General features: G+C 37.5%; 1 protein-coding gene across 2 annotated transcripts; it reads left to right on the top strand.

Annotated features, from left to right (window-relative positions):
• Positions 1-601: 601 nt before the first annotated feature.
• On the top strand, positions 602-36,547 carry LOC124641614 (phospholipase A1-like). Of its 2 annotated transcripts, none has more exons than XM_047179765.1 (5): positions 602-855; positions 14,217-14,344; positions 22,707-22,859; positions 29,235-29,388; positions 35,171-36,547. In XM_047179765.1, exons 1-5 carry the CDS (start codon positions 842-844, stop codon positions 35,841-35,843), a joined length of 1,122 nt encoding a protein of 373 aa, XP_047035721.1. In that variant the 5' UTR covers positions 602-841; the 3' UTR covers positions 35,844-36,547. The 2 variants fall into 2 exon arrangements, with proteins under 2 accessions (XP_047035721.1, XP_047035722.1); XM_047179766.1 differs by lacking the exon at positions 602-855 and adding an exon at positions 10,220-10,375.
• The last annotated feature ends 35,542 nt before the right edge of the window (positions 36,548-72,089 follow it).

Raw genomic sequence — 72,089 nt, forward strand, 5'->3', positions numbered from 1 at the left:
GGATTTAGTGCTCATCAAAATTTTGAAGAAATTAATATTGGTTTGTGTTTAAATTATTATACACCTCCTTAGAATGTAAATCACCCTGTTTGTCTGACGCGCTTTTATGTCGAAACTACTGAAGCTATTTAATTGGTACACTGATAAGTAGTCTAGCCTATGAAAGGACATAGGCAATTCTTTTTTCTGGCTACGAGAAGTAGTTGCTTCGAGACGCACGTGGAACGGCGGGAAAGAGCTTGTCTCATGTTAGGAGATAAATAATCATAGCATAAAAATTCAATAAGCTTTATTTGCAAGTAAGGAAACAATTAAAAGAACTTAAAAAAATAAGCATTAGCCATGGGCAAACCAACCCGCATAGAGAAAGCGTAGTGATTAACGCTCAATCCTTCTCTGTGTGAGAGGAGCCCGCAGCCCAGCAGTGGGAAGATAAAAGGGCTGATGGTGATGATGCGCAAGTTCACCGAATTTCATTTATTTATTTAATAAACATGAATAAGCAACCGTAAACAAGTTTTATAATAATAATAACAACATCTGACATTCAATGTACTGGCTAGTAAGCTTGTCCTTAAACTTGGCTGGTTAGTCGAGCGCATGCGTGTCGCGTGTCACACGTCCGTACATTGTTCTTATTTCGAAACGCGATCCAAATTCAAATCGATATTCTTTTTTTAAAAGACAATTCGATTTTTAAATAGTTTTGCATTTGTGTAAAAAGGTTTTTATTAGCGCGTACGAGTTTATGGTTTTAAAGAAGACGGTACAATTTTTGGGTTTTGGGACTGTTTAAAAAAAAACTTATTTTTTTTGTGAGAAATTGGATGATGATAGCTGAATGAAAAAGTTTAGGTATGTTCACTAATTAATATATTTTTTTACAACAATTAATACATTCATGTTTAGCATATTATTTATCTACTTAATGCTCCTCTTTATACGTAGGTAACGTAAGATTATTGATGTCAAGGAAAAATTGATATTTAGTTTTAATACAAAATACAACTTATAATAACCCCGATTTAAGCTATTTTAATTCATTTACATACTCACTTTTAACACCCACACCACGGCTACCTACCACTTTCTTTCACACTAATTTTGACCGAACCTGGAATCGAATCAGGACTATCTATCTATCTGTTCGATGTTCCGGCATAATGTTCATCGCGCCAATAGTCGTCAAAATAATTTCGCATGATCCATTCTCTTATAACTTATTTCAATAATACTATGTTAAGACGAAATTAAATCAAATTAGTCTTAGACAAAGAAAACGAAATGGTCAGCGGGTCATCTTATCTTATAAACTGGCTTCCACCAGCGGCCGACTTTTTTCGTTTCCGAATGCTATCTAACACTCCTTCAGTACTTGTTATACACCTATAGATTAAATCCGTGGATAAGAATAATTGGATAATGTTTAAATAACAGCTGTTGTAACTAGCGTTAGAAATAAAACGAAGGTTAGTTACGATGTCAATCAGGTTAACCACTAGGTATGTGCACTTGAATGCAAAGTTACCGACCCACACAGAAATTATCATAAAGATTATAATTCAATGTTATTACATTTTTCTAAATAATCTCGTAGAAGGTTCACTGACAGTTGGATTTTCAGACAACAACTTAAGTATATTATGTGGTTTGGTTTGTAGAGACGACAGCACATTAATCAAACGCAATCTGTCAAAATTCAATAGATTTTCAACCTTGTCACAATAGCGGAAGGTTATATTGATAAAATTTGACAGATTCGGATAGGTTCATCTGCACACACAGATGCCAATCTGTACCTACACTTGAGTGCAAAGTTACCGACCTCAAAAATTATCATAAATATTATTATTAAATGTTATTTATTACATTTTTTAAAATCTTCTCGTAGAATGTTCATTGAGAGCTTTTCAGGCAACAACAGGTTCAAAACTTACGAAGTTTCGCTACTTTTTTGTGGGATCATTATAGGCCTAATCTTTTCCCAACTATGTCGGGGTCGCCTTCCAGACTAATCAGATGCAGCTGAGTACCGGTGTTTTGATGTCTCAGTTACCCGGGCAGCCCAATGCTCCTAGGTAAGACTAGCTGTCAGGCTTGCTAGCTTCTGACTACTTACGGCCAGTTTCTTCATCAAAAGTTAAAGTTAAAGTAATGTCTAAAGTAAAAGTAACGGTCAAATACGTTTTTTCAAGGCTAAAGTGACAGCAAAACTAATAGAAAAATTGAATTTGACAACACATTACTTTTACTTTTTTTTACTTTTTTTTTACATTTACTTTAGACATTACTTTGACTTTTACTTTGGCTTTAACTTTTGATGAAGAAACTGGCCGTTAGACTGTCTGTTAGACTGCCAAAGATGTTCAAATGACAGCCGGGACATACAGTTTATCGTGCTTTCCGAAACACGGAAGAAATCGTTATGCCGGTTATGCCAAGATAAGGTGGTCACCAATCCTTGAACCCACTGCAACAGGCGTTTCTGAACTTTTGATAATTGATCGATATGCGCGGCTAAGAGTTTTTCTAACTGTCAAAAAAAATATCAGGATATACGAAAAATGCGTTAATATTTCATCCTTGAAAACTAGTTCTAACGCATATTAAAGTCTTATTAAAAATATAAAATATGTTCCTAGAACATTAAAAATCGTGAGGTCAAAACGGTATAGAAAGGCATGCTTTAAGTCAATGGTAAGGTCAAGCTAGCCAATATATTAATAATCTGTTATGTACGGCCTTAGCATTGAACGATATGTATAAAAAAAACGAATGTTCATAGAATTTGTATCATCATTATAATCTCGGCTCGCTACATGCCTACGCCTCGGCGCTCCCACTGCGGCTCCGCATCGCTGTCAGTGCGGCGAATCTGTGGACCGCCTTGGGCACCATGGTCTTTCCTGTAGCAAAACTGCTGGTCGCATGGCACGACACGCCAGCATAAATGACATTATCCGTCGTGCTCTTGTCACCGCCGGAGTGCCAGCCATTTTAGAACCCAGAGGCTTGGCACGCGACGATGGCAAGAGACCAGACGGGATGTCTATAATGCCTTGGAAGATGGGAAGGTCTTTGGGTGTGGGACGCAACCTGCGTCGACACCCTTACACCTTCCCACCTTCCCAGTATGGCGAGCTGTGTCGGTGCAGCTGCTGCAGCCGCGGAAAATCTCAAACGGTACAAATATGTAAACCTCACCGGCAATTGCATTTTTGAGCCGTTTGGGGTTGAAACCTTGGGACCATGGGGCCCAAGTGCCCACAGACTCTTTCGAGAAATCAGTAAGTGATTAGTGGAGTCCACTCGTGACCAAAGGGCTGGTCTATACTTCGGTCAAAGGATATGCATTGCCATCCAGCGTGGCAATGCAGCCAGCCTTTTGGGCACGATCCCAGCTGACAGCGATGCGGATGAATATTTTGATACTTAGTTTTAATATTTCCCTATCATAAGATCATTGGTTTTTGATATAAAATAATGTCCAAATATATCTACGGTTTTATAATGAGAAGGCAAGTTTTATCATTAGATTTGTACGGAGAAGAATGATAATTTAAAAAAATATAGAATAGAATAATATTTGTAAGATGGATGTATATATGTACGCCAAGAGTTAAAAATGCCTATGGTACCTAGTTAAATGCCCATTGGTAATTAAATGACCAATAAAACGTGCACTGACCTCTCAATTTTAAAAATTCTTTCACTATTGAGAAGCTTCTCTGTGACAAAGGCTTTATTTTAACCGGATACGGGAAGTAGGTACTCCAAGAAAACGCAAGATACAGCTACTTACTGATATTGCAACGCATAAACAGGAAACCGTATTTAAAATCTATACTTACTTATAGACTTATCTACGAAAAACAAAACAAACACAACAGAAACAAGAATCGCATACCACGAGTCAAAGTATGTGGATTGTCGCCCTCGAAGGGACATTGACAGCTGTTCAGCTGAGAGTGAATCCATGACCTTTACAGATCTATGTATAATGAATTTATGTGTATTTTGACGTGAACCTAGATATACATGACCGTGATCAATAGTAAAATTATTATGTAAAGATATTATTATGATACTAGCTTTTGCCCGCGACTTCTTTCGCGTGGAATAGTAACTTCCGGTAGATTTTTGGTTTGACCAATAGGTGGCGCTATATGTCCGGAATAAATTTTATTTTTATATTTTTTTGTAATAAAAACTATCCTATGTCCTTTCTCAAGTTTCAAACTATATCTGTACCAAATTTCACACAAATCGATTCAGTAGTTTAGGCGTGAAGAAAAGACAGACAGACAGACAGACAGACAGAAAGACAGACAGACAGAGTTTCTCATTTATAATATTAGTTAGGATTGTGCGCAAACACACAGAGGTAGCCTTCGACTTTGGAAATTATTTGCAACTAGCTGTTTCCACGCGGTTTCCCTCGCATTCCAGGGCAAAGTATAGCCTTTGTTTCCCGGGAACTTGTCCCCGTACACGGAAAAAATATAGCCTATGTTACTCGGGAAGAGTGTAGCTTTCCGACAGTGAAAGATTTTTTAAAATCAGTGCAGTAGTTTTTGAATAATCTATTACAGACAAACAAACAAAAATTATTTTTTTCTTTAGATTATCGTGAACCACGGTATGTATGAATGACCGTGATTAATTGCAAAATTATGATGTAACGATATTAATAAGATATTGTGCGCTGACGCAGAGGTAACGCCCTCGAGTTTTGAAATTATTTGCAATTTATTTACTTCTAGTTTTTTGAGTTTTAGAAACTTTCACAAAGCATCTCGGAGTCTGGATGTTGGTGATTGATACACCCGTCCATCGGAGAGCACGTTAATGTCGGTCAATAATGTCAAAATCGAATAGAAATCGAATCGCAATATGATCGCAATAGCAGTTTTAACCATATCGGGCATTCTGCTACTAATATAAGACCAATCGTATTCCAACGACATTCGATTGGTTTGCGATTGGTCTGCTAATTTGGTGATTTTGGTCTATACGGTAGTTTGCTCTACAATCATATTGCAATAGTTAATCATTTGCAGACAAAATGATTCATTATTGAATGACAGAAAAGGATAAAAACGTTTATTTCAAAGAAAAAATAGCGGAATGCCACATACGTTTCAATCGTAATCGAGTCGGGATTGGATCGCAGTCGAACGTGAATCGTACGTTGCTTAAGTAAAATTAGGAGAATCGTGCCCCTGATCTCTCTCCGGTCGTGTCGGATTGCCGTCCCATCGTGCTATGAGAGTGAAGGAATAGTGAGTGCACCTGTGTCTGCGCAAATGCTTGTGCACTATAATATGTCCTGCGTAGCTGGCTGATCTCGTAATATGAGAACAGTCACCGAGGCCGATAATCGGCTAGTATGCCATGGATCACGAATTTTCATTCATTAATTTCGTAACCAATGTACTATCAATTAAGCCTTGGGCTATTTTGTCAACAAAAACCATAAAAATATTTTGCGTTTACGCATTCAATATCAATGTCATAGCCATATTATTATTTATATTTTATTGGCGAATAACACGCATTTTTGTTGTAAACCACATAATTTGTAAATCGTGATTATTTATCACGCTATTATAGATTGTTGCAAGTATTTTTGTTACTGGTCAATTTAGACATTTTCCGTCGTACCACAAAAACTTTTAAACGTCTGTTGAACACGTGTCTTAAAGAATGTCAGATGATGACGTTGAAATGAGGTCTGTTTTGCAGACACACTTTTTTTTAGACAAGTATTCAACACATGTTTAAGTTTTTGTAGTACCTAAGGCTGTTTATGTCAGAATGTGTAAAGATTGAAAGAAAACATGCTTTCTGTATTAATATATGTACCTGTTATAAAATTATTAGTAATCAAAATAGCTTGCTGTTCTCAGCTGTACACCCAGAAGCAAGCTAAGTATGTTAAAATGATATAATTTTTGAAATCAGTTCAGTAGTTAGTGAGATTAGCGCTTCCTAGCAAACCAAATTTTTGAACAATTCGGGCAATTACGAATACATACCTTCTCTGCATCATAATATAATACCCGTTTTACTCAGCACTAGGCATGTTCATTAGAAACAGGTTCAATAGAAAAAATATTCAAAAGAAAAATGATGGTGTTGGCTTAAACTAATGTTCTAAATAACCTTGTATATTTAGGAACCTGTATCTGTCTACGTTTTTGTAACTAATTTGCATTTACACGTGTCATGCTACATACAATATTTCACAAATGCGTTTTGAATGATAATATAACATTTGAGGAAGACGAAATAAATGGTCTTTCCTGTTTTAGTTATCAACCGTAGAAGGATTAGTCATCATCATCAGCATTTATAAAGTCCCGCCGCTGGGCTGCGGCCTCCTCTCACACGGAGAAGGATTGAGCGTTCATCACCACGCTTGCTCAATGCGGGTTGGTGATTTCACACTTCATAGTCCAGGTTTCCTCGAGATGTTTAGGATTAGCAATTCTGACTGAATTATATAAATGCGAAAGTTACTCTGTATGTTTGTCTGGCTTTCATGAAAAAAATACTGAAGCGATTTAAATATTTGGTACGCATATTACTGCAGAGCCTGAGAAAAGAGCATTGGCAGCAGCTAAATAATGTGATAAACAGCAAAAAATAAAGAATGTAGGAATTCTATTAAAACAATTATTTTGTACTAGCTTCTGCCAGCGGTTTCGCCCGCATCCCGTGGGAACTACTTCCCGTACCGGGATAAAAAGCCTATAGCCTTCCTCGAATGGGCTATCTAACACTGAAAGAAATTTTCAAATCGGACCAGTAGTTCCTGAGATAAGCGCGTTCAAACAAACAAACAAACAAACTCTTTATAGTTCGGCCATTCAGAGAATGCGTTCCTGACACGTCGCGATTGAACTGACGACGTAATAACATTCATTGATTATTGATATAATAATGTTGTTTTAATGCTCCTCAATTGTTAAAACGGTAAACAACCAGCAAAAATATTTTTATCGTAACTGCAACGCCATTGCAAAGTTACGTCGTCAGTTCAATCGCGACGTGTCAGGAACGCATTCTCTGAATGGCCGAACTATAGCTTTATAATATTAGTATAGATAATACGTTGACCTCTAGATTACATACCGTTGTGTACTCGTACTAAGATTATTTCCTACATTGTTAAGATAAAAATAATTGCACCGCAAGATCTGAAAAATCATGGCACAGCAGCATTAAACAAAGGATAGTTATAGAATTGTATTATGGATTAATGGCTTCTAAAATTACCTACTGAAAATTTTAATTGGTATAGTTCTCATCAAACTTTATAGCGTCCAGACATGTATCATGATCGTATATGTGGACGGGTATACGCGTATCATGATACGCGATCTCGGTACGTCCCTTTGTCGTGTCGGTTTTTGTCCATCATACGGAGCAAATCGGAGGCGTCCAGAACTCGATACTGTGATTGATACGATACGCAGATACGATACGGTGATAGGATACGATGATCGGATCGGGCAAAAGATACATGTCTGGACCCGCCTTTAGAACACACTACAGACTTTTTATTCGGCCAACAGTTTCATCGGGCGATTGATAAGTATTGAAATAAATGCAAGTGCAACGCACATTACAAGGCCTTTATTTGGCCTTTAGACCAACTAAAAACTGTGGTGGAATATACTTTTTCTTATATATTTTTTTTACCATCGGGCCAACTGTCGGCCGACTATATAGTCCGCATAAGAATATCGGCCAAGTTACTGCGCAGGCCTAAAAAGTTGGCAGAAGTATACTAAGGAGGTTTTAAAAAATAACATTGACAGCAATTGACGCTGATCGTCCACCCACGATTCTTATAATGTACTTATAGACCTATCTATAAGAGACAATTATGCCTACAGATCCATGACGTTTCAATCAACATCGTTAGTGAAGAATGTCTTCAAGTATTATTGTAAGTAAAAGTTCATTGTCAAGTTGCGCAAAACGTTTGATAATTTGGTAAATTGGAATGTCAAGTCGTCACAAAATCATTGAAAGAAAACATTCGGAACTTTTGAAAAACGAAATGAGGTAAGGTCAAAATATCTTGGTTTTGTATGGTCTATTTTAGTGCCTCTTCAACCCAGTTACCTGGGCAACCCGATACCATTTAAATAAGACTCTCCATGTTAGAGTTTCTGTCTTCGGACTGCCATTGTGAAATCCAATTACCAAAGAGTTACGACTGTCAAAGTTGTTTAAATGACTACCAGGACCCGCCAATTTTGCGTGCCTTCCGAAACACGGAAGAAGTCATGACAGGATGGTTAGTCTATCTGAGGCCGACTGCACCAGGCGTTCCTTTAACCGCATTAGGAACTTAGTTACTTTCATTATATTATTATCTTTTCTTTCTCAATATAACATATTTACACTGAGTTATTTTTATTTATATTTTTCTCAACTGATCTGATAATCTTTTTAAAAAGAATACAAACGTTAAAGGTTGCCTTCAGTTTCCCTACTTTCATTCCAAGATTTCACGAGGTACTTTTTATAAAATGTTGATATAAAGCCGACAACCGCACCTGGTGAAGCTAGGATTCTTCAGAACTACAAAAAAGAGATAATAATCTAGATAACTCTGCACTTTATATTAAGAAAATCTTAGAGGAAAAAGTATTTAAAGAAAATGTGTACTAACATTATAAAGCAGAAGAGTTTTTATGTTTGTTTCAACGGGCTAATCTTAGAAACTACTACCTATATAGTTTTTCCGTACCTACAGTTTTTTTATGGAGACAAGACAATAAAACATCTTGAGGAAACCTGGACTATATAGTCTGAAATCACCAATCCGCATTGAGCAAGCGTGGTGATTATGCTCAATCCTTCTCCGTGTGAGAGGAGGCCTGTGTCCAGCAGTGGGACTGTACAAAGGCTGTACAGTAACAGTAAGACTTTTTCTTTAAAAAAAATACTGTACAATTTTATTAAATCAATAATGTAAAGTCTTTTAAATTAATTTTACCTCTTCAGTTGGATTAAAAAAATAATAATATTTTATCTACTTTTGTTTTGCCTTTGAGATCGGCCTCAAAATATTTCCGTTCAGATAAAAAAACTCATTAAATAACGATCAAGTCAAAATCATAACATTTCTGTGATGCATTAGTTGCGTTTGAATAACCACAATCCGAATATATTTAAACTAGCTAATACCCCTGGCTTTAAGCATGGTCAATATCAAGAATTTTCATTGCTAACGTCTGCTGGAATAATTGCCTGGGTAACTGGGTTGAGGAGGTCAGATAGGCAGTCGCTCCTTGTAAAGCACTGGTACTCAGCTGTATCCGGTTAGACTGGAAGCCGACCCCAACATGATTGGTAAAAAGGCTCGGAGGATGATGTCTGCTGGAATCATTCCCGTACGTAGATAAATAGGGCCCAACAACCTTCTTCCATAAACGGGTTAATTAATACTGAAGTTTTTTTTTTAATCGGTTCAGTAGTTTCTCTAGATACTTAAAGAATTAACAAACAAAGTCTCCAGCATTATAATATAGGTGCTAGCTGTTCCCGCGGTTTCGTCGCGGGGTCCTCTTCACGTACCCGGATAAAATATAGGCTATGTATACTCGGGAATAGTCTAGCTTCCCAACTGTGAAAGATTTTGTCATATCGTTCAGCAGTTTCGGAGCCTTAGGTAACAAACAAATATTTCCACTTTATTATAATATTATTATACTAGCTGTTGCCCGCAACTTCGTCTGCGTGGGCAATATAGAATCGTCAAAATACTACTTATCCCGTAGGTGCATTCTTTCACGTGACAGTATAATTAGGATTAGCACTTAGCAGTCGCATAGATTCATTGATCAAGGTTGTGTTGTGGATGTGACCATTTATCTAAACAAAAGAAGTAAAGTTTGTGACGTTGTTCAGCCAATTTGGAAAATTATTACGTATGGTGCGTAAGTAATTTTCACAGGAAACAGCTATAATCTATGTCTACATGCTTTGAGTCTGACAAAGCTGTCATTTGTACATTTTCTGCAGCTGCTGCGACTAATCAGAAGCCAGAAAGTCTGTCAGTCTTACCATAATATGGATATCGTCTTGTGTAGTTGACTGGATTGTATTATTATACAATACGGATAATATTTGAACTTGAACTATGTGTAAGATTGAATCAGTATTCATTTAGATGTGTACCAATGAGGCAGAGCGTATGTATATGTTAAAAAAAAAATATAGTTTTGTGTCGATTATATAGTGAATGAAAATTAAACATGGATGTGTGAAATAGTGTTTATTGGTTTAAAATAATGTGCGTTTCTAATTGGAAGAAAGTTTAATTTGTGAATACCTAAGGTTATATTTCCAAAAAGTGAGTAATAAATACTCTTTTACACCTATTAATTTCCAAAATCGATAGTTTTTAAGAATATATGACTGTATCCATATTATAGTGAAAACTTAGGTGAAGTGTAAGAGATGTAACATGGACATTGTCTTCCTAGAAACCGATGAAAACAATTTGAGAAAAATATTTGACGACCTCGATGGCGCAATGGTCACCATGTCGGACTGCCGAACTGAAATTATATTATATAGGTATATTATATATTATATAGGTATTTCCGAGGTTTTCACTCTGAGACACTTTCAAAGCCTCGTTGGTCAATTTGTCCCAAAGCAGTCCCGCTTTGTCCCGCGCTGTGCACGGGTTATCTGGATCGATTCCCGGGCCGAACCAAGAGTCTAGTTGGTAATTGATACACCGCGCATGGAAGGAAAAAAACTGCCGTTCAGAGCAAAACAAATGATATCTTATGTTTAGGAATTAACAAAATCACATAGTGTCAAAAGTGTGTCAAAATGTATTACCGTAATAAGCTAAGTCGTAATCAAATTATTATTTATGTTGTATTTCCTATTGACCTCGGTTCATTATGAGAAATACGCTAACTATTAAATTATTCATGTCTAAATTTCAGCCTTAATACCAAGGTTAATGACCTGTTAATGAAATATCAAGTACGCGTTTTTTGTAATTCTTTTGATTTTTGGCTACTTCCTAGGTTAGATATTAAAACAAAATATTATCATGTACTTGCCTACCTTTTCTTTCATTTAGTTTTACTTTTTCATGCTAACAGATTTTATCGCACTTATAAGTAAGCTAGATTTTTCTACGTGCGATGCATTCCCAGCGACTGAAGATTTATCGTTTGATTGCAGCTCGGAAAAACGGATCGGAAAATCCGCTAGTGTAAAAGCACTGTTAGGTGTTGCATCCAACTGAGAAAAAAAAGGTTCAGAGCAAAAATAAACTCTAAATAATATAGTTGTTAAATAAAACAAAATTGCTCAATTAGTACCTATTATATTTAATAAAATACGCCGTTGAAAAAAAAGCATTAATTTACTGTCAGCTAATTACATTAATTCTCTAATAAACATACAAAAGCGGTTTAGGATTCTCTCATTCATCTCAAATTATCATAATACAACAATAATTAGCATTTTATTATCACCGGTCAATATAGAATTAAACGGCCAAAAGTACTTTTATACAGAATTCAAACTTTCACCGACAATTAATGGAAAGAGTCCATGATGATGATTTAACATCTAAAGAAAAAAACCGGCCAAGTGCGAGTCGGAATCGGGACGGAGGGTTCCGTGCCATTATTTAGAAAATGAGCAAAAAAAGCAAGTTTTTTGTATACGAGCAACCCAAAATATTTATTTTATTCTAGTTTTCAGTATTTTTTGTTATAGTGGCAACAAAAATACATCATCTGTGAAAAGTTCAGCTCTCTAACTATCACGGTTAATGAGATACAGCCTGGTGACAGACGGACGGACGGACGGACAGAGGAGTGAAAACAATAGGGTCCCGTTTTACGCTATGGGTACGGAACCCTAAAAAATAACATTAGTCAACATCATCAAAGTGTCATATAGTAGTTTACTTTTAAAGACTGAAGTAATATTAATGGTACTTCTGTTATGAATCTGTTTTGATTTTCTAATTGAGCAGTGTGTATTTATTTAACAAATCTAATTGATGATAAACAGGTTAATTGCTTTAGATTTGTGTGGATTAAATATTTAATGTATTATATAACTATTTACCTAATAAGCAAGATCGCATGATCGTCCTATAGGGCTATTTTTTTTTTTTTTAGAGTTCATCTAGGGATTTACTAACTCGAACAAAAACAAAGTTTCGATCGATGTTTGCAAGTTACGGACTTTTTTGATGGAGGAAAAGCCTAGTAGTTATCCTTCCCCTTTTTTACCAACCTTAAAAAAGGAGGTTTTACATTTAGACGTTTTTTTTGAGATGGGAGTGTCAGACTCTTACTGACTAAAACCCACCATGTTCCTTCTGGAGCCCTTTGTGTACCAGGGTCGCGGTAACTCGCGCGAACAAGACCGCAATTCAATTTAAGAGCAAATTTGACCAATTGGAGCCAATTGACGGCTGGTTTTGTGCTCTGTGGTTGTAGTCACTATATGGTATAATTCACCCTAAAATTACGGATATGCACTTACGTAAATTGTACTTGTTTAGTTAATATTGCTGGCCGTTTATGGAGGTTTTAACCGCGTCCCGGGATTTTCTTTCCACACGCAGACCAAATATATCGGGTTAGCTATTTACACAACGGTAAAATATTTTTTTGAATCGGTGCAGTATATCAAAGCCTTTGGCATACAGACAAAAATGTTTCCTCTTATTAATATTATTAGTTTAGATACACATTTGTAAAAAAAAAGTCGTGGTGGCCTAGTGGGTAAAGGACCAACCTCTCAAGTATGAGGGCGAGGGTTCGATCCCAGGTCAGGCAAGTACCAATGCAACTTTTCTAAGTTTGTATGTACTTTCTAAGTATATCTTAGACACCATTGGCTGTGTTTCGGATGGCACGTTAAACTGTAGGTCCCGGCTGTCATTGAACATCCTTGGCAGTCGTTACGGGTAGTCAGAAGCCAGTAAGTTCTGACACCAGTCTAACCAAGGGGTATCGGGTTGCCCGGGTAACTGGGTTGAGGAGGTCAGATAGGCAGTCGCTTCTTGTAAAGCACTGGTACTCAGCTGAATCCGGTTAGACTGGAAGCCGACCCCGACATGATTGGGAAAAGGCTCGGAGGATGGATGGATATAGATTTGTAAGTAGCAATTCTTTTGTAGGTATAACCAATTTTCATTGTAATAAAATCCGAAATCAAAATAAATGTAATTGTTGAAATAATTTCCATACATATCATATGTATTGTGTTTTGCTATAGGTATTATTTTGGTAGATATACGTATTATCCAAGCCAAATCAAAGCCTATTAAACAATTTTATTTATATTTTGTTAATTTTTTCCGGGAAATATGATTTCAATTGTTATGAATATAATGTTATTTATCTTATAACCGATATTAAAATGTTATTTTGAGTGTTTGAACCGATACCTACCTCATCATCATCCTCCGAGCCTTTTTCCCAATCATGTTGGGGTCGGCTTCCAGTCTAACCGGATTCAGCTGAGTACCAGTGCTTTACAAGAAGCGACTGCCTATCTGACCTCCTCAACCCAGTTACCCGGGCAACCCGATACCCCTTGGTTAGACTGGTGTCAGACTTACTGGCTTCTGACTACCCGTAACGACTGCCAAGGATGTTTAATGACAGCCGGGACCTACAGTTTAACGTGCCATCCGAAACACAGTCAATGGTGTCTAAGATATACTTAGAAAGTACATACAAACTTAGAAAAGTTGCATTGGTACTTGCCTGACCTGGGATCGAACCCGCGCCCTCATACTTGAGAACCGATACCTACCTAAGTAGGTATTTATAGCCTCGTTGGTCTACTACTCGCAATTCGCGACTTTCGTGCACGGGGTCTCGGTTTCGATTCCCGGGTCGGGCCAAAGTCTGTTGTATTATAATTGGCTATCTAACACTGAAATACTTTTTCCGATCGGATACATCGGTTTCTGAAATCAGCGCGTTCACGCAAACGAAACCTTTAGGTTATAAAATGTTACTGAGTGAAATTTATAGTACAAAGATTCGCGTTCAGAGGGAACTACATGCACTTGGATAAAAAGTAGCCTATGCGTTATTTTGATAAATAAGCTACAGTACTGCTAAGTGTCATTAAAATATTATTTCACACTTATAATTCAGTAGGAACTATAGTCTATATTTCTTTCTTTACAGAACAATGTCGAGGATATGGAACGTCCTGGTGGTGCTGCCACTATGCCTCACACTGGTGGGTCAAGCGCGAACCGCCACTTACACGCCTCGCTCCGAGTACGGGTATCCCGCCGGTCTTATTCCTGATTGTGAGTACATTTTTTTTCTATTTTTAAAACATTAAAAACAAATGAATTGTGTGGTGGAGCTTGTATCTGTCTGTAGCCACGAGCTCTTCTACCTCTAATAATAATGGCGTCCTGGCTGAATCAAAGTCAAAGTCAAAATCAATTAGGTATTGAATATAGGCTAGATTAGCACTTTTCACGTCAAAATTACAAAAACACAGCATCCCCAAACCACCCCTTTGAATCACTTCCTTTTAAGGTGGTCCTGCCTAATTTTGACTACATTGGATGTTCTGAAGCCCAGTGGCGCGGCTACCAAGTGGCTAGCATAGTCTTCGCAGTGCCCTCGGGCCTCACACTATAAGTAATGATTCAATAACATTTGTGTTAGTTTTGTGTGACTCACAAACCGATTTCCTGCTTGCTTTTTTTCCTTGCCTAACTCGAGCATCAAACCCGAGCCCTCGTGCATAGTACCGGGCGACCACTAAACCAATGGTTCGACGACCTCTATGGCGCAGTGGTCACCAAGCCGGACTGCCGAAACTGAGGTCCCGGGTTCGATTCCCGGTTCGGTCAACATTTGTGTGATGAGCATGCTTGTTGATCGTGGTCTGGGTGTTACAATATGTATTTATAAATATGTATATATGTAGCTATATGTAGTTTATCAGTTGTGTTAGCACCCATAACATCCTCCGAGCCTTTTTCCCAAACTATGTTGGGGTCGGCTTCCAGTCTAACCGGATTCAGCTGAGTACCAGTGCTTTACAAGAAGCGACTGCCTATCTGACCTCCTCAACCCAGTTACCCGGGCAACCCGATACCCCTTGGGTAGACTGGTGTCAGACTTACTGGCTTCTGACTACCCGTAACGACTGCCAACGATGTTCAATGATAGCCGGGACCTACAGTTTAACGTGCCATCCGAAACACAGTCATTGGTGTCTAAGATATACTTAGAAAGTACATACAAACTTAGAAAAGTTGCATTGGTACTTGCCTGACCTGGAATCGAACCCGCGCCCTCATACTCGAGAGGTTGGTTCTTTGCCCACTAGGCCACCACGACTTTGTTAGCACCCATAACACAAGTTAATTAATAACTTACCATGGGACTAACCAACCGTGTGTGAAAAGGTGTCCCGACATTATTTAAAAAAAAAAAAAAAAATGGTGCAGTTTTTAGTTTAGACTATTGTGTTAATGCATCAGTCAGAACAAGAAGTAACTGCATACAAACCTATGTAAAGACTGTTATGTGCTAATCCATTATAACAAGTAATGACATAAGTATTGTCAAGTGACGAACAAACATACAGAAGTTGTTTTATATTATACTAGCTGGTGCCCGCGACTTCGTCTGCGCAGGTTTAGTATTTCGAACAATATGTTTACAAATTGTAGCCTATGTGTTATTCTGATGTATAAGCTATATTGTTGTAAAGTTTCATTAAAATCCATTCAGTAGTTTTTGCGTGAAAGAGTAACAAACATCCATACATCCATACATACAAACTTTCGCGTTTATAATATTAGTAGGATTTATGTACATTTGTCTTAGAAATTATGTTAAATGTTTCCTTATTGACTGCCGCTGATAAATACCTATGTATATATTTTATGTAATAAGTATTACCTCGTTGTAAAATAGTAATTTGATTGCCCCTTTGTGTCGGTATAAAAGTTAGTTTATTGCTTTATGATTTTATGGTAAAGATGCTGAACCAATTTAGATGGAATTTAGTGATCAGTAAGATACAGGATGGTTTTTTCAGCAGACAGCTTTTTTGGGTGTTTGATGTCGGTTGCCTGGGATGCAGGTGAATCTTTACAATAGTCATGCTGTACCTTTGATTTTACCAGCCCTCTGAGAGAACTACTTGCCACACATCTGCATAAAAAATAACTTATACCCTTTCTCGATAAATGAACTATCTAACACTGAAGATTCATATCAGATCAGTAGTTCCCGAGATAAGTACGTTTAAGCAAGCAGACTCTTCTGGTCTTAGTACAAAAACTTAACCATGTGTCAAACACTTGTCTAAAAAAAGTGTGCCTGCAAAATGGACCTTATTTCAACGTCATAAGCTGTCATTTTTTAGACAAGTCTTAAAGTGACGTTTAAAAGTTTTTGTGGTAAGACTGTTCATCTTTACAATATTAGTATCGATAAATAGGTAAATAAACTCTCATTCGTCTTAGTATCATAACTTCCATTACATATAAGGTTACAAGGAACTGGTCAGTAATCGGTCACGGCTTGCCGGTCCACTTCTAACTCAATGCCGGTATGTGTATCATAGACATTAGATATTATAGTTAATTACATTAATAAACAGAAGTACAATTAAATATTTTATTAGAGTCATCATCTGATGCCGATTCTCAACTATGTCGGGGTCGGCTTCCAGTTTAAACGGATGTAGCTGAGTACGTGTGTGCCTAATAGAGCGACTGCCTATTAAAATTATACATAATGTTTAATTATTGAATTTTTAATTACTGTTGTTATGGTAATAAATATTTATTTTAAGTAATACGAAGATTTTTTGTATGCTAAAGGCCCTGAAACTACTAAACTGACTTGAAAATCCTTTCACTATCGGGAAGCTACACTCTTTCCAAATAACATCAATACATATAATAAATCTGTAGAAAAGTAATTTTTGTACATTGAAGAAATTGACAAAAAAAATAGCCAGCATGTTAAAGGATAACTAACAGAACCCATTTCCATCATTTTTGTCATTTTTGTCTGTTTGTCTGTTTGTCTGTTTGTCTGTTTATCTGTTTGTTTGTTCGGGATTCACGTAAAATCTACGAATTAAATGCAGACAATGCTTATATACAAAAACTCTACGTAACTTGGGGTATTACTTAGTTTTTGTTTCATCGAAATCGATTCACTCTATCAAAAGATATGATTAATTTTGTGAATTCAAGATGTAAAATATTACGACACGCAATCTATTTGTCAAAACTGTACATTTGAATGTTGTACTTATATTAGTTGATCGGCCTATTATTAATCTTCACACAGAAAATCACACCTTTATGAGTAACTTCGGAAGAAAAAAAAATATGAAAATTTTGTTTAGCCAAGGTTAAAGTAGCTCCATCTGTGGTAAATAAAATACACCATCAATTTGTCAAAGGAGCGAGGTGGTAAATGACAATATAGAGAGATATCTTTATAGAGGATTATTATTTCAACAGATGGAGTTGTGCATTTTCCGTAATTCACCATATTTTAACACGAAGTGTAATTTTTCGATAGACATTTCAATAGTGTTTGTCAGTTTGCCGTGCCACATCAAAATCCAACTATATTATTACCTTGATGAAAGGAAAATTAATAGTTCTCGGCCAAATTTAAAACGGTGCCATTTAAATTATTTTTTGAACATAATGTCAAAAATGATGACTTTAGTGGAACAATTAATTATCGTTTAAAGTTACAGATGGAGTTCATATCAGGATTTTTTCATAAACATAGTTTAGCTTATCTTCCACTAATGTGGTGGCCTTAAAATAAATTACTTTGAGTGAGTAGTATTAAGTAGACCTTTTTTTTCCGACGTCAAAAATCATCAAATGACCCCTCCGGCTGTGGGTTAGCAGCGGTGAAGGAGTGTCAGACTCTTACTGACTAAAAACCGTCGTGTTCCGTCATAGGCCTTTTGTGTACCAGGGCCGCGGTATCTCTTTCGAACAACCCGCAGCCCCGGCAGGCCTTGGCCCTGCTGGGCCCCGCTGGGGTTGTATTAAGTAGACCTTAGTTATTTTTTCTGATTCAAAATATGTAAACTTAATCCTAGAAGAAATGAGGATCTATCTCTCGCAAGCGCTGCTAAGCGTGAGGTAGGTAATGTAGGATTCTGTAGCTTTAAAAACAAGCCCAGATACAAAGTGCAGATAAGAAATGGGAGCTTTCTCGATTTAATACCATACACACGTAAAATGCTTTATGCGTCTGAAAACGTACAAATTACGCGCCGCATACCAAAGACATGTTTACTTTCAACTTCTGATCGCAAATACACTGTTCACGATTACGAACAGTCTCAGTAAGACCCGAGCCAAGTCTAAAAAAACACCTTTTATATAAAACTACGTTTGATGTCATTTAATCATAAAGACAGTATTGTTCTCTGTTGCAAATCCTATCCACCTATATCCTATCCTAATCCAGAATGCATTGCAGGTGTGCATTGCACAAAAACCAATGGTATCCTATTCGAGAAGTCAAAAGACTTGACCTGCTAACGTCAGCTTCTGCGCTAAGCAAGTGTTCTTAGTAGTACCATCAGAATTACATTCATCGTTGAATGAGGTGATTAAATTTTCAGAAACCACAATAACAGTAGGAGCCAAAGCGTATGATCGCTTCATAGAGCTCTGATTGGCCCCAGGTGACCAAGTCAGGTCTGATTTGTCAAAACTCAAACTCAAAGCATATAGACATAGATTATAGCTGTTTCCTGTGAAAATTACTTACGCACCATACGTAATAATTTTCCAAATTGGCTGACTAGATCCAGAGATATTCACAACGTCACAAACTTTACTTCTTTTGTTTAGATAAATGGTCACATCCACAACACAACCTTGATCAATGAATCTATGCGACTGCTAAGTGCTAATCCTAATTATACTGTCACGTGAAAGAATGCACCTACGGGATAAGTAGTATTTTGACTATTCTATATTGCCCACGCAGACGAAGTTGCGGGCAACAGCTAGTAGATACATAATTTTGCACAGATACGGAAAGCAATGCCGTCAGAACGCGAGCAAAGCCGCGCGAAACAGCTATTCAACCATAAGTTTGAAAAAAAAAACACATCAATCTTATATAATTGGAATGCATAGGCCTACTTATAGTTATCGGCACGAATCTTGAGCTCTGACCTTCACCTGCGCAGAAGTAATTTATTGGGTCACTTTTGTGGTATGAAGTGAGGCGCGGGGGCGGGCTAAAGCGGTGATTGGCGCGCAGTGCATCGCGTCATAGCCGTCACTCGGGATTGGTTCTTTGCTTATAAATCACTTCTGCGCAGATGTAGGTCAGAGCTCAAGATTCGTGCCGATAACTATAGATATCTAGAGAATGTTAATATCAGTGAGAGTAGGTAGTATTTTTCTCAAGAACATGACAAACTTGTACTTCTGTCTAGCATGCGTATATGGTGTACCACGGTCGTGATCTTGACGTGTTAATTACTTAATGAGCCTTAAGATATTCTCGTAATCTCCGGCTTGTTTGTGATGATGTATCGTAGAGGTGTAGTTTGATTGATATCTTACTATATAATATTGTATGGGCGAAAGTTTGTATGTATTTAAGAATGGATGTTTGTTCCTTTTTTACGGAAAATCTATTGGATGGATTTTGGTCAAACTTGGCAGTAATATCACAGATTATATAATAGTTACTACGTAACAGATAAATCACTCCATACAAAAAAGTCCATACCTACTGTTATAAGCACCTACAAGTTCCCCAACTACCTACAAATTCCTAGCTGCGTTATAAAATGAACCTTAAAAGCTCGAGCGCTTGATTGTTATTCCAATGCGATAGCGCACAGTTCAGTGACCGCAACCGTGCCGTGGCCGTGCTTAGGGTTGCTTCTTACAATTTATTAATATTTAAGTAGGAAAACAAAGTTACGCTTATTTTAAGATAGCCTTTTTTAAAACTGAGTTTTTAAATAAAAAGTAATATCAAGAATATTTTTCTTTAGTTAACTATTGTATTGCCTACTAAAATGGAGTATGGTTACATATTACTAAATATTACCTAATACGTAAGCATAGATAAGTACTTAATACCTAATTTTTCGAGCACAAGTGCCATACCCCATATGGTACAACTCCGTCGAGTGTTGATACATACCTAAAATTGGTTTCTGCGTAGCGACACGCGTAATGTTCCGAGTCGTTATTAAGTTGGACCAGAACTATACCTACTTACACTCGAGATGTGTTTTGAGCTACAAAACTCACAATACAGTTCATATGACTAAGTAGGTATCTAAAGTAAAATAAGTACCTAATGATCTCTGTCGTTAAAAACATAAAGTAGATAAGTATTAATTTACTTAAAAAAATAGAATTACTAGATAAGTTCATAAATATAAAATGTTTCTAAATCTTACAATAGTCGCATATAAACCAACACAACTCAAAATAATCCATCAGTTTGTTAAGTAGCTTAAAAAACCTAATAAAAACCAACAGCATAACATGCCACGAAATAAAAATAATAATATTGGAACGCGCGCGGCGCGTGTGACTATTGAAAGCCCTGAGCCGCGTGGGGCTACCGGTAACCCAGCGAGCGGTAGGCATTTATCGCGCGCAAGTACGTCGAGTGACAGAGGCCTGGTAATATGGTGTATGTATTAAAATATAATATAAGCTACTTTTTGTGTAAGATATGTGGGAAGGAGTATCCTAGAGACGCTGGTGGAACATGAAAAATTAAACACTTAACTTTTCTTATAAAGTTTAAGTTCTTTTATCTCCTGTTGCGCTATCGTCTTAGGTACCTGTAAAGATTTAATGTAGATGTAAGTTAGTGAAATCAAAGAATTATCGAATCGAAGCCCAAAATAGGATTTACGAAGAGGCATCGCAAAAAATCAAATTTTATTAAAACTGATTTTTAAAATTCAGTAATATTAAAATTAGAAGTTATAATAATAATTTATCGACACGATTATTAATATTATACATAAGTAGTTACTATTCATAATAAGCAGACAATCCGTGTAATAACGCACAGATTTACCGGGCAATTAATCACATTAACCGGTTATTACTAATAACGTCATATTGTAATGTCTATTAGATTAATCGCTACATAACAATAGGGTATTATTATTCATCTTTATTACTTTTAAATGATAATAGTTAATAATAATCACACTTAATATTATTTTATGACGCATATTGTGAGGAGGTTTCTGTCTCTGGGACTAACCACTGGTAACTTGGACCCTGTGTCCGATATCGGTGGCTTCCTATTTTAAATACTTATATTTTTTGTGTTTAATATTTAAAAATGTGTTATAAAATGTATAAATGGAACAATTACACTAGCTTAGGGGTTTTCCCACGGGAATTATACGAACACCCGGATAAAAAATACTTTCTTGATAAATGAGCTAAACTTTATATCGATTCAATAGCTTTATAGACATAAGCGAGTTCAAACAAACAAACCGTCAATCTTTATTATGTACGAACAGTTTTGAATCTTTTTAGTTCCGTTTAATGTAACCGGATAAAACTTTTTACAAAAAAAATAAAACTGACTCCCAAAAACACTGAAAACCAAAAAAAAACTAGGTATTCTTTTTTGTTCGATACCCTATCAAACAAAAAAAGGATTTTGCAAATCGGTCGAGGCGTCTTCGAGTAATCGGTGCATACTTTAAAAAAAAGATCCCGACGAATTGAGAACCTCCTCCTTTTTGGGAAGTTGGTTAAAAAGTAGCCTCAACACCAGAGCACATACCTCCTATTTTTATATCAAGCTTCAACAGTTTTACCGTGAAATTGTGAATTATAAACTCTTTATGTTATAGAGTTATAAGGATTTCACACACCATAAAATAACTATATAACTAAGACAAGCCATATAATTTGTAGTCGTGTAAAAACTACGGAACAATAGTAAGGAAAAACTACAGTATATTCAATGATTTAAAAGGCTAATACTAACTGTTATTACTTGTTGAAGTTTTTCTGCATTTCTTGGCTATCAAAGGTCGAGTTTTTCCCTAGTGATGTTATAGACTAATGTCTAGACTTCATTTCTATGTCTATGTTATAGACTAATAGGTGTGTGTTTTTGTAACTAAGTAATTTCAATTAATATTAGTTAAGTTGTTTATGTCCTTTTGTATGTGAATGTTTCGGAAGGTATATTGGTGGGCCCGGGCTGTTATTCAAACGTCTTTGGCAGCCATTATGGGTTGGAAGAAGCCAAGACGTCTGACAACGTGTTTTACCGAGGGACTACGGGTTGCCCAGGTAACTGGTTTGAGGAGGTTAGATAGGCAATCGCTCCATGTGTCGCACTGGTATTCAGCTTCGTCCTTTTAGACTGGAAGCCAACCCCAATATATGTAGTTAGGAGAAGGCTTGGGAGATGAACTATAAATTACATATCCTATAAGCTTTCACAGTAGTACATTTGTAGTAAAACCATCGTTAAATACGCGCGACACAACGCTTGTACGATTCGAGGTTTGTCGCGCGGAGATACCGAGTGGAAAATCCACCTGGGTCAAAGCCTCTCCTAATTCCTAGGGCCAAATTTCTTATTGATCAATTCTTTCTAATAACTCTTATTTATTCTCCTCAGGTCCCGGAGTGAACAAGAATGCGAGCATCAGTCCTCGCATGATGAGTCAGCTGCAGGTGACGATGCACCGCCTGTCCAGCACTGGGAAAGTGATCAGGAGGACGGTACCAGTGGAAACTGCCCATAAAGTGGTCGCTAAGGATAAGAGTATTGGTGAGAATATATCAATATGTTATACTAACTTATTATTTTTTTATGGGAAGTCTTCAAATAACCCCTCCCGCTGTGGGTTAGCTGCGTGACGGAGTGTCAGAATCTTACTGACTAAAACCCACCATGATCCTTCTTAGGCCTTTTATGTACCAGGGCAGCGATACTTAACTCTTTCGAGTAATCCCGCAGCAATATAGTAGCTTCCTAGGTAAAAAGTAGCCATTATGTACTTCGATTTATAAGCTGACTGACATGACTGGTTAATTTCATGAAAATTCATTTAGTAGTTTTTGCGTGAAAGGGGAACAAATATTCATACATAATTTTCGAATATTAGCTAGATGGAGGTTTTAATGGATTTTGAAATAAAAAAGATTAAAGTAGGCTGAAAAACAGCATTTTCCGAACGTCTTACTTACGTAGGTACTATCGTGGACACTCCCTTCTGTTAATAGGCTATGTATAGCATTTTTTTGCTGTATAGGGAGTGGTGCCAAATACTGCAACCTTTTAAGCTAAGCGTCCACTTGTCGGTATCGTACGCAACGGACGTATCGCACGCAACGGATCGTAGTAGTATTTATATAGAAACTCAAACAAGTGCGTCCACCTGTCCGCATCGTACGCATCGCACATCTTGTTTGAGTTTCTATATAAATAATACTACGATCCGTTGCGTGCGTTGCGTCCGTTGCGTACGATACCGACAAGTGGACGCTTAGCTTAAGTCGGCCTATAGTTGAACGGGATCATAAACTATGGAGATGAAAGGAAGTGCCAATATTTCTATCCTGCCTGTATCACATTGAAAATTTTTAAAAATAGATTCACCTTCAAAATAAACTGTCAGCCAGCCATGGGGCCAACTATCGGCCGACAATTTAGTCTGCAATTTATAAACTAGGTTTTTACTAAGTTATATATGTGTAGAATAATTTAATTCACATCTTGACATCTATTTTATAAAAAAAAAATGATTTTATAATTCTAATAACCATAAATGCTTAATCGTTTAAGTAATTTACTACCTACATTATAATATTATAATAGTTTTTTTTTATCTCTTGATATGATGGCACTTTATAACTATAGGAGTTTATACACTGTGAAGATTATCATAGTTATACCACAGTAGATTTAATTGCAGAAAATTGCTTAAGCAAGATAATTGTTCATGCCTTGCATCCCATGCATTGCCTTTATAATAATATATATCTTTTATTTAATATATATTTTTTAACTGCCTCGTTGGTCTAGCTGTCGCAAGTGCGGCTGCTGAGCACGAAGTCTCGGGTTCGATTCCCGAGTCGGGCCGAAATCGCTTTGTGGGTTTTAGAAGACTTTCACAAAGCAGCCCGGAGCCTGGAAGCTGGTGATTGATTCACCCGTGCATCGGAGAGCACGTAAATGTCGGTCCTGCGCTTGATCTCTCTCCGGTCGTGTCGGATTACCGTCCCATCGGGCTATGAGAGTTAAGGAATAGTGAGTGCACCTGTGTCTGCGCAAATGCTCGTGCACTATAATATGTCCTGCGTAGTTGGCTAATCTCCTTACATGAGAACAGCCGCCGTAGCCGATAATCGGCTAGGAGGACATCATCATCATCATATATCTTTTATTTATCGTCCGACTGTCCTTTTCCAAACTATGTTATGGTCAACTTCTAACTGGATGCAGCTGAGTACAAGTGTTTTACACGGAGCGTCTGCCTATCTAAGGTCCTCAACCAAATTAACTAGGCTTAAGGCTACTCGGTCCTCGGGTAAGAAAAGTTGTCAGACTTTCTAGCTTCTGACTACCGGTAACTACTGTCAAATATAGATATATAAATCACTGCCAACGCAGACAATTTAAAGTGCCTTCATTCTGCAAAAATAGCACCTTACACATGCCTTTAACTGTCTTAAAAATATAGGACAAGCCAACTGTCATAATTTACTAGAATTGTCAGATTATTCTGTTATCTAGAATAGTAGAGAAACAGATATTAAATCCAACCCACATTGAGCAAGCTTGCTGATTAACGCTCAATCCTTCTCCGTGTAAGAGGAGGCCTGAGCCCAGCAGTGGGACGATAAAAAAGGCTCTAACGTAACTTTTTAAATGTTACACATTTCCGCCAGATTTTCACCTACCTACTTAATAAGCTTCTATCGCGTTAAGAAAAACATATCCTCCGAGCCTTTTTCCCAATCATGTTGGGGTCGGCTTCCCGTCTAACCGGATTCAGCTGAGTACCAATGTTTTACAAGAGGCAACTGCCTATCTGACCTCCTCAACACAGTTACCCGGGCAACCCAATACCCAAACTCCTTGGTTAGACTGGTGTCAGACTTACTGGCTTCTGACTACCCGTAACGACTGGATGAACAAGGATGTTCAATGACAGCCGAATGAATGTTCAATATAGGACAAGCCAACTGTAATAATTTACCAGAATGATCACGATAATTTATAACCTAGAATACTAGTCCCAAATATGAAATCTCACACATTTCTTCCAGATTTTCACCTACCTACTTAATAAGCCTCTATCTACAGCGTTAAGGAAAACGATGGCAAAATAATACGCTATTTATCTTTTTGACAAACACTCTACCCTCGGCCGCGGCTAATGCCTGATCTATTAGTCTTCCTAAGACTGACACCGGAGACAGTCCGACTTGATTGCGTGAAAAAAGATAGCCAAAGATAAATAGAAGAGAGGAAATAGTTTTGAAAGTAGGCTGTGGTTAGTCAAGCTTTGTTAAGTGTGAAAGTGGTAAAACATAATACTGCTTGAAATTAAAGTAAAGTAATCTTTATTGTGTTAATTGTGTTGGTTACAGGTGTTAGGTATAATAATATACAGTACAACAATCAGCCCCTTTGGGCATACAATAATTAAGAGTATTGTTATTAGGTAAAGAGGTAGTTAATTATTAGGTAAAATTTACGCTTATTGTGTTAGCATTATTCTAAGTTCAATGGAGGATAAACTAAAAAGACAAACAGACAGACTGACAGACAGACTGACAGACAGACAAAGTTACTTTCCCATTTATAATATTAGTTAGGATTAGGATAAATAATAATCATTTGACAGTTTACAGCATGCATGACCTTCTAATTACCCGACTGCCAAAGAAGGAGGGTAATGTTTTTCGAGTGTATGTAAGTATGTATGTATGTCTGTTCCTTTGTGACCTCCTGTAGCCTAAACGGCTTGATGGATTTTGATGTATGAGGTATCGTTAGATTTGTCTTGATTACGGGAGTGTCATAGGATACATTTTATCCTAAAAGTCCCACGGGATATTTTTTCTAAATTTCCCTTTAAAAAAATATGTATGCGGTATCATTAGATTCATTTCAATCACGGGAGTAATAATTAATATAGGATACGTTTTTTCTCAAAATTCCCACGGGAACATGTTAATTCTGCGTCAACGCAAAGCAACTCATGCGTTAGCAAGCAAAAAGATAGGGCGTGGCCTGGCATGCGGCGCGCGGCGCGGTGCGGAGGGGGATATGCTCGAGTATACAGCCCGAATGCGGGCACACGCATAAGGGCACACGTCGTTGACGGTCTTCAGCAGTAATGACTCACCTAATTCTTTTTCTTCTTCACTACCAACAGTCCAGATTGGCGGTAAATTTATGTTGCGGAGTAACATCACTCGAAATAATTTAAAATGGTACTTACATATACATAGTCTTCTACATCTACAACATTTTCGTTAAATAAAAACAGCTAAAAAGTTATAAATAAAAGAATTATTATTAAAAAAACAAAATACCCGACTGCACACTAAAAAAAGAGTAAAACAAGCCCCACAATAATATTTAATTTATAAATATTGATGGAAAGCATCGCAGGCGGGGACCACCTTGACCGCCACCAACGAAAATTCTGCTAAATGGTGCACAACCGAAATGACTATAAATAAGCCTCTGTTGGTCCCCGCCTGCGATGCTTTCCATCAATATTTATAAATTAAATATTATTGTGGGGCTTGTTTTACTCTTTTTTTAGTGTGCAGTCGGGTATTTTGTTTTTTTAATAATAATTCTTTTTTTATAGGTGCTTTTAAATCTTTATAAAATTGAATTCCAAAACTAGATCTATCATCATTCAACTACAAGAAATATCTTCAAAAAAACTTAGATCGTTTACCTCACGTTTTACTGAACAAAAATTCCGAATAAATTGAATAGTCATGTTTACGTGATCGACGAGTGAACCTACTCATATATTATTCATGACGCGGTGCAAGTTTCCAAATTGTTAGCAGGCTTTACAGGCAGGCTTTTTCAGAGGTTCCTGTTATAACATGATACTTTCCTAACTTGGGATGTATTGGCGGTTTTTCGTGAATGGAGGGATTTTTGCGGGCTTTTTTTAGGTGCCCGCAAAAATGGGGGAATTACGCAATGATTAGACTAACCTTTTATACCTGTATGCTTAGGTAATATGTTTTACTCGAATCTAAAGGAAATTATCCTACTTATACCAGAATGAAGAGAAGCTTTCGTGTAGCACCAGTGTCTGCAATCGGCGCTTCTTCCATCTATCTCTGTTGCAAATTTCTGCCAAAATGGTTAAGCCGTTTTGGAGCAGAAACGTTACTTTCGCATTTATAATATTAGTTGGTAAACTTATGAATACCTCGTACCTAAGTTAACACGAAGCTCAGTAAATATTCTCAAATTCTTTCGAAAGTTATAAGAACACTTTGAAAGTTAGTTTATTAAAATATCACCCGATATAAATCTAGGACCTAAATCATCCAGACAGCTATAGCATCTTTTACAGTCTACCTAAGATGTTATTGGAAAAATCCAGAAACATTTACAGCCAGTTCTTCGCTCGTAAATGTATGAAACACATAAACTTCACATGTGGTCTTATTTATGAGGGAACATATTTTACAATATTTTTGAACCGAAATTGTCGAGTGAAAGCGTTTTGGGAAATTGGGCGAGTTTTATTACGTGTCTTGTGTGATGACAAAAGTTAAGACCTATTTCGTTTATATAGGTATAATACTAGATCTGCTTGTTGGTTTTGGCCATCTTTAGTTAAGGTTAAAGACAAGGGACACGGTATCGAAGCAAAAGTATCGATATCGTACTCATGAGTAAAATTGATAACAAAGTATCGTACTCATTAAAGTATCGATACTTCAAGGGAGTTATGCCCAATTCGTCATTTTAGTGATTTGGCATCCATAAAAAACATGCCCCGGTTTGTCATTCGATAAAATATTTTATTTTGCTTAGTCCCAATTCGTCATCCGTACTTTATTTTGTAAAAAGTACTGTCAACAAGAAAAGCTTTACAATATTGTAATATGTTTTTTTTATTTATGTTGGTTATGTTTTTTTTCCGAATATGACCTCATCCTCCGAGCCTTTTCCCAACTATGTTGGGGTCGGCTTCCAGTCTAACCGGATTCAGCTGAGTACCAGTGCTTTACAAGAAGCGACTGCCTATCTGACCTCCTCAACCCAGTTACCCAGGCAACCCGATACCCCTTGATTAGACTGGTGTCAGACTTACTGGCTTCTGACTACCCGTAACGACTGCCAAGGATGTTCAATGACAGCCGGGACCTACAGTTTAACGTGCCATCCGAAACACAGTCATTTGGTGTCTAAGCTATACTTAGAAAGTACATACAAACTTAGAAAACTTGCATTGGTACTTGCCTGACTTGGAATCGAACCCGCGCCCTCATACTCGAGAGGTTGGTTCTTTGCCCACTAGGCCACCACGACTTTTCCGAATATGACCAGAAGCTATTAATAAAATCGCGATTGCAATGGCGTCACACAACGCACGGTCAAAACCAAAATACCAGGATCGCATAAATCAGATGAGTAATATACCAATCAACGAGTGTCCATGGAACTGCCCACCATGTACTAGGACCGCATAACTTACAGACTTTTTCAACTCTGGGCAACCCGAGATTGGTTGCCAAACTTTCTGGCTTCTGACTACTAGTAACGACTGCCAAAAATGTTCAAATGACAGCCAGGACCAACCAATTTAACGTGACTTCCGTGACACAATGAACTCATCATGACAAGATGGCCAGACACCTCTCAATAGACCGACCGCGCCAAGTAAAGCTTAAGGGTCAATTCCCACTGAAAGAGCAGCGGCCGGCAGCGGCCGGCAGCGGCCGTAATTGCAAGGGATTGAGCGCGAGCGCGGCGGGCCGCGCGGCGCCGCACCGCGCCGCGCTCTTACATTTTCCGTCTCTTACGGCCGCTGCCGGCCGCTGCTCTTTCAGTGGGAATTGACCCTAACACTACGATTGACTCTTGTGGTTGTTACTTAGCCCCAAGCTCGCAGTAAATGTATTAAGAAATACTTCTTCTTTCCAGATTTAAAGAACAAGAAGACGGTGCTATATGCTGTCGGCTTCTGGGACAGTTCATCGTTCCCCTTCTCCCAGGCTATCGGCACCTCGTACTCCAAGCGAGGGTATAACGTGTTCCTGTCTGAGACCATGACCTTCCTCACTTATATTTATCCTAAGTAAGTATAAAAATAGATAAGTGTCGTAAAATGCCTCCAAAACCTTTATTCGCTGTTCAATCTCTAAACCTTTATCATGCACTAATAAATAAAAGGTACTTAGTCTGTTTTTGACCCCAGGTTGATCTGTCTTTTCAACCGACTTCAAAAAAAGGAGGAGGTTCTCAATTCGGCTGTATTTTTTTTTTTTATGTTTGTTACTCGATTTCTCAAAGACGCCTGGACCGATTTCAAAAATTATTTTTTTATTTGAAAGGACATGCTTGTCATTTGCTCGCATCATCATCAGATCAGGATCTGATGGTGGAAACCCCGAGAAATCGATTCGATCGAATTGTTTTTCTTTTTAAATAGTAGTTTAGTAGTTTTATTATTTTTTTTCTATAGAGTATAAATCAGTTCATACCGATGGACACCCGCAACTCCGCATAGGTCCAGTTGAAAACCAGCGTCAGACACTAGCTGTCTGGCATAATGCTGAACTGGACCTATTTGGCGCAACCTTTTGTTTCTTTATTTTGTTTTCTTTTTTCTATGTGTATGTATCAAAGGCTCGTGTCAATAAATATTTTTTCTTTCTTTCTTTCAAAATTGTAGGCGAGCATGGGGTAAAAACTTTATATTTATGTGTATATCTGATGAGACTACAATACTATGGAGGTTTAGGGCAGATCTGATGATGGAGACGACAGAGGATCGAGGGAACTCCTAAACGGCACAACTGCTATTAACTACCTCGTGTTTGGGCTTATTTTATTAGTGTTGACAAGATCTTTACACCGAAATGAGTAATGACTTCCACTGCAAGGTCCGAGATGCAGGTGCAGTACAGTTTAGGGAACTCCTTAATGGTTGATAGCAGCTACATAATGTTTGGGTTTATTTTGTTCGTGGTGACAAGATCTTTAAGCTGAGATGGGTTATGACTGCCACAGCAAGGTCAGTGATGCAGGTACAGTACAGTTTAGGGAACTCCTTAATGGTCGATAGCAGCTACATAGTGTTTGGGCGTATTTTATTCGTATTGATGTGCACTTTAAGCTGAGATGGGTAATATTGCAGATTCGATAGTGAAGACAAAAAACAGTTTAAGGATATTCTAAATGGAAATGTTTACCGACGTTTAAGTATTGGAAGGAAGATTTCTTAACCTCGTTATTTCTGCCAACGCGCTGCCGTCGTGTGGTCGATTAAGTAACTTGTTGGCATCCAAATCTGACAAAACTATACCTTCTATACTTCTGACACGACTTAGCGCAAAATATCTCGTATTTGGGCTTATATTCTTTGTATTAATAAGAACTTTTGGCAAGTACCTACTTCGTACATCTGCATAAGAAGAAGCCTATTTTTCCTGATAATCAAATCATTCTAGTAGTTGCAGAGATTACCGCGCTCACGCAAACAAACAAACCGTGCAGCTTTATAATATTAATTCACATTAGTTCGTTCTCCGCAACTTGGCAATTAATCAAATACATCTAGAAAATTTTTATTTATGCTGATGTAAATGTGTAAAAACATGTTTCTTTCGGTTGTAAAGTCTAAGTAGGTCTAGATAAAACTACGAAAAAAGATGTCTCAAAATTTCCAGTTTTCTCACAATCCCAAGTTCAAGTCACTCGAACTCATTAACCTTCGCTCCATAACGCACTGTCACATCATTAATTGATGCAGGACCATTGCCAACACGGACCCATTACAGTACATAAACAACAATAGTGCAGATTGAAATACGATTGAATTATTAGTTGAGGATCAATGGCACGATGACAGACTTGTCATAGGTGGAAAAGGCTCTTGGGTATAATATACACCGTGACTTTTTAGTCGTCTTACAAAGGTGGTCCACTCAATCTGTCCGACATAAAATACCACTAGACACGATTATTAATTTTATAGCCCTACTTAATTAAGATAATAGGTGAAAAAAAATGTTTACGTATCAAACGGTAGAAAGTAGGTACCTTCCCAACGCGCCGCGCTCCATTGGTACAAGATTCGGGCAGCGCTCACAATAGGGTGTTCTTATAATCTACGTCATGCATCATAATAATGAATTCATTTTTATTTTTAAATTATTCAAATCTCATAATTTTTTTTTTTATATGAACGTTTACTAGTCATTGGATACATGAAGTGGGCTGCCGTTGTAAGACGACTAAAAAGTCACGGTGTATGTCTTGCTTGATAAAGTTGTTGTAAGAAAATGGAGTCTGATCTATGCTTATAGGCATTTAAAGCAATGGTTGAACGAATTAATCTTAGGAACAACTAGTCCGGTTTGAAAATATGTATATTTTGTTGATAGATAGGCCATTTATTGAGGAAGGCTGATTTTTAATTTATTGAACTTTTTCCACCCGTACGCGGGCCAAATCGCGGGACCATAAACCGACGCTCTATTATCAGTCAGCCATACGTACCATAGGTAATGCACATAGAAAAACCATTTTAAACTCAACACAAAAAGATTATGAATACATTCATATTTGATATCATCTATCTGGCAAATAAGTTCACTAATTAATTCCACTAGCTCAAACACCATGAATAATCAAATATGTTGCATCCTAATTCGATAATTTCTACACACATAGAACCCATCACGCACTAATCTCCCATACAAATCTCCAACTTCCTTATCTCCATTGAACCATACATTTTGCAGAACTATATCACGGAATAAGGAAAGAGCGGAGATGCCATAATACAGGTAGGTCAGGCGCCTTCTTGTAGGTCACATTCGTACGGTGGGCTTGACCAAAACGATCACTTACTAGTGAACTAATGAGAACTTCGGGTTTTTTGTGACATCTGTCAACGATTTTCGGTATTACAAAAATTTACTGGTACAAAGAAGGCGTATAAGGGCGGAAGCAGTAACGTTCCTCGTCCCCCGCTCACCCGCATTTTGGCGCGCTACTTTATAGGAGATTTTCCGTTCTGGCACCTCCGCTAGTCATTTTGTTCTCCATGTCCATATCCATGAGATTTACGACCCAAAGGTCCCCGGTTCGAGTCCTGAGCTATAAATCGAGCCCAACTTGCGAAAGGCTAAGATATTGAAGATCATATCGAAATGTCCTTTCTAGTAGATTATGTATTCTATAATCGTGATGGACGAAAAAATGGGTCACAATTTATTCAATTCATTTTTAGTATGTGTAGATTGCATTTAATCGATATATTTTTAACAAAACAGTTAATTTTTGGCAGCCATTTCAGCAATATATATTACATCTCTATCTACCTACATAGTCTTTTCCTAACTGTGTATATTGGGGTCGGCTTTAGGCCTAACCATTTATTCATATTTATATTATTTATTTGCATTCCACAATGTACGGAGTAGGTATTACAAGTTGGCTTAGAGCTAGGTACAGTTGTGAACCCTGTAGGGCACAGCAAAATAAAATAATTTTATTACGACATAGATGGTCACCCCCATCCGCGGACCGACCGCCCCATGCTTTGCGTAACCTTATGATCGATATACCCATGTGGCTGCTACTTAGCTTCGAGACTGCTTTTCAGCATAGACAAATATAACAACCCAGAGTACTTGCCCAAGAATTTAATCTAAGACACGTAACGATCACGTAAATTTGGAAGATAGGTTTAGTAGAATTGATTAGTATCAATTCTACTAAACCTATCTTCCAAATTCACTCCACACCAAAGTCTATCTTCCCCATAACACTCCTATTAGCTTTCCCGAAAATCCCGTAAAAATGCCATGCCATTCGTCAAAGCTGTAGATATAAATATCAATAGTAAGATATATGGGTCCCATTAGATTATGGTGAAGGTCGTTAGCGAGTCGACTGTCGGGAACATTTTTATTGAATTTCAACCTTATATTGATGTTGTTTTCTGACGTTGTAGGAAATATTTCAAATGGTTTTCGTGAATAAATGGAGTAGGAATATTTGTTAGGTAAAATGTAGGTAAATATTTTTGTAGAAAATATCTGTACCTATCTAATGAGCCGATTACGGTTTTTTTTATAAAATTATTAAGCCGCTTTTTTCAATAGGTTTGTATTTTTATGAATACCTCTAGAAAGCGGATGAAACCACGAAAGAAAAATCTATTTTTTTTTTGTTAAGTAAATCTTAATAAAAAATAGATCAAATTAAAATCAAGACTGGAAAAATAACAAATACTATCTGCCATCTATGGCTTGTGTTGATAAAAAGTAAACTATGTATGAGTAAACCTGTATGTATGTAAGCACATAGTAGCTGTATGGTAAAGCTTCATCAAAATCCAATCAGTTTTATTTCACTTATAAAATAACAAAATAACTAATTTTCGTCTCTATAGTGTGATTTTCGGTTATACGTTAAACTGTAAGTCCCGGCTGTCATTGACCATCCTTGGCAGTCGTTACGGGTAGTCAGAAGCCAGTAAGTCTGACACCAGTCTAACCAAAGAGGTATTGGGTTGCCCGGGTAACTGGGTTGAGGAGGTCAGATAGGCAGTCGCTTCTTGTAAAGCACTGGTACTCAGCTGAATCCGGTTACACTGGAAGCCGACCCCAACATGATTGGGAAAAGGCTCGGAGGATGATGATGAGTGTGATTTTCGGTTTATCAATTTTTAGCTTTAATTAATATCTATCAGACCAATAATTTTGGTATATTCTCGCTAAAATTGCTCAGTCTGTTCATGGTAAAGCCACATCCCATGGAGTACCCGCCATTGTGTCGGAACAAACAGGTATCAGCTCATTGAGGCTTTCAACGATCACTAGTGAGGGGCAGTGCGGATATTGCGGATACTCGATATCCGATATTTTATTGGCGGATAAAATTTAAATTCTTGCAATATAATAGGGATTCAAAGCCATTAATAGAGATAAGTAAATGTAATGCGTCGTCTTTTTGTTCATATTCAAATATATAAAAAAAAACCGTTTTTAGAACAAACCAAGATAACTAATATAATACTTAAGTATTTTATTAAACACAAACAATAAATTTATATTTAACTTGGTAAATATGAGGAGCTGGCAGCGTTTCTATCTTTACAGTAATCAAACTATAACCTATTTTGTAAGAGCTCTATGAATACCTACGATTAAGTGCATTCTAATGCTATGCCACGTTTACGGATAAAATAAAACTCATCGATAATCCGCCGCTTGGACATCCCTATTACATCTTAAGCTTATGATCTGTTAGCTCAGATGGGGGATTATTGCCAGTTATTACGTATTAAACTGACGAATTGAGCACAACACTGATCTAACCGAAAGGGGGTAGGCAGGTGCTAATAATCTACACTTCTATTATAGACTTCTATACAAAATAATTATTGTAAAGCTGAAGAGGTTTGTTTGTTTGGTTACTTGAACGAGGAAATCTAATCTCAGAATCAACTGAAAGTTGTCTCAGAAAAACCGACCATGCGTGTAACTGGTTGGTAATAAAGAGTACTTTTTTATATACAGCATTCATTGAGGAAGATTATAGGCAATTTTTTATCTATGTCTGCTAAATATTTCCCACTGGACAGGGCTAAAACCGCTGGAAGAAGCTAGTATTTATAAACCTATAAAGATTACTGTAGGTACTGTCAAAAGATTGATTAATGACCAGCTTCTGAGCACTTTTGTTGGTAGTTAATTTATTTATTTTTAAGGGATAAAACTATCAATTAAGGTGCTCAGGAACGGGCTATAGATGAAGATTTAACCGTATTTTAGGCTATTATACGTATTTCACTGAAGTAACATATTTTATTTTGCTCAATAACTCTTTTTCCTTACTTTCAGGTCAGTCCGCCTTGTAAGATTCATCGGCTTAAAAATGGGCGAGTTCCTAGTGCGACTGAACGAGCTAGGCCTAGAACCTGAAAATCTCGAACTAGTTGGAACTAGTCTAGGCGCCCACGAAGTCGCCTACGCTGCTAAATACTTCTACCAAGTCACTGGGAAGAAACCCTCAAGATTAACAGGATTAGACCCAGCAGGACCTTGCTTTAGAAGCTTAGGCCCAGAAGACAAATTTGCAAAAACCGATGCTGAGAAAGTCGATGTCCTACACACAAATATTGATGGTTTTGGCATAGCAGAAACTTTAGGACATATAGATATTTACGCTAATGGTGGAGAATTTCAACCTAGTGACATTCCTTACATACCTTGTCTGGTTGTTTGCAGTCATATAAGAGCTATGTTATACTGGTGGCAGGCTTTAGAACATCCGAAGAAATTTATAGCTGTCAAATGTGATAGCGTTCAAGAGGCAAGATTTGCTCAATGTTTTAACAATACTCCTGTTAATTATTTAGGTTTGGAGGCTCGTTTTGACCGGCCTGGTATTTATTATATGGCTACGAGTAATGAGTTTCCGTATTATCAAGGAAAAGAGGGGTTGAAGGAAGAAAATGAGATTTATACTTCCGTTGTTAGAAGGATTAATGATGATGACGGTTTTGTGGTATAGTGTAGGTATTACGGAAGACTTTTTACGGAAGTTTTAGTGTAAAAACTGGTGGTTTGCTTCGTGAAGTGATTAATAAATTGAGGCCGACTTTGGTTTCCAGTTTTGACTGTGATTTCAGTGAGTGTTTTGTGCAATTATTTTAGAATAAAATAGGACGTGATTGTGGCTTTATATACGTGTAATTAAAACAATAATTAAGGTTAATGTAAAAGGGTATATTCAAATCGCATGTTGTTTTTGCTTAGGCATTAAGTTGTAAATAATTTAGTTTAGTCAAGTATAGATTACTTGACTAAACAAGTACAAGTACAAGTTACAAGAGGTACCTAAGGTTTGTTAATATGTAACATATCTATGTCGTATTAACTAATAAGAACTACTAGAAGTATTAAAAATATGTACCTACATAGCTATATTAAAAAATGCTAAAGGTTATATTAGATGACTACATTAAGCAGCTGAAGTCGTGGGTAGTTAAGTGGTACCGAATGTTTTGTGCAGTTGACAGCTGTCATTTTTGAAGAACTATAGCATATGACAGAACTGAAAGAGCCTAATAAACTGCGAGTAGTTTGACTTAAAGCAGATATTTGAATACTTAATATTATTTTTAGCTTTTCCTAAATAAACAATTTTCGAAGAGCATGGGAATATTCTGTGATTTTAGTGTCTAGTTTGTTTAATAAAACATATTTATTAAGAAACTGTTTCTGCATTTTCATTTAATTCCCTATACAATAACAAAAAATAACCGCATTGTCAAAGTCAGTCTGTCGAAGTATTTCGCAAACGACGCCGCGAGAACAGGCTAAATACGAAATAAAAATCTGTAAATGGAACATCATATTTCCCCAATATTATAATGGCGTCCACGGCCGTTTTCGGCCACGGCGGCTGTTCTCACTTAAGGAGATCAGCCAGCTGCGCAGGACATATTATAGTGCACGAGCATTTGCGCAGACACAGGTGCACTCCCTATTCCTTCACTCTCATAACCCGATCGGACGGCAATCCGACACGACCGGAAAGAGATCGGGCGCAGGACCGACATTTACGTGCTCTCCGATGCACGGGTGAATCAATCACCAACTTCCAAACTAGGGGCTGCTTTGTGAAAGTTTAAGAAAACCCACAAAGCGATTTCGGCCCGACCCGGGAATCGAACCCGAGACCTCGAGCACAGCAGCCGCGCTTGCGACGACTAGACCAACGGGGTTAACTCCCCAATATTAACTCACAGATAAACCTCGTAAAACAAAAATCCAGATTTATTATTTAAAAGTTCATAAAAATAATAATACCTTTCACGAAACATCAATATATCACTCATTGGGCACAGATAAAAAATATTTATAATCTGTGAAAAAAAAAATGAATGACACAATAAAATAATTTATGGTCTCACGTTGTCTGTGACATGGCACATGAATAATTTGCGAACTCAAATGGCGGGTATTTCGCGAAAAAACCGGACAATATCAACAGTGACCTGTATGTAGGTACATTTGTGTTACATGTCTACGTTATACCAATTCATTTTGGATTCTTTTTTGGGGTTCCACAGTAAATTAGGTTTTTTTTTTGTTAATTTCATAATATGAAACAGACAAGTTTATATTATAAACTTGTTTATATAGTTTATATTATAAACTTGTCTGTGTAGGTAATGTGTGTAACTGTGTACATAAACTATTAAATAAATAAATACATATCATTAAGGTGCAATTTGAAAATTAGCTGCCGACTGCAACTGCCGACTTCACTTGCAGCGATGGCATAAAATCAGTCGATATCTGGGGGCGACTGCACGTGCTGCTGCCGCTTCGATCTAAAACGGTTTCATGGTTTCAAAACCTTCAGAGATTTTTAAACACAAAGGCAATCAGATGATGTTAGTGTGTTTAGGTTAAAAAAAACAGTGAAAAGGGTGACGACTTAACTCACCTATGCTATTGGTAAAAGATTTACTTGTACCTACAATTTATCGCCTTACTGACTTCAATAGCAGGAAAACCCTACTGGTACCTATTATAAATTCGCGAGTTTCTACACGTAGGGATATTTGATCCTCTATTACGCTAAAACTATGTAATTGATTTTGACGAAACTGGCTGAGTGATATAGCTTATACAATATGTAACGTACTAGTGGCCCGCCATATGAAAAGTCCACCAGTTTGTTACAAAAATGTGATAAATGAAGAACCACTCGACCGATTTTGTGCAAACTTCCCATAAACTATCTACTAAATAGTCCGAACAAAGCTTAAACATTTGGTTTAGGTAGGTGAGCCCGTTCTTGAGTTATAAGATTACAGCGAAAAGTGGCATTAATTTTTATATAGATTGTAGGTACACCATAATATCATATAGGTTATTTTTCATCGTAGAGATTTAGTCCTTTCAGGAAGCGGACAAAAACGCTTGCAGTACCTAGTTAGCAATATTCCCATACAGAACCCAACACCAAAAAAAAAAATATTTTAAATCATCCAATTTGGTAGGTAATCCGGCGAGCAAGTGTCGCTCCCCCGACATCGCCCGTATAGATTAAACCAGCAAGCCGTAATGAATTCCAAATGTTTTCATTTTGACTCGTCCTGTTTTCACTACGAAGCTCTTTTGGGAATCACCGGAGCCTTTTCGACGGGATTTTCAAGTTTATTTTTGGGAAAATGATAAGGTTTTGTTAGTTAGAATTTTTCGGTATTGACTTTATGGTGGATAGTCTCAGAAAATGTGCCTGGGCGTTTAAATCAAGGTAGAATGCTAATTCTATCCGCACTTAGGTATCAAATTCTTTTAGGGAGAACAACGATAAAAAGCTGTGCGTCTGTTTCCATTAAAAGATAAGTACTCTTAGAGCATCATTGAACATCTTTGACAACTGTTACGTCAGTCAGAAGCCAGGGGCCCGATTCTCCTAAGTTAATAATGTCAAAATCGAATAGAAATCGAATCGCAATATGATCGCAATAGCAGTTTTAACCATATCGGGCATTCTGCTACTAATAAAAGACCAATCGTATTCGATTGACATTTGATTGGTGTGCGATTGGTCTGCTATTTTGGTAATTTTGGTCTATACGGTAGTTTGCTGTACAATCATTTTGCAATCGTAAATCATTTGCAGACAAAATGATTCATTATTGAATGACAGAAACGGATAAAAACGTTTATTTCAAAGAAAAAATAGCGGAATGCCACATACGCTTCAATCGTAATCGAGTCGGGATCGGATCTCAGTCGAATCGAGTCGAACGTGAATCGTATGTCGCTTAAGTAAAATTAGGAGAATCGGGCCCCAGTAAGTCTGACAACCAATCTTACCTAGGGTTGTAGGTTTCCCGAGTGCCTGGGTGGAGGAGGTCAAATAGAGCAGTCGCTCCTTGTAAAGCACTGGTACTCAGCTACATCCGGTTAGACTGGAAGCCTACCTCAACGTAGAAGGGAAAAAGGCTCGAAAGATGGACGATGGATTTTGGATCGCAGCTGCACTATTTACATATTTACATGAAACTATTTTGGATCGAAAAGGCAGCAGCACGTGCAGTACTCTGGAGTGGAGGAGGTCAGATAGGCAGTCTTTTCTTGTAAAACAGTGGTACTGCGTACTGTATCCGGATAGACTGGAAGCCGATCCCAACACAGTTGGAAGAAGGCTAGGCTAGAGAAAGGATGACTTTTATAAAGTAGGGCTAAACCTTAACTACAGCAGCAGCATTTTTTTGCACTTTTCTGTAAAAATGCAGTAAGTTTAAATGAGATACAGTATAATTTCTTTCAGTTATAACTGCAGTGTAATAAAAAACCTTATCTTGAGTTACTGTTATTATTCAAATATTTAATTCAGTTGTTGTAAATATTATTTTTTACAGTTTAACTGTCCGTAGCTGGTTCCTTACCTAATTGGGTATTCTGATGGAATCTGTATGCATTTAATTTGATATTTCGTGTATTTTTTCTTGTCATTATTATCATCATCCCCCTCACCACCTTACCAATTTAATCGAGTAGTTATTGATGTTATAAACGCGAAAATAAGTCAGTCTGTCTTTTTGTTGCGCTTTCACTCCAAAATAACTGAACTGTTCAATGAAATTTCGTATACAGTTAGACTAGACTCTGAAAAAGGGCAGGCTTAGCTTACCTTAACCGGTTGCGGGAAGTAGTTCTCGCGATAGGTGGATGAAAACACGAGAACAGCTAGTTAACAATGACGAAAACACCTTTCTGAAATGCACTAAGCATTCGTATACCAATATTAAAAAATACTGACACATATTTTTTGCACTCGAATGTAACTCTTTCCAAAATACACTTCAAGCTACAAAAACCAAACCAGCTATTTAAACTCTATCATAACAGATGCTATCGCCATTAATGTCTATCAACACGTAATGAGGTAGGCAGTAAAAAGTTTACTAGCCATTGTTAACCGGGGGTCAATCGTAAACCGTTTGGTTCCCAGCGAAAAACATGAACCGACCTTATGAAATAATGAATTATGAATTGTTTTTTTTTGTTTATTAAGCATGTTTTTTGACTACAGGTTTCTATAACCGATCTATGTGTCGCTTTGAGATTAGATATTGAAAAACAATTTATGTGGAGCTAATGCAAAAATTCACTTATTAATTAATAAAAAGAAATAGTCTAGAATACTAAAAAACATGCTAGTCATGTATTGTCATCAGAACTCAGAGAGTGTTCTTTCATCCTAATCGAAGACAGGGAAGTGGGTCAAATTACGATTCCAAAATTTTCTTAGGTACATAGTTTCAAGTGAAGCTAATATACGCTGGTTATAAACCACTAAAGCTTTCAGAAATCCGCTGTAAGTGTATTGCATTGCAATATTCACAATTTGAATACGAAAATATGGGCGAAAAATAATATAATTTATATATTGTTTGGAATCTTAAGAAAGTTTATAAACTTCCTATGATATTCATAAATTGACAGGTTTTGTTATTTACTTATATGCTTTTCTTCTCCTGATTGTGATTCTTAGCAAAATCACGCTTTAATTCTGTCATTCACACAAATAAAATTAAAACATGCATATAAGTATTCTTGATACTTTAAACAGTCTAACAATCTTCACTTCAGACACGTATCCTAGACTAGCTTCAGCCACTCTTACTGACTAAAAACCGTCGTGTTCCGTCATAGGCCTTTTATGTATCAGGGCCGCGGTATCTCTTTCGAACAACCCGCAGCCCCGGCAGGCCTTGGTCCTGCCGGGCCCCGCTGGGGTTGCTGACATCTCTTTGAGGAGCGCGTGGAACAACGCGCGCCGTCGACACGGGTCTGTCGTCTAAGTAGACAGAGGGACGATGAGCCACCCGAACTCACCGCCCACAGACCCACGCCTACAGTGGCTGGGAGTCATCTCGCGACACCCGGCGCCCATGGTGTCTACCTGGTCCAGCGCGGCGGCCGGGATGAGAGGTGCGAACTCTCTGGCGTTCCGCCTCCTCCTTCTCGAGCATGACCGCTTCGCAGAAGGAGGCGACGGCATCCCATTCCCTCTCGCCCCGGACCATGGCCTGAACCAGGGCCGGACGCGAGAGGTCGCCGCCGCCCAAAGCTTCGACGAGGACCCGGCGGTGCCCCGGCGGTGCCATGCGGGGCACACCTGGACTGTGTGGTCCGCCGTGTCCTCGGGGCTGTCCGCACAATGGTGACACCCGGGCGCCTCCTCACGACCGATGCGGTGCAGGTACCTCCCGAAACAACCGTGTCCGATGAGGACCTGCGTCATGCGGTACGTGAGGGTGCCGTGACTCCTCCCGAGCCATTCCTCAAAGAGGGGACTTACCGCCACGATGGTGGCGTGCCCTGCACTGGGTTGCGACAGTCGCTCCCTCCAGGCCACCATGAGATCGCGCCGGAGCTCCGCCCGCTGCGCGACAACTTGCCGCGGCAACGGGGTTTCCCCCCGGCGCTGAGCTTCCTCGCGCCAGTCGTACAGGCGCAAGAATACCCTCGCCTCCAGATCCCACGGTGGCAGTCCAGCAAGTAGGCCAGCTGCTTCGCGGGAGATCGTGCGGTACCCCCGGATTAGCCTGATGGCTATCACCCTTTGGGGCACGTTCAGGTAGTGTACCCGCGGCCGTACCGAACGTGCCCATACCGGGGCCCCGTAAAGGGCCATGGACCGCATGACCCCCGCGTAGAGTTTACGGCAGGGGGCGTTTGGGCCTCCCAGGTTGGGCAGGAGCCGCTTGAATGCAGCACCTGCCTTCTCCAGTTTGGGGCCATCCTCAATAAATGGGCTATAATTTTTTTATGTGAATTTATCAAAAAACCCCTCCCGCTGTGGGTGCAGCGCGAGGGAATGTACCCGTATGTAGTGTAAACCCATCATGTTCCTTCCCTAAATAAGCCCTAATAAGCCTAAGCCCCTTATGTACCAGGGCCGCGGTAACTCTTTCGAACAATCCCGCAGTATACATGGGCTATCTAACACTGAAAGAATTTCTCAAATCAGACCAGTAGATCTTTAGATAAGCGAACAAATAAACAAACAAACTCTTCAGCTTTATAATAATATAGATTTTTGTATGACTCCCACTTGAAGCTGATCATGCATATAATTCTCATTAGTTCCGACTGATGGAGCGCCCAAATTAGGAATTTGTTCTGTATACGCACTTTGTTTGTATTTTGTATGGGCCCCATCGTTGGCACAAGGGGGATGAAAGGGGAGTGAGCCGTGAAATTTTTGATTATATAATAGACTGATGAATTTTAAATGGATTTGGTGACACTATATTTTTGTACGGATCTAATTATTTATTTATGAAAGACAGAACTTTTGAATCTTCTAAAGGTACTTAATAATGTCACAAAGCGGAATTTATATTTCTGTTCGTTTGTTTGTAATGGATAAACTCAAAAACTACTGGACCGATTTTAAAAATTTTTTCACTGTTGGAAAGCTGTAAATGTTTTATGGTAAGGGCAGTAGTTTCCATGGGACGCAGGTGAAACCGCGGGAAAACAGTTTCTACCTATGATTTTCGTTTTTGTGTTTTATAGTTTTTTTGATACCCAGTGGTTTAGTTTTCATATATTTTGTGCAATAAAATTTCTCCTTTAACTATGACTTTAGCGTCAATTAAGTTACGCAAATGCCTTAACATAATTCGAAGAAAATAAATTATTATTTAAGGAAAATAAAGCCTTAGCTTTCGAACTTTAGATTCAAATTATGGATAACAATTTGATATTGTTGAAGTATAAAGAGAGCGTTTTGTGTGAAAATCTATATCTACCGATGTGTGGGTGACAAACTCTGTTCTGTCTGGCTTTAGAACACGCACTAGGCTGATTAAACGTCAAGTTAAAACGGCACCTTATTTAAAAGATAAAGAATGATATGATTTTTCAAAGAGTGTTTAATCGGATGGACGATTAGTAAATTGAATGCCAATACAAACACTTTATTGATTATTTTTTCTTAGTTAGAAAAAGTCGTGGTGGCTTAGTGGGTAAAGAACCAACCTCTCGAGTATGAGGGTGTGGGTTCGATTCCAGGTCAGGCAAGTACCAATGCAACTTTTCTAAGTTTGTATGGACTTTCTAAGTAATCTTAGACACCAATGGCTGATAATAAAGGTGAAGGAAAACATCTTGAGGAAACCTGGATTATAAAGTCTGAAATCACCAACCCGCATTGAGCAAGCGTGGTGATTAATGCTCAATCCTTCTCCGTGTGAGAGGAGGCCTGTGCCCAGCAGTGGGACGATAAAAAAAGGCTATAACAGTTAAACTAAACGACTAAATAATGTTCTTAGCTGTCGTATTAGGATAAGAGATCCTGTAGAGATAGTTTAAATGGTGTTTAAAATAAATAAATGTTTGTCTCTTTCTGACAAGTTTAATAACATCATTATAGGTACATTTATTTTGAAAGTAACATAATATGTCTCAAATTATTTTGAAAGTACCATAATATGTCTCAAATTATTTTGAAAGTACCATAACATGTCTCAAATTATTTTGAAAGTACCATAATATGTTTCAAATTATTTTGAAAGTACCATAATATGTCTCAAATTATTTTGAAAGTACCATAATATGTCTCAAATTATTTTAGGTCTTTTCAGGAGCTTGTAATGCGATATAGAGAATTTTTTTTTTATTTCTAATCTAAAGGCTCCGAATTTACTTTACCAATTTAAAAAGTTCTTTCAATGTTGGAAAGCTAACCCTTACCGAGAAACAGGCTATATTTTATCCCACTACGGGTAGTAGTTCCCACAGGACGCGAGTGAAACTGCAGGAAAACGACTAGTTTAACGTATTTAAGATTTAACGTATTTAAATCTAAATATTTATTTAAACGAAGCGTTTAAATTACCCAGTGCGTTCAAACGAGGTTTTCAAACTGTTTACAGTTTCAGAACAGATATGTGCAGACTTGTAAGCTTCAAGACTTTGAGGATTTAACATATTCTGATATCGATCAGACGTTACTGAAGTTAGTAAGCTAGGCATTTAGGTCATGTAAATATTAAGAAAACGTGTCAATTTTATACAGATGAAAAAAATATATTTTTCTGTATTTATTTTAGTGGGAATTAATCATATGATCGATGTGAGTATGGTGGGAAAGAATGTCAGACTTCTACTGACTAAAAGTAAGTTAGTTCCTTTAAGGTCATGGAAGTTCATTCGAAAATCCCGTAGTTTCGGTAGGATGTTGGTGCTTGCGAAGATATTTATAACTTAGTCATCAAATAAAGGTATTGACATTGAAAGGTAGAGGTATTTACTAAAATATAAAGCCAAAACTTGTTTTTTTCTTCGTTCGATCGCGAATCCGAGGAAATACTAGTTCGATTTAGAAATTATATGAGTGTTAGATAGACTATTTATCGATAAACCGATAAACTGTAACACCTATTATGTTTTTAAAAAGAGTAACCATGGAGTTTCTTCCGTTCTTCTCCATAGGAAGCTACTTTTAGAATGGGCAACTAGAAACAAACTTATTTTCAATTTTGACGTTCATAAGTGCTTGTAAGGCCGCTGCCTCGAATTTTGCGGGCAGCGGGGCGGCAGCGGCGGCGGCGCGGGAGCGGCAGGATCTTACGCGTATAATCAAATGGACCGGCCCTCGAATACAGCGGCGCGGGGAGCGGGCAACGAGCGGTGAGCTCCAGTCAAACGGTGACCGCCCGCGCCGCCGCCGCTGCCGCCCCGCTGCCCGCAAAATTCGAGGCAGCGGCCTAAAGGCCTACATGAAATAAATGATTTGATTTGAAAGTCTTTTATGTTACTTTTATCTGGACGCACGGAAGTTCCCACGGACGCGGGTGAAACGGTAACGAAAGCTAGCTTATATAATTTCTAAACGCGTGACACAGTATTACAAAATAACCTCCATTTATCCTATAAATAAATGTTTTAGTGAACACGAATTATAACATAACAAACAAAAGGACCATTTAATTAATTGTAAGGGAATTCGACTCGGCAACCGTTTTCCTTTAGACCCGCACACTGAAAACTTTTGGTCGGCCGATAGTTTGTTTGGGCTCATAAATCAGTATAAAGATGAATGGTAGTACGCACATTACAAAGATCAGGTATTTGGCATCGTTCAGACCAAACGTATTGTCGGCCGCTGACTGTGAGCTCGCGTTACGCAGTTTATTGCTTTTCCATATATATTGAAATTGTCGTTCACACCGAACCGACTATACGCTATTACGTCGTCTGTTGTCGCTGACTCTCAGTGGCCGATTATTTTACTACGCGACTATGCACGGCGGACGCGGATTGGCTACGCGGACGCAGTTGCCGAATAGCGCCGCTCCGCCGCTCGAGAAACAAACTTCAATGAGGACAGACGTGACACGTGACACCTCGCGATGTTTGACACCGAAAAGTTTATTGCAGAAGTACATTCTAGAGAATGTATTTGGAATGCGAATTCAGAAGAATCTAGTGATAGAAACTTACGAAGATGCGCTTGGGAAGACATAGCATCTGTTATGTATTTTTTTTATGTGTAGAATAGTCAGCCGCTCAGCGTACGCATCTAGTGTGAACCTACACGAGCCTATTCTTTTGTTCACACATGTAGCGCATCGTACGCTATAGCTTATTGTCGGTTTGGTGAGTACGCTTACTGCAGATTGAGTCGACGTTCACACTGGGGCAGACAGTGAGTATACTCACAGTAAGCGGCGGACAATACGTTTGGTGTGAACAATCCCTTTGGGCGGTATCAGACCGACTGAAAACTGCGATTGAATTCACTATCTCCTTATAAAAATATTTTTTCCAACCATCGCATCGGGCCAACGGTTGGCCTACGGATTAGTGTATCGGTCTTATATAATACCTCTTCATTCAGATTCATCTTCATACTGATTTATGAGCTCAAACAAACTATCGGCCGACTAAAAGTTTTCAGTGTGCGGGCAATCTTAATTGAGGGATCTGCATTGAAATAAAGCTGCGGAGAGAATAACCTATTTTGTTATTTTAATCTGTGAATGTTACAAATGAATGCTTTTTGAAATGAAATATTTTTGTAAAGAGTTTGTATTGTAAAGGTTAATCGTTAGTTTTTGTTGAGAAATAGACAAAACCTTAATCAAGAAGCATAACGAAAAATATTATTTTGATTCAGTTTTACTACGTCATTTTTAGGGTTCCGTAAATAGGTAAAACGGGGCCGTCAGTGTCCGTCTGTCTGTCACCAGGCTTGTAACTCATGAATCATGACAGCTAGACAGTTAAAATGTTGATAGATCTGATGATGTAATTCTGTTGCGGCTATGGCAAAAAATACTGAAAACTAGAGTAGGATAACTATTTAGGAGGCTTCTATACAAACAACTTTTTTTTAAAATTGTTCGTATAGATAATGTACTCGTTATTAAGACAATTCACTGACGTAGACACAGCTCGACTAGTCTATTTTAGTTATTTTCATTGCGTTATGTCCTACGGTATTCTACTGTGGGGCAAAGCTGCAGATATAGAAAACATTTTCGTATTACAGAAACGAGCTGTTCGTGCAATATATAAGTTAGGTAGCAAGCATTCCTTAAGGGAACTTTTTAAAGAAATAGGTATCCTTACTGTGGCATCGCAATTCATCCTTGCTAACATATTATACATTAGGCAGAATATTCATCACTACACCAAGAAAAGTGATGTCCACAGTATCAACACTAGGAACAAGCATAAACTGTGCGTACCCATTCACAGGCTTCACAAGGTACATGGAACATTTATGGGGCTTGGTATTCGATTTTATAATAAACTTCCTCAGTCGTTTTTAGAATTGCCTTTTGATAAATTTAAAGTTCAGATCAAGTCTATCCTGTCGAAGAAAGCTTATTATACAGTTAATGACTACATAAACGATAAAAATAGTTGGTCCTCATGTTAAACACTGGACAGCTTCAAAAGTTATCATTATGAGTTGATGTGATTTATATTATTTTATACGTGACATTTTTTTATTTTATGTATACTGACTAATTACCATCATCGTTCTGTTTTTACGATGAGTTGTTCCTTAATTTTGTAAATGGTCTACTAGCGACTGCGAATCTATTAGTATTAACTGTTTTCTTGTAGTGTAGCTGCAAGTCGTCATGCTCCCTTTGACGGTATTGCTTGCGGTAGCGTCGGTGGTCGGGTTGCCTCCCTCCCTCAAAAATGTGCGAGGGGGGCGATGGCTGATCCTCGCGTTATGCTCGTGAACGGGTGCTGCTTGTGGTACCAAGTCGTCTTGCTGACTACGTATTTGTACACCCGTAATATACCTAATGTATATGATTTTGGTTTGAACGGTAGTCCTAGTTCACCGTTTTCATTGTTTATGTTGTTATTTTATTTTTTCATAAAAACTCTTTGACATGTCGGTGGGTGCACCCTAAACTATATCTATCTTCACTGAATGGAGGCTTTATATTTTTTTATATTTTTCACTCTTTTTTTAATAGATTTATTTTGTAACTGCTTGAGTAATAGGTATGGGTAAGGTGTGTACTAGCCAACATGATTAACTATTTGAATTGATTTTATATACAAATTTATGTACACAATGTTGTATAGTGATATTTAAATATTTGTATACGGTTCTTCAAACCATACAGACAGAATTGTGTTGCTGGGGAGTTTGTTCCACCACTTCTTCTTCCCAGCAAAAACACATAGGAAGTGGTGAAGGGCGGGCGTTTTGGGGGCTGTCTTTTGTATTGACGTTCGAAAAGTGCTGATTTTCAGCCTACTTTGAATAAATGACTTTTGATTCTGATTTTGATTTTTGATTTTAATATATAATTTGTAATCTTCAATTATAAGGATTATTTTTCAATACAATATTGGTCATCACCATGGCATAAACTGCAAAAATTGAAAAACTACCAAAATAAAAGTTCTTATTTTACTTTCCAATTAAACCGACTTCAATAAATAATATATGTACGTACATGTATTTTTATCTCTACAGTACATTATAATTTCGATTTTCAATTCCCGATAATATACGCAAATGCATTGATCAGAGACAGTAAATTAAACGTCAATCAGAATCAAAATGGCCGCCGAGTAGTGAATTGAATAAGTGGACATGTGTGTCAAATGAATGTTTGATATTTGTCACGGATTTTCATCAGCTTTTAATACTTGATTTCGTGGTATATTTATGTAAATTTAAAGTATTTTGATGGTGATCACTACACTCCATTTGTAAGCATTTAATAACTACTGGGAAAAATCTTTATAGGGATTTTTACACAAACGCATATGAAAAATAAAGTACTGAGGAATAAGCTTGAGTTTTTGTGAAATTGCAACGTTAACGCAATGCGTAAAAAAAATGAGAACAAACTACAGTCCACGAGGGCATGTGATTTCCTCTGCATACCTTGTTTTCTATATTTTCGGTTCAAAATGAAAATAACAATATAATGTAAATTCATCATAAATAATACGTTTAATATTATGATAAACTCTTGGCTCATTTTGCCACAGTAACAAATATTCACCCAAAAATAGGAATCAACGTTATGACAATAATAATTAGTTCCCTTGCCATAACCCCATCAGAATATCCCAATTAAAAACTGCATTATATCCCGGGTATGGGAAAGTTTTCCCATTAAGCTACGTTCTAGTTTTGTTTCAGCTCGATACACTATTACTTGCCCCGCGAGTTCTATCCTATTATAGTGTGGTAAAAGTTTGCATTTTTAACCTTGTTACTTAATAAGTTTAATATCTTTTTTTTTTTAACGGCGTCAAAAGTGATCAAATAACCCCTCCCGCTGTAGGTTAGCAGCGGTGAGGGAGTGTCACACTCTTACTGACTAAAAACCGTCGTGTTCCGTCAGGCGGTATCTCTTTCGAACAACCCGCAGCCCTGGCAAGTTTAATATCTTCAATAGAAGATTAACATGAATCTATACTTAAAGCTGAAGTTTGTTTAGGTATATACTAGTATCGTAGGTGACGCCTAGTCTTTGCCTAACTATGTTGGGGTCAGCTGAATGCAGCTAAGTACCAATGTCTTACAATATTTTATATGTAGGAGGAACTAACTATCTGACCTCATCAATCTAGTTACCTGGATAACCCAATGCCTCTTGGCAAGACTGGTTGTGTTTTGACTCACTTTCTGACTATTTTAGCTGCTGCCAAAGACTTTTCAATTGATAGCCAGTACCCACCGATTTAAAATGCGTTCCGAATCTCTCAGGATGGTCGATCACCCATCCACGGATCGACCGCGCCGAGCGTTGTTTGACCTTATGACCGACTGACCCATGCGGCTGTTATGTATGTAGGTATAGGTAACAATAGGGTCATAATAAAAACCTATTGACAACAAACAGTTTACAAACTGGGTGTACAAAGGAATAACGTATGTGCCGTCCATCAAATAACTTCTATACAAAGCAACAAACTATTGTCTAACACTGCAGTTTGTCGTGTGTGTGAGTGACATGTGTGTGTGTGAGTTTTGTAAATATAAAGGAGGATTTTGAGGTAGTGGTCATAGTGTTAGATGAGCGAGCTCAGACTATTATAGCGAGACTCCATCAAAATAGTTCACTTACATTGTTTGCGAGGTTACCTGCGGTCCACTAGACTTTACTTTCGTCCACGTGCCAAAGAACAGATGTCCCACACCAGGGTAAAAAGAACAGATGTCCCACACCAGGGTAAAAAGAACAGATATCCCACACCAGGGTAAAAAGAACAGATGTCCCACACCAGGGTAAAAAGAACAGATGTCCCACACCAGGGTAAAAAGTAGCCACCTTTTTTTTAAGGTATCGCCTATTTTCATACAAAAGAACATCTCAATCGGTTCAGGCATTTTAGCGATAATGTGTCACAAACAAAGAGGCAAACTCAATATCGCATTTATAACTTGAGTAAGGATTACGCGTTTATTTCAGAAATAAACAAGTGAATTTGAGTTTAACTTAGCTTACATCACGGTTATTTCTCTGTTTGCCAAAATGATCTCATTTAAATCATTGAGAAGCGACCAATAAAAACGAACTAAAATATAAACTAGAATATATGCATAAATTACCTATCTGCAATATCTTCCTGCTCACACTATACCCTCGCCCTACCTCAGTGGAAGTTAGGCAGAGTCCATTAGAAACTTCCATTCTTTCCCGCAGCAACAAACACGGCTGGAAGGCTTCCAAACGCGCATGATTCTATACCTGATCCCAAGCCCTCTTGTAACGGAAGAATTTTAACTTATCGCTCTACTGCTTGAATTTCAAATAGTTTGCAAAGTTTTGTGGTGGATATTTACGCAAATATTGAGGAAAAAATATTTTGTTTAACCCTTTTCTGGGTATAGTTATCGGCACGAATCTTGAGCTCTGACCCAATAAATCACTTCTGCGCAGGTGAAGGTCAGAGCTCAAGATTCGTGCCGATAACTATATGTTGGGGTCGATTTCCAGTTTAACTGGGTGGAGTTGAGTTCCAATGTTTTACATAGTAAAACCTCTAGTTTAGACTACCCGTAATGGCTGCCTAATATGTTCAATTGACAGCCGGGTCCCACCAATTCAACCCACCTTTCGAAACAAGGAACATCTTGTAATGACAAGATGGTCACCCGTCTACGGTCCAACCACGCCATTTATGTTGCTTAAACATATATTTCTATGTGGACGAGTTTCAAACTGTTGAGGATGCATGCAATCAATCACTCTTAACTTTGCTAAGGTGAGTTTTTTGAGAGGAGGTTTTTAAGGTGAGTACCATTTAGTTTTACCTTATGGAACCATTATCGTTACCAAGCGAACTATTTTTAGCTGTCGCCGATTTGACCAAATGTGCGGAAAGTACTGTAGTGTAGTTAGAAACTTTTTCATTTGTAAGGTTTTATTCATTATTTTGATACTGTCCGGACAATCATTTTAAATGCGTTCTATGGAAAATAGTAGATTAGGATTTTTATATTGAAGTATGTCACTTCACTTCTCGGGCCCGAACAATAAACGTCGTGATATTGAATCAGTTTTTCATTTTGAGCAAGCTAATTGTCTCCCGGTCCTACAGTTTTATTTAAATGGGGCAACTGGATCTAATAGTACCCGCACAATGCAGACTTAACAGTCAGCCGACAGTTGACCCGATGGATGGCAAAATTTTTATTCAAATAAAAAAAACCCACCCAAAACAAAAATGTGAAAGACTGCCAAGTTCGATAATATGGGAATGCTTCGCCTATAAAAGAAGTGAGATCTGAATAAGTACCAAGTTCCATACACATACCTCAGTTAAATAGTTACTTTTCAATGATGTTACTTGGCAAGTTTTCACGCACCTTGTTGTAAACCGACTAAACGCAATGAATCAAGTATTTAATTTTCTATTAAAACTTGCCAAGTAACATCTCAACAGATACTAGAAATTTGATATGCTTAAATAAAATAGATTTTGAGTTATAGGGGGGTCGAATTTGGCCCGAAATGGTTCGTGTAATATAACCCACGGCCGGTGTGTCGCTTTTTTTGCTCGAACTGTGTGTCTAGATTACACCTGCTAAATACCTGATAATTGTAATGTGCGTACTACGATTCATCTCCATACTGATCTATGAGCCCAAACAAACTATCGGCGGACTAAAAGTTTGCAGTGTTCTTAAAGTCCTACTACTCCACATAAAATGAGAAATACTTATAAAAAGAACAATACTTTAAACAAATACCGCCGATCTCATTCACGGGAGCGCTCATCGCATTTCAATATCGCTACGAACGTGCCATCGTAGTCTGCGTAGCCCGTAGCTCGTAGTCCGTAGCTCGTAGCCCGTAGCTATAATGGAATTCGTAGCCGTGTGCTACGTTACACAGGGAGGTACGTAGGTTCGGTTTTTGGGGACGCCATTTTGGAAATTTAAATATGTATGTTTGGTTTGTAAAAGAACAATGACAAGTGCAAAAATACTGTCTGTTTGTTTGTTCCGGTCTATCTCTCAGACGGCTTGACGGATTTTGACTGGGTGCTTATTGGCAGATGTCTGATGTAACTTAGGAATTTTTTTTATTTGGGTGCTGAAAATTATCCAGTCGGGATACGGTTGCAACCGTGGGTAACGGCTAGTATAGGCCATAAAACTTGTATATGTAATTTTAAATAATATTTGCATCTTTGATTCATCATGTTTTTTAATATATTTCTAGTGAAACTTCTGTCCATTTTCCGGCCATCAAATCTTATTACCATCCCCTGTATATATGGTTTTCAATTCATGAATTATTTGAGCGGTCGCTTCAGGCGGGCTATCTTGTTACCCGACTGAGACGTAAATAAAAGGGTACTGTGTTCTAATTCTAGTTGACAGGAGGATTCAGAGAGCATACTTGAAATTACTTGTTTTTCTTTGTGTGTGGCAATTATATTTCGTCTTATATAGGTATTTATTTTAGTGTTCTAATTTTTTTTCCTATTTATTTTCAACACCGATATACAATAAATATTTACAGAAAAAACTAAAAACGAACTAAGTACTAACCTAGAAAGTGTCAAAATATACATACTTCCTAATCGCTGTCGAAAGGTAGCGTATCAAAAAGTCTTACAGCATTGCCACTCTGGATGGCAACGCTTATCCTTTATAATTTCCAAAGTTGCCAGCATTTTGGGCACGAGGAAAATCAACCATAACGACATAGGCTTTATTTTACTCGATTGCAAGAAGTCTGATCTCATAAAGTAAGCAAATCCACATACATCATCATCCTCCGAGCCTTTTTCCCAACTATGTTGAGGTCGGCTTCCAGTCTAACCGGATTCAGCTGAGTACCAGTGCTTTACAAGAAGCGACTGCCCTATTTAATCCCCCTCAACTTAAGGCTAGTGTCAGACTTACTGGCTTCTGACTACCCGTAACGACTGTCAAGGATGTTCAATGACAGCCGGGACTTACAATTTAACGTGCCATCCGAAACACAAGTCATTGGTGTCTAAAATATACTTAGAAAGTACATACAAACTTAGAAAAGTTGCATTGGTACTTGCCTGACCTGGAATCGAAACCGCGCCCTCATACTCGAGAAGTTGGTTCTTTGCCCACTAGGACACCGCGACACGTGAGAAAATCCACCTACGACAGCTAGCAAATACCTACTATCAGTTACATATTTACCCCTACTTACCCTGGTCCACGGCATTCGACGCACGTCATCAATGACGTCACTCGGGAAGGCAAACATGTGTGAGTAAACTTGGCGACGTCATGATTTGACATGACATATTACCTACAATGTTAAGGGGAGTTTTACACCCTGCCGGGGCTGCGGGATTGTTCGAAAGAGTTACCGCGGCGCTGGTACATAAAAGGCCTACGACGGAACACGACGGTTTTTAGTCAGTAAGAGCATGACACTCCCTCACCGCTGCTAACCCACAGCGGGAAGGGTCATTTGATGATTTTTGACGTCGTTAAAAAAAGGACAAATATTCTAGAGTCTCAGACAGTACAGAGGTAGATGATGTTAACATCGATAGTAAAAATTAACCCAAAACAAGTCAGATTAATCATTAAAATGCAAGCTTCACACTTGCAGCAGCCGTCAGCAGAATCAGCTTAATGGGGCTTATTACCGATCTATTAACGTAAATACAGAATCATGCGATCGAGCGATTCGAGTCGCTGAGTCGCGAAAATCGCTTAATGCGCGTTTTCGATGCTAAGCGTACGTGCGCCGCGGGCCTAAATGATTGGTAGTCAATGCGAACTAATGTGTGAATGCATTTACATAATTATATCTGACTGGTAGATGGATGGTCTGTAGGGATTTTGCATTATCAGGCAGGTTAAACTAACCTAGTTCAGAATTCGTAGGAATCTTTTATTTATCAGTGGTTCAATTTTCGTCTTTGTCAAGTTAATTTATACTAATGTTATTGACCTAACGAGTTTGTTGTACGTAAAGGGACTAACCTCAAAAACGACCCGTCCAATTTGAAACAAATTTTTCAGTATTTGATAGCTCATTTATCTAGGAAGCTTTCTAACGAAAGAAATGACTGACCTTAATTGACTAAAAACCACTTACGGACCTTCTGGAATCCTTTGTGACCACTCTTGACCAATCCCACAGTTCTGGCCAAATGGCTTGATATAAGAAAATTACACAAAATTAGCCTGAATTTCCGATATCATAATCCATTTTACATAAGAATGGGAACATATCAGCTGCGTGACAGACATGCAAACATACAAGCTGTCATACTAATTATATACTGTAAATATAGGGAAGTATATTTACTGTATATTACTGGTATTTACATAACATTAGACAGGAGGTAAATAAATGTTAATGCATGTATTAAGTTACTGTGTTAAGGTACGTTTTGGTAGCGAGCTGCCGCAGCTGCAATTTGTCTCACCTCGTTGATCTAGTTGTCGCTATACGCGGCTGCTGATCACGAGGGCTCGGATTCGATTCCCGGCTCGAGCCGAAATCGCTTTGTGGGTTTTGGTAATTTTTACTAAACAGCTCGGACCCTGGTGGTTGGTGATTAATACGCCACTGCCTCGGAGAGCACGTTATTGTCGGTCTTACGCCTGATCTCTCTCCGGTTGCGTCGGATTTCTATCCCATTTCCATCGGTCTATGAGAGTGAAGGAATAGTGAGTGCACCTGTGTCTGCGCAAATGCTTGTGCACTATAATATGTCCTGCGCAGCTAGCTAAATCTCCTTACAAGACAACAGCCGCCGTAGACGATAGTCGGCTAGGAAGACATCATCATCATCACTGATTTGTGCGTATTTACATGACATCGTTTTGGATCGAAGCGACAGCAGCACGTGCAGACGCCCTCAGATATCGACCAATTTCATGCAGTCGTTGCCTGTGCGGTCGGCAGTTGCACTCAACAGCTCGTTTCTAAAACGTACCTTTAGTGAGACTATCTAAAGTTTGTATGTAGTAAACTAGATTAGGTGGTCTTTTAGGGTTTGTGTATAAAGCAAGTTAATACCTTTTCATCATCATTAGCCCTGTTTATTGTCAAACTACCTAAATAAGACTCTCCGCTTACACATAGATTTGATGAACTGTATAGGATTTTAACATTCTTTTTCCCCTAAAAAGTAAAAGCTTGTACTGTAGGTACTTACAAGACTGGCCAGAAATACGTTTGGTTGAATCAAATAGCCAAATCCATGTACACAAATATTTCACTTATACGGGAATCGAATCCATGACCTCTAGCATGACAGACAGGCTACATTTTATAAACTTTTTCAAATTATGGCTTATAATTTAGCAGTCGTTGAAAATAGTAAAAATCTTGACCACCCATTTGTACTAATTCTCATGATTATTGTAATACATTAAACATATTTTTCCCATTTAAACAAAACCAAAAAAAATAAGGAGCCCATTCATACAAAATATTTTATTCATGTCTTCACACCGTGAAAAGAGTCCGTAATCAAATCATGTGTGCCTAAAATCGCGCTTTATTCGTCCTCACTTGGTATGCAGCATTTTAACGGCCCATCAATCTACTTGGTTATGACGTCATAACATGGCCGACATGTTTGAGTTTTTATTGCGATTTTTGCATTTTATTAAATCATAATGCCATGGATGATGTATGGGGTGAGTGATACTTTTCTTTATTAAGCTGAAGGTATTTTTCAAGTTAGTTGCTGAATAAGATAGTTAAAGGTTTATGTAGGAACTTATATTTAGGATAGTTTCATAGAGTATTTCGTGGCTTAGTAACAGCCATACGGGTCGATGGAGCGATAGGTGACCATTTTGTCATGCCTCCTTCGTATTTCGAAAGGCATGGCAAAGAGCCCCGGCTGTCATTTAAATATTATTGCGTAACATTTTTAAACGATTTTAAAAGAGGCTCTCGCGTTTATTTTATTCTATTTTGATGAGGTTTTCAGCTTATGCGAAGGTTAACTTACTTAAGAGAAGATTTTTGGTAAATGGTAATATATATGTATACCTATCATAAGTGCATGGGTCTATAAATAGAAGTCGGTGGTAGAATAAACACTAGAAACCGACTTCTAGACCGATGCACCTAAAGGCATTCTTTTTTCTTTTCAGTGATTTTAGAATTCGATTTTATTGATCCGCCCTTGTAATTGTTGCTTATTTCCTAATATACAAAACACAAACACTAGGAACACCACCCATTCAGTATTTACAAAGGACTTTTTTAAAAACATCAATTATTTCGATACTGCAGTCCGGGACATAGACTCGCGCACAAAATAGAGGAGCCTAAACCGATTTGTGGCTTTACGGTGACCAAACGACCCGAATTGTGGGGGACAAGAGCCAAAATATTATTTGAATTGAATAAATATTGAAAATGCGGTCGGAATTTTTAATTTTTGGTTGTTTTGTTAAAGAGGATTGTGGGATGGTGGTGTATTGTTTTTAAATTATTTTTAAAATAGGTAAAAATAAGTTGTCATTTTGTTGTACAGACGTTGTTGTGATACGAATCGAGTATGCACTTAACTAAAGGAAAATTAAAGGACTTTGTTATTTATTATATTTACATAGGTAGAGTTTTAGCTGCATTTTATTTTGAAACTGACTTTTTAATAAAAAATCACATCAAGACTGTTTATCATTTTAATTAGATTTTCACATAAGTTTATCTAAAAATATTATACCTTTAAATCTCTTTAAAATTATGACCATTTTCAATAAACTTACCTACATTCTAATTAAAATATACATAGTAATTATTTTACCAAAATATTCCACTAATACCTATGTAAAATAACTGTAAGCTGAAACTGAACATAAAATTTAACTTTCACAACTTTATTCAGTACATTTTATTAATATTATATTTGGTTAGCAAAAAGGCTTTACAAGTACTAACAAGACTATTATGTTTGTATAATATCGCTAAGTATATTTGAGCTAAAATTTTAGTTACTATGACTTTGTGCTTAAGCTAATTTCAATGAAGTAATTGCTTATTTTAGAGTGAAGCGTGTTATTTGAAGTTTTTTCATAAAATTAGATAGCGATTACATTTTCAGCACAATTATCTACATTGATATTATAAAGCTGAAGAGTTTGTCAGTTTGGCTTGAATGTGCTATTCTCAGGAAAAACTGAACCCATCCGAAAAAAACGTTCAGTGTAATATAGCCCATATATTGAAAGGAGCTATCTAGAGTTATTATAATTTATAGGTATAACTTATCAATATTCTGAGTAAGCCTACAAAAAAAGCAACTCATATTAAGAGTGATTTTAGTACAAAGCAATGATCTGCCCAATTAACTATCAAAAGCTTAATCTCTCAAGCTTTAATATGTTCACGTTAATATGTTAAATATGTTCACGCTGACGCCAATTAATTCTACTATAATAAGCTTGCTAATACCCACGGTATCACCTGCATCCCGAGAGAACTAGTCCCTAACCCGGATAAAAATGACACTCCCAAATATCGTAACTTGTTATTGGTAAAAGAATTTTCAAAATCAGTTCAGTAGAGGGACTATTAAAAACTCTGTTTGTCGCGATTTCACTCCTAAACTACTGAACTCGTTTAAATGGAATGGTACACATATAGTCTAGAATTTGAGAAAGGACATTGGCTACTTTTGATCCATGTGCGCGGGTTGGAAAACAAATAGTTATCTCTTTATATAATGAGAAACTCTAACAGCCAGTTTCTTCATCAAAAGTTAAAGCCAAAGTAAAAGTCAAAGTAATGTCTAAAGTAAAAGTAACGGTCAAATTCAATTTTTCTATTAGTATTGCTGTCACTTTAGCCTTGAAAAAACGTATTTGACCGTTACTTTTACTTTAGACATTACTTTAACTTTAACTTTTGATAAAGAAACTGGCCGTAATCTATACATATAATAAATCTGTAGAAAAGTAATTTTTGTACATTGAAGAAATTGACAAAAAAAATAGCCAGCATGTTAAAGGATAACTAACAGAACCCATTTCCATCATTTTTGTCTGTTTGTCTGTTTATCTGTTTGTTTGTTCGGGATTCACGTAAAATCTATGAATTAAATGCAGACAATGCTTATATACAAAAATTCTACGTAACTTGGGGTATTACTTAGTTTTTGTTTCATCGAAATCGATTCACTCTATCAAAAGATATGATTAATTTTGTGAATTCAAGATGTAAAATATTACAACACGCAATCTATTTGTCAAAACTGTACATTTGAATGTTGTACTTATATTAGTTGATCGGCCTATTATTAATCTTTACACAGAAAATCACACCTTTATAAGTAACTTCGGTAGTAACTAAGAAAAAAAAATATGAAAATTTTGTTTAGCCAAGGTTAAAGTAGCTCCATCTGTGGTAAATAAAATACATCAAATTTGTCAAAGGAGCGAGGTGGTAAATGACAATATTACCATACATTCTTTATAGAGGATTATTATTTCAACAGATGGAGTTGTGTATTTTCCGTAATTCGCCATATTTTAACTAGTGTTGCCCAAATGCAAGAACAAGACGAGACTTAGCCAGTCTTGGTCTTGGTCTTGCGCCAATACACCTGGTCTTGGTCTTGGTCTTGGTCTTGCGCTCCCAGTCTTGGTCTTGGTCTTGGTCTTGCAGCAAGAGTCTTGCAAGTCTTGCAATTACCTATTAGTCTATTACTATTTATTAAAGTTTACTTTAAATCTTAGAAAAACGTATTAGAATTGGAACATTGTGAGCTTGAATTAACATAGCCATAGTAAAGATCAAGCAGATTAATAAATAACTGAAGATTTGATAAGAAATTCGAAAAATCAACTGACCTATATGTCGTTTTCCATGGAAGTAGGGCTGCCATCTCGAATTTCGCCAAACCCGGACAAACATATAAAAAACCCGGACATTTGGCGTAAATCGCATTTTTTCCCCGAACGAGTACGATTTTTTTTAAACAAAATAATACCTAATTTGTAATCCATTTACTATTAACATATACTTAAATTCAATGAGGTGCTTCCTCACATGAAAAGTGTCCGGGTTTTCCCCGGACACTTCTTGAAACCCCGCCTGGACGCCCCCCGGACGGCCTCCAAACGAGGACAAATCCGTGGAAACCCGGACGGATGGCAGCCCTACATGGAAGTAACTGTTTCTTAATAAACATTTATGATTTATAAGCTCACATTTGCTAAAACATGTAAAAAAATGTAAGAAATATAATGACTAAATGTACAATAATAGTACCTAAGTAATTAGTTTAAAACCATATAAGTAATCAATATTATAATATATACTTACTAGAATGAATTAATATGACATCTACTACCTATCCTTACCATTTTATCCAAATCATAATACTACTTGCGAGATCAGTATAATGTATTCATTTTCATTCTAAAACTTATTTATTCTTTGGAACACCTGTATGTAGGTACTCTACTAGGAAATTATTTTGCATGAGTATACCTACGCCCTATGGCGGCAATCAAATAGTGTCAAATGTTATGATTTCGGCGTGGCGGCAACGATTGTTGTAGATTTCAAAAGAAGCCGCCCCGGCGCGTGTATCATAACCATGTACTTCCGAAAAGCGGCAAATTTCTTTGAGAAGTAAGTACAAAACCTTTGATGCCGCATTATCAAAGTGCCGATGGTTAAAACATAACTATGCATGCACTCAGTTTGATTTTAATAGATATTTTTTTATTCGCTATGTTTATGGTATTAGTCGTAATGCGCATAGGTCCAGTTTTTCATATTCTTTGATACAGTTTTTTGCGTCTCATAGAATTCCTAAGCGTACCTACCTATACACCGAACTGTTACACCTAACTACTCAGTGAAATAGCGCTAAGTCCTAGCTGCAAGACGCAAGAGTCTTGCAGGCTATGTCTTGTTCTTGCTCAAGTCTTGCACGGTCAGTCTTGGTCTTGGTCTTGCTAAAAATACGCGGTCTTGTTCTTGGTCTTGGTCTTGCAAAAACGCAAGAACAAGACCAAGACTGCAAGACCAAGACTGAATTTGGGCAACACTAATTTTAACACGTAGTGTAATTTTTCGATAGACATTTCAATAGTGTTTGTCAGTTTGCCGTGCCACATCAAAATCCAACTATAATTATTACCTTGATGAAAAGAAAATTAATAGTTCTCAGCCAAATTTAAAACGGTGCCATCTAAATTATTTTTTGAACATTATGTCAAAAATGATGACTTTAGTCGAACAATTAATTATCATTTAAAGTTACAGATGGAGTTCATATCAGGATTTTTTCATAAACATAGTTTAGCTTATCTTCCACTAATGTGGTGGCCTTAAAACAAATTACTTTGAGTGAGTAGTATTAAGTAGACCTTAATTATTTTTTCTGATACAAAATATGTAAACTTAATCCTAGAAGAAATGAGGATCTATCTCTAGCAAGCGCTGCTAAGCGTGAGGAAGATAATGAAGGATTCTGTAGCTTTAAAAACAAGCCCAGATACAAAGTGCAGGTAAGAAATGGGAGCTCTCTCTATTTAATACCATACACACGTAAAATGCTTTATGCGTCTGAAAACGTACAAATTACGCGCCGCATACCAGAGACATGCTTACTTTCAACTTCTGATCGCAAATACATTGTTCACGATTACGAACAGTCTCAGTAAGACCCGAGCCAAGTCTAAAAACCCTAAAAAACACCTTTTATATAAAACTACGTTTGATGTCATTTAATCACAAAGACAGAATTATTCTCTGTTGCAAATCCTATCCACCTATATCCTATCCTAATCCAGAATGCATTGCAGGTGTGCATTGCACAAAAACCAATGGTATCCTATTCGAGAAGTCAAAAGAGTTGACCTGCCAACGTCAGCTTCTGCGCTAAGCAAGTGTTCTTAATAGTACCATCAGAATTACATTCATCGTTGAATGAGGTGAATAAATTTTCAGAAACCACAATAACAGTAGGAGCCAAAGCGTATTATCGCTTCATAGAGCTCTGATTGGCCCCAGGTGACCAAGTCAGGTCTGATTCGTTCGTTCATCAGATCTTTGAAAGTGTTTCGGTGGATACTTACTGTCGTCCTGTTTACGTGTGACACAAAATATGGTATATAAACGTCCTCCGCAAGAGCGAAATTTTCCCGGTGTGCGGTAGTGACGCACAGTATACAACACTTAGGTATGTTTCTTTTGATTTGCTGGCCCCACCAAGAAATGACAAATTGCCAGCGTACCTACATTCTGAAAATCTTGGCAAAACTACAGGTTTCAAGTACGAACACATGAAGCGGACTCTCACAGATACGTACATTTTGCCTATTCGTGAACTAATGCAAACATTTCGGTGGAGTCCCGGTTTAGGCCTCCCCCACATTAGGCGTGCGCGATCCTCGGGCGTGTGAGTAGCGCGGGCGCCGCGCGTGCGTCGCGAGCGCGTTGCGTGAGCGTCGCGTTTTGCTGCCCTGCGGCATTTGCAGCGCGCTCGCGGCGCGCACGCGCCGCTCTCCTTGATGTTTAACTGCTAAGGCGTTTAGCGGGCGGCGGGGTTAGCAGGCGAAGGGGTAAGAACGCAACTCGAGCGCCGCGTGCTCGCCGCGAGCGCGTCGCTTGCACTCTTCACACATGCCGCAGGGCAGCAAAACGCGACGTTCACGCAGCGCGCTCGCGACGCCCGCGCTACTCACACGCCCGAGGATCGCGCACGCCTAATGTGGGGTCAGCCTTACCATGAGTAAGTGAAACTATCCTACCCTATGCGCCTGCTGATGATGATGACTCATTTTATCATATTCCCCAACTATGTTGGTGTTGGCTTCCAGTCGCCGAATCTGTTTGAGTACCAATATTTTGCTTGGAGCGACTACCTATCTACAATCCAGTCAACTACACAAGACGATATCCATATTATGGTAAGACTGACAGACTTTCTGGCTTCTGATTAGTCGCAGCAGCTGCAGAAAATGTACAAATGACAGCTTTGTCAGACTTAAAGCATGTAGATATAGATTAAAGCTGTTTCCTGTGAAAATTACTTACGCACCATACGTAATAATTTTCCAAATTGGCTGAACAACGACACAAACTTTACTTCTTTTGTTTAGATAAATGGTCACATCCACAACACAACCTTGATCAATGAATCTATGCGACTGCTAAGTGCTAATCCTAATTATACTGTCACGTGAAAGAATGCACCTACGGGATAAGTAGTATTTTGACGATTCTATATTGCCCACGCAGACGAAGTTGCGGGCAACAGCTAGTTATCATAATATTAATATAATTTGATTTACAATATTCCTTCTGAGAAATCTTCAACAATGTAAAAAGCATTAAGATTTTTACTTATAATGAGCATAGAAATAAATATTCTTAGTTCAACAGAATAATATAATGGAGTAATCATTTAATTTCTTTTGTGTTCAACAAAGGGCTCGTGCCGATTAAACTTGTTAAAATAAATATTTTTACAACTAATGAGTTTTTGTTTGAAGTAGGCATTGATATTAATTTAATATAAATAATTATTTGAACTCATTGAGACGAGGAGATCATAAGAATGTAGCACGGGCTAAGGAAGAGGGGACTATCCTTGGAGGAGATCTTTATTTATTTATCTGAATGTATTTAATGGCAAGGAGCTGCTAATACCATGCTGCTAATGCTGTAATTTAGCCACGAGGCTCTATAACTGCAGTAGGGGTCGATATATATCATAGGGTTAAGCAAGGGTGAGTGCCGTTTGGACGTAGAGGGGTGACCATGTCACCCCTCTTGTCCTTCGGAAGGCACGTTAACTTGGTTAGTCTCAGCTGTCATTTGACCATCTTTGGCATTCGTTATGGGTAGTCAGAAGCGAGAAAGTCTGTGGACTTACCAAGGGGTCTCGGGTTGTCCTGGTAACTGCGTTGAGCAGGTCAAATAGGCATTCGCTCCTTGTAAAGCACTGATAGGCATCTGGTTAGACTGGAAGCCGGCCTCAACGTAGATAGGAAGGGCTAGACAGATGATATTCAATGGCGATCTATGTAAGCAGCTTATTCAAAAACTCTTTCTATTTCTATATAAAATAATTAAAAAGCCTATTTTAAGTACATCTTGATAAAATCTGGTGCTCTGAATATATATTTTTTATGTAAGATATGTTCATATCATATTTGGAACTATTATTTTTGCATTTCAAAAATATTTAGAAAGTATCGAAGCTGTAATAAATGCATGCAGTAAATAAATATGTTCTTCCATCTCTCATATCAATATTTTCTTCAAAATAATAAGAAAATATGGGCGAGTAAAACGTATTATTATATTCGAACCATATTCATTGCATCCCCAGTAAATATACCTTATACTTAAATGATAAAGAAGATTTTTTGTTTGTTTTTACCTACAAGGCTCCGAAACTACCGAACCGATTTAAAAAATATTTCTTAACTTTTCCCTTGTGAAACATACAATACATACATTTTATTCACTATATTTTTTAGACACAAGAAGCAGTTTCCACGGGCCCCGGGTGAAACCACGGGAAACAACCAGTCAAAAACAGGAAGCAAGCAACAAAGTCCCCAAATGATTAAATTGTGCCCACAAAAATATGACTACATAAACATTTTACGAGCCCTCGTATAAAGGGAAATATCCAACAAATATTGAATATCATGGTGTCCCTAGTTTATAGGCGTCCGTTACTGAACATTACTGATACCTGCCAATAGTGGGTGGCTTTTACTGTTTTTGTGATTATTTTTGGAGGGAAAATGGGCTGTTTTGACATATCATTTTGATGTTTTTTGAGAAAGTATTAATTATATTTTATTGCGGCTTCACTCAGACAAAAAGTAAAAATAAAATAAAAGTTCTAAAATATTAATAAGTAAGTACTACGGAAGAATTAACTACTGATTATTCCATAATCGACATTAAAACCTTTTTACAAAAAAATATAACTCTACAAAATAAAATTCAAAAATACACCTAAACCTTCTAGTCTGACAAATACTATGTGGAAAACCGCATCAAAATCGGGTCAGTCAAACGTGAGATGATCGCGCACAGACATACACACATTCAGGTCAAACTAAGAGAATCCGTTTTTTGAAGTCGGTTAACAATAACAAGACATACCTAGATGATAAAACGGAATGCATCGAATGCCTGACTTTATTTTTCTTGTAGGTATTAACATTTGGTAGCAATAAGCTCCAAGTCTTGTAATATTGAGCTTTTACGATATTGCACTGAATTGAAACTCGTTCAAATGAGAAATATCAAATACCCATTTAGAGAAGATGATAGTTTTAATCTTACATCTGCACCAATATTGTAAAACTGAAGAGCTTATTTGCTTGAACGCGTTAACCGTAGGATATTTCAGACCGATTTGGAAAATTGTTTCATTTCCCTAGATAAAAGGGCATGGGGGTTTTACACTACTTTAAATCCGTGCCTCATGCCGGGTGAAACCGCTGGCTGAAGCTAGTCATCCAAAAACTGGTTCGCGTTAAGTTTTTCTGGACCTTTTCAATTACTAAAAGAAAAAAAAAACTCAAATGTCATTTATATTTTTTACGAACGAAACAGTACTAGAGAAAAATGCAGTTTTTCACCAATGTTTTGTTTTGGAATCAGTCCAGTAGTTCCATAGATTACCTCCTGCCGTGTCCTAGATAACACCAAAAGCATGGTGTCCATACTTTATGGGCATTTGTTCTGCACATGTCAGGACCGCATTCTACGGAGGGGAGGAACGAGAAAATGTGCTTTATAGTACAGTGGGAGTTGTACTTGCACTAAAATGTAGGGAAAACAAGAATTTTCGTATATTGAGAGATATAAATCTATACTTTATTATTTGATAAAAAAAAATATGTTATTAGTTTAACGGTAATTACCGCAACGGTAGTGGTTTAACTACCGTTGACGGCTCATCATTCTGAAAAATAGTGGAACTTACGTGTTAACTTTAGAATTGACGGAACGTAATAAAGAGTTATTACGTTCCTTACTGCTCCTTTTGGCTAATAGCGCAACTGCTGTGCACGAGGTCTTGGGTTCGATCCTTGAGTCGGGCTGAAATCAATTTGTGATTTTTAAGAAACTTTTTTGCACGAAGCTAACCAAGGATCTGGAAATTGGTGATTAATATGCATCGGAAAATACATAAATATCGGTCCTAACATCTGTAAAGCTTTGTTGGATTACCGTTATCTTAGCTAAAAGCAGTCTATATTTACTGTTGCATACAGATCAATGACCTTCTGAAGCTCAAGTTAGCACATTTCAGTCACACCTCAGGCCAGACCACGAGAGCACGCTAATTACAGCGAGAGAGTAGGATAGCATGCGTGTATGAGAACAAAAGACAAGGATAAACATAGGTGCCTCGGTTACGTCTTCTGTAACATAATTTGTATGCGAAAACTGAAGTTATTGCTTAGATGTAGGGTAACTATGTTTTGAGGTAGTTTTACTGGATATTCGGTTTTAGTTTTCATAAAAATTGTGTACGAAACATTTTTCATAGATGTAGTAAGTGAGTGTATAACTAGGTACCTGTAATTTGTCCTTGAAATATTTTAAACGCGATTGTTAGGTATATGTTTTTTTACTATTATACGAAAAACCACATAACAAATTTTGATAAAACTTGTCAGTAACATTGCTTACATATCAGAATGCCATAATAGGCTCTGTTTATCCATGTGCGGGGAATAGTTCATTAAGGGCGAGGGAGAAGCTTTGGGAACAATTAGTGGTAAATAAAACTCCTTAAAAGTGTAAAAAAATTCTAAAAAAATATAAGGCTAAAGAAAATTCATAGTGAATAGCGTGTATAGTACAAAACTACTGCCCTAAGGGACTGAACTTCAAAGAGGATTAGAGAAGAAAGAGGGATTCTTTAATCATTGACCGGAAGTAACGTGTAATGGGGATAAGTGGAAATAAAGCTTTTTCTAAGAACAATTTTTTAAGAAAAAAAAAAACCTGCTGTGAGGAAAATGAAATGGAATATTTTTTCAGTAGACATGCTTCATTATTATCAAGTAATTTTTATGATATTGATAAAACTAAATTAAGAAAAATATTAACTTTACTGGTGCCATGGTCACCGGGAAGTATAGATAAATCAAATTGTAAAAAAAAATTGTGGATATGAAAGTAGCGAACCTTGCAGTAGATCTTTGTCTTGCAGTGGACAACTTTCGTCTTACACGACGGCTGACTGAAATGAAATAAGATGAAAATCCATATCATAAACCGAAAAGAAAAAAAAACTTGTAGTTTTATTTATTTTCACAATTGTCCTGTATTTATCAAACCTATGGTGACCCTACCTAAGTACGTTGAACACACGTACCGTAATGACATCTCTCGTTTTATGGTAATTGAAACTATAACACGCGAAGCTTTTTACATACCTAGTTATGTTTTACATTGTTATCTAAAGAAATTGTTCGATTCCTGAGTTAGGTATTGAATTTTAACGTGCCTTTTGATAGAAAAAACCCAGTATATTAATGTTATAAAATAATTTAAAATAAGTTAATGTTCTTTTATGTTGGTTTAAGAAATAAGATTTGCGTTGATATTTCAGGTGTTCATCAGTATTTTACTATCACAGTGAAATTACATAGGTACACATATTACTCATATCTATCAGAGCCATCACATTGCTTACAAAACTGTCGTCGGCTGAAAGTTGACCCTGTATTTTGAAAGTCATCGTAAATTCAATCAAAACTTTATCTGATCATAGTAATTGCACATTATCATTCGTCTCCATACTGAGATCCCGATTGAATTATCGGCCGACAATAAATTTGCAGTACACGAGGTCTTTTTTTAACGACATCAAAAATCATCCAATGACCCCTCCCGCTGTGGGTTAGCAGCGGTGAGGGAGTGTCAGACTCTTACTGACTAAAAACCGTCGTGTTCCGTCGTAGGCCTTTTATGTACCAGGGCCGCGGTAACTGTTTCAAACAATCCCGCAGCCCACCCAAGTATACAAGGTCTTAGAGATAGACTTTTCCTTTTTTAAAGCTTATTACCAGTGTGGGTGGCATCTCATTAGTCCCCTCCAACTAAACTAAAGGCACACATCTATAGTGTTACAAATAATTTCTCTTTTATTTGGGCTTCATGCCCATAGAACATTTTCACAAAACAATCTTTGTCCCTCAAAATAAAATGACCTTAAAATTAGGCCTAAAAGACCACAAAATGCACTTATCATAATTCATCACCTCATTAGGAGCAGTTTCTTTAGAAAATTGTTAATAATTGTCTCGTAATTAGGGGGTAGGAGGTAGGCGGGATAGGCAGGGATGACACGCGAAATATTTCGTCCATAAACAGTACTATAATGTTGTTCTAATGGCCGGGGGAATTAGGCCGGCTTCTTAATGGTGATTTATTTTTGAGTGGGGTGACTGAGATTTCAGTACTTTAATAGACTATTTATAAATAGTGGTTTATTGAATAACAGTAGAAGGATGTTTTTCTGAGATAAACATTCAGGGAGATGATGAGAGAGAGGTTTTTTTATGTTAATAACTCAACTAAACATTTTGAATTGTTAATTTAAAAAAGGTCGTGAAAGCTGAAGGAAGCGAATTAAGTTATATCTGATATTTTGATGATGTTTTGTTATTGCACATGTTTGTAAATTATACACATAATTTATTGAAAACTACGTAACTTTAAAAAATCCTTGTAAAACAATAGTATTCAGCTGCATCCAATTAGACTGGAAAACGACATTGTTGGGAAATACTAGGCAGATGATGATTTGTAATTAAATTATTTAACTAGGTATATTAAAAATATGGTTAACAGTGCTAAAACTATGTTTAAAATATAAATAAACTTACTTTCCATTATATTTTCCCAACAAAAACTGGGACTGTCCTTACACAGTCTAAATGCTGGTCCCACTAATATATCACAAACAAATGAATGATGTACACATTTATAATAACGATCCTACTAAATGGCGCGAGTGGGCCCGAGCGGTAATTGTTAGCTTCTAAATAATTTGCTTTTAAAATACATTATCTATCATCATTACTATTATTTTGTTTGGGAAGAAAGAAGCTTTTTGTACGTACCTTTTATTTTGTAATAAGTTTCAATGGAGTCAATCTGCAGTGTCCTTTGTTAAAAATGTCTTAATAATTTGTGAAGTAAAAATAATATGATCACGTATATAGAAGGTCAAATTGACGATAGAAAAAAAACAATTGAAAAGTGATTCTTGCCGGAACATGTACGAAACTGCGGTTAACAACTAGTACATGGGTATGTGTATATATACCTACGTAAGTAGGATAATAAATAATGATATTCAAATAATAAATAATGATATTCAAAGTATTAAGACAAAGATTAAATATTTAGACGACCTCGATGGCGCAATGGTCATCATGCCGGACTGCCGGACCTGAGGTCCCGGGTTCGATTCCCGGTTCGGTCGACATTTGTGTGATGAGCATGCTTGTTGGCCGTGGTCTGGGTGTTACAATATGTATTTATAAATATGTATATATGTAGCTATATGTAGTGTATCAGTTGTGTTAGCACCCATAACACAAGTTAATTAATAACTTACCATGGGGCTAACCGACCGTGTGTGAAAAGGTGTCCCGACATTATCATTATAAAGTAACTATTACTAGCGGATAAAGTCCGAGTAGTCTAGTAGTCAAATAAATATTCAGACGAGGTGTAAGTTATCATCATCCTCCTGCCCTTATCTCAATTTTATTTGGGATCAGTGCAACATGTTTTCTCCTTCCATACTCTATCTACCATCATCTCACCAGTAACATACCTACCTGCTTTTGTACCAATGTCGACTTTCACACAATCCATATAGAAGCAATTAATTGTAGACTGTATTAATTGAATTTTATCTTCATCATCATTTCAGCCATAGGACGTCCACTGCTGAATTTTATCTTAAACTCTCACAATTGTCTAACTTTGTTCTTACCAAGATAAATCAACATTAAAATAAAACACCTTTCCCTACTAATAAAAGTTACAAGTTTGTAGGTACAGTGAACGACATTCGTTTTAAAAATGCAAGCTGACAAACAAGGCTCGTGTTATATTATTTGTCTGTTTAATTGTACTGTTCTCGACTGTACCGTGTACATAACACTCTGTACGCGAGTGTACATCATTGCGTATTTACTCATAAGGTCGGGTTTAGGGTTAGCAAGCGTTTAAAATAATTTTAGTGATATTTATAATCCTCTTTTTTCCGCGTTTTCACTGCCTGAGGGACTGCCTATCTGACCTCTTCAACCCAGTTACTCGGCAACCCAATACCCCTTGGTAAGACTGGTGTCAGACTTACTGGCTTCTAACTACCCGTCACGACTGCCAAGGATGTTTAATGATAGCCGGGATCTACAGTTTAACGTGCCATCCGAAACACAGTCATTGGTGTCTAAGATATACTTATAAAGAACATACAAAACTTGTAAAAGTTACATTGGCCTGACCTGGGATCGAACCCATGCACTCATTCTTTAGAGGTTGGTTTACCCACCAGGTCACCACGACAAAACTGATCATGACCTATACCAATTCACGAAGTTCTTACTTCTGCCAGCGGTTTCACCCGCATCCCGTGGGAACCTCTGCACGAACCCGGATATAAAGTAGCCTATAGCCTTCCTCGATAAATGGACTATCTAACACTGAAAGAGATTTTCAAATCGGACCAGTACTTCCTGAGGTTAGTGCCAGTGCCGGTTTTAACTCTACCAGCGCCCTGGGCGAGATTTCTACGGCGCCCTCCAACTGCAACTCAAACCCATACGAAAAACTGAGACATATGTAGTTACCGATTGCGCGAGCGAAGCGAGCGCGATTTTTTTTTTTTAGTTAACATGTCAAAGCAAAAATTACGTAAAATGGAGCCCAATCGTACATAAGTTATTGCTGGTTGGTGAATGCAAAAACATGGTTAGATGGCTTCTGATTGCGCGAGCGAAGCGAGCGCGAAAATTTTTGTTATATTTTAGAACTCAAAACAAAAATTACTTGACTCTTTGTTGGTGTTGACGCCTGTGATTAAAAATGTTGGGACTTAAAGTAGTACCGTAAATAAGAAAATCCATGGAAACTAGAAGTTACTTTCTTATTAATAAAAGAACTTAAAAACGACGCTACTTTTTTGCTAGGGTAGACTAAAAAATTTTTGAAAAATAAAAACACCTGTAAAGTGAAGCAAGCCCGAAAATTTTTGAGTTTTGGATCACTAAAAGTCCTAAACATATACAGGAATTAATTTTAAGCAGTGCGCAAAAAAAACTGGTGGTCCAGAATCATTAACAGAACATATCTGCATCATGAGTAAAAAAAAAATTTTCATTCTTTTGTCCGCCCTAAAATCAGCAAAATATGGATACCAACTATTCTTACGCGCTTGGAGTAGCGCTCGCGTCAGTTAACCGGTTTCGCTTTGCAGCGCGCCTACTATAACGACTGTGACCGTACGATCGGTTACAAAATAAACATCTTTCGATATCAATAACTTTTCTTTTTTGTTCTAAAACACGACAAAATAAAAATATACGTATCTATAAAACTTACTTAACTATAGGTTGACAAAGTTTGCGCACTGGATAAAATTCATTCCTGTATAATAAAAGGCGATTGTGAAGTGAAGAAGCCGCGAGCGAAGCGAGCGCGAAAATTTTTGAGTTTTGGGACATAAAAGTAGTGTTTGTTCGAGAATTTCTCGGAATTAAACACAAATTCGCTTCGGCGCCCGTGAGCCCGCGGCGCCCGGGTTATTCGCACACCCTGCACCATAAGTTAAGTCGGCCCGGATGCTATCCATACATTTGGATACAGTTCTTGTAAGTTGCGATCTTTGATGAAATTTAAAACAAAAAAAGAGTAACATTCTGATCAAGGATTGGTTGGGGGCGCCTGCGGCGCCCCCTTATGACCGGCGCCCTGGGCCGTCGCCCAACCGCGCCCTACCCTAAAGCCGCTACTGGTTAGTGCGTTCAAACAAACAAACTCAGCTTTATAATATTAGCCCATTAGAAGTCACTATAGTCGATTGAGTACAGTCATATTCCTAAAATTTTGATGACTTCTAATGGTTTAGTATAGATAATATTTATAGGATTATTTACCCAACTGTGACATCCCTATATCCCAGCGAAAGTGGGCCTAATAATGTCACGCGGATCAAAGGGTCTTTGTCGAGGCACATTTGCATGAACATATGTGTAATTTAATAAGCTACCTCCATGCTAAATTGTTGTTGTAACTTGGTACGCGTGTTGGGCGTTTGAAAAGGAAATTGGCTGTGTTTTGGTATGATTACCTACATTGGGCACGTTTTTGTGGGTCATTTGTAGGTGTTTGGTAGCCGTTGTGGGTAATCCAGACCAAGAGGAATTCTGACAAGGACTTATTATCCTATATTATCTATTATATGTCTTAGTATCTGTGCCCAGCAGTGGGCGATAAAAAAAGGCTGTAACAGAACAGTACAGTCTTATTAAGGGCTTGCCCGGGTAACTGGGTTGAAGAAGCCAGATAGTCACTCCATGTAAAACACTGGTACTCAGTATCATGCGGTTATGAGGCTAAAAATATGGGGTTTTTACTGTTATAAAAAAGATTTTTACAAAAGAAACCAGCTTCAATAATATACATACCTAAAACATTCTTCTTACGGCCAGTTTCTTCATCAAAAGTTAAAGTTAAAGTAATGTCTAAAGTAAAAGTTACGGTCAAAT

Source organism: Helicoverpa zea, chromosome 22 (assembly GCF_022581195.2).
Source record: "Helicoverpa zea isolate HzStark_Cry1AcR chromosome 22, ilHelZeax1.1, whole genome shotgun sequence".
Lineage (NCBI taxonomy): Eukaryota > Metazoa > Arthropoda > Insecta > Lepidoptera > Noctuidae > Helicoverpa > Helicoverpa zea.

Bases quoted from the DNA above. Each gene is read 5' to 3' on its own strand.
- LOC124641614 (XM_047179765.1), top strand. The intron at 22,860-29,234 runs GTGAGAATATAT...TCTTCTTTCCAG, and splicing joins CGCTAAGGATAAGAGTATTG to ATTTAAAGAACAAGAAGACG. The intron at 29,389-35,170 runs GTAAGTATAAAA...CCTTACTTTCAG, and splicing joins CTCACTTATATTTATCCTAA to GTCAGTCCGCCTTGTAAGAT.